Below are 72,089 nucleotides of genomic sequence, written 5' to 3'. Positions count from 1 at the left end.
GTTGGTATGACAGAGCAGAAGTAAAATGTTTGAAGGTATCTTGGCCTTGTTCTCAGAAACACCCTGGGACAACCTGGGGCCAAGCTGAGAATCTTCTATTCAGATCTATCCTTGTTTGGTTCCTCAACCTCTACCAACTTGGCTGGCCTATCCTTGGCCTGCCTAAAAGTTAAACCTATTGCTCTGCACCAACCAGCAATAAAGACTAAATATTTTATGTTCCAGCCATTTGTCAGGAATCAAGGGATTTATCTGGCTGCCACTCAATACTTATCAGCAACTCAGTTGAGAGACAGTATCTTTACAGAGATAACCTGTCTGAAACCCAGTGAGGTAGACCTCTGAAAAGCTAACTAATTGGACTACAGTTGTTTGCTCCAAGATCCCCCCTGCCCTAACCCTAAAATTGTTTTCACACAAAATTGAATCTGCAAATAGCTAATGACAGAAGGAAATCTGAATCACACTAAATAGCTCCCTAATAGTTTCCTAAATAGCTCCCTAGGTCTCTCTTTATTGTTTTATCTTTTCGAGTTAAACCTGGGGTTGCCAGATTTTTCTTGAGTTTATGCAGATGCACCAATATTTTTAAAGGAGAATCTTCTAGATTCTATAAAATCTATAGAATAGAAGCCTATTCCAGAAGGTACTGGTCAAAAATTGCTCATTGGCCATTTTTGATAGATGTTAGTTTGCTATTATGATGAACTATATACTATATGCCAATAAAATATAATCTTCTGATAGGTATTTAGTTATTCCTTTAGGAAATGAAGACTTGTCTTTTGCCAAGTACTTTTCTTTCTCAAGTTGGTGCATAGCCTATTCTGTGTCTGGGTCTCATCTGAAGCAAACTTTTTCATAACGACAATGCAGGGATAATGAAGAGAGAAGAAGGAGGTGCATAGGTGGCTGACTTAGCATTGATTGTTGTGACAATTACTAACAAAAAACTAAAAGTTAACTCTACCCTAAAGCTCTCTTGCCTGCCACCATGTAAGACGTGCCTTGTTCTTCCTTCACCTTCCACCTTGATTGTGAGGCATAAAGTTTAGGGATGAGACAGCAATGAAAACTGGTTTAGTCCTCCTTTCTCATGTAATTGGTGGGTCACTTCTTCCCTACAAAATATGGACATGGAAAGATGATTATTTTGATGTCAGAAGTAAAGAGAAAATCAAGGAGATAGATTAGAGTGTAGGGGCAAAGAGAAAACATCCCCTTTGCCATGAAGCTGAAACCCCGTCTCTACTAAAAATACAAAAATTAGCTGCACATGGTGGTGAGCACCTGTAATCCCAGTTACTTGGGAGGCCGAGGCAGGAGAATCACTTGAACCCAGGAGGCGGAGGTTGCAGTGAGCCGAGATCCCACCACTGCACTCCAGTCTGGGTGACAAAGCAAGACTCCATCTCAAAAAAAAAAAAAAAAAAAAAAAGTATCAGCTTCTGAGTAAATTCAAATATATACAAACGCTTGATGACTAAAAATAATATGTAAATTCTGCCCAATTTTGTTATGAGCCTAAAACTGCTCTAAAGAATAAACTCTATGTAAAATTCTGGAAAACAAAATAATAAAATAAAATTCTGCAAATAAGCATACTTATGTACCTATCAGCCACTTAGAAATCCTCTTTGTTCCTCATACTGAACATCTTGCCTCACTTTCTTTAAGCGGCAGAGGCATAGGGTGTGATGGTTCAGGAGGGGAGCCAAACCAGACACTGTGAGTTCAAATCCTGGTTTTGCCACTTTTAGCTGTATGATACTGGGCAAGTTATTTAACCTCTCTGTGACTTATTTTCTTTATAAAATGAAATGTATTGTCTACTACTGCACAACAAATCACCCCAAACACACAGTGGTGAAAAACAATAAATGCATATTATCCCACAGTTTCTTTGGGTCATGAATTCAGAAAAGGCTTATCTGGATAGCTCTGATTTGGATTCTCTTCTGAGGTTGCAGTCAAAATGTGGGCTGAGCTTCAGTCATTTAAAGGCTTGTCTGGGGCCAGGGCTTCCATGGTGACTGCTATCAGCTTGAATTTCTCCCCAGAAAATGGGGTTTTCTTTTCTACTACATTGTCAGGCTGCAAATTTTTCAAACTTTTATGCTCTCACTCAAGTGGTGAGTTTCTATCAACATAAGCTATTCCACGAGCTGCTTGAGTTTCCTCACAAGATGGTGACTGGCTTCTTCCAGAGCAAGTAATTCAAAATAGCAAGATGGAAGCCACAATGTTTCTTATGATCTGGCCTCAGAAGTCAGGACAATAAATCACTTCTGTGATATCCTATTGGTTACACAAGTCAGCTCTCCTCACTGTGGGAGGGGATGACACAAGCACAAATACCAGAAGATGGTGATCATTGAGGATCATCTTAAAGTCAGGCTACAAAATGGGGATAATAATAGTATTTAGACCTCATAGCGTGATGCATAACATATTCACTAATTTAGTATGTAAGGCATTTAGGGATTATCTTATATGTAACATTTAGTATGTAAGGCATTTAGGGCTTATCTTATATGTAAAGCACTCAGCAACTCTGATCTATTATTATAATTTTAGCCTTCCCTCATTCTTGCTTTTCCTTTTTCACAACTAAGCCTGTTCAGTCAGAAACTCAACTATCTTTCCCATTAATTGGCATTATTAGAACAAGAGCATGCTACACTCTTATATATTTTATTCATGCCTAATAAACTACCTATTTAACATTTTACCTAGAAATGGCAAAAGAACTTAAACTCAACCAAACCAAAATCATGATATTGTCCTTGATAAGCCAGTGTCTCCTTTCTCAGAAAAAGGGACCACCATCCATCTACCCAGTTGCATGTGTAACCCATCTTCTTCCAAACCCATAACTCCCTTTGTTCATGTAATAATCATCTCATTTGTACTAATGCAGTAACTTTTAACTTTCTGCTTCTGCTTTTGCCTCCTCTTAATCCATTTTTCAGTCTGAAGGCAGCGAATATTTCTTTACTCTAGCCTTTATTGACTAGGTTAAATCTGCTTATTATATGCTCTCATAGTACTTACCACCCACATTTATTTGTGTGATTTTTTTAGGATGCTGACATTGTATTAGTTAGGATTCTCCAGAGAAAGAGAACCAATAGGATATGTGTACATAGGTGCATATATTTGTGTATATTTGTTAAAGAGTATTATAAAGAGTTTACTCACACAATTATGGAGGCTGGAAAATCCCAAGATCCACAGTCAGTAAGCTGGAGATGCAGGAGAGCTGATGGTGTAAGTTCCAGGATGGCAGACTGAAGACCCAAAAGGGTCAATGTTTCAGTTCGAGTCCAACTTTAAAGTCAGGAAGTAAAAAAAAAAAAGATATCCTAGCTCAAGCATTCAGGCATCAATAGTAGTTGTCTTAACTTTTTTGTTTTATGCAGGTCTTCACTTGTGATGGTTATTACTGAGTGTCAACTTGATTGGATCGGGGGATACAAAGTATTAATCCTGGGTTTGTCTGTGTGGGTGTTGCCAAAGGAGATTAACATTTGAGTCAGTGGACTGCAGAAGGCAGATCCACCCTTAATCTGATGGGTACAATCTAATTAACTTCTAGCAAATATAAAGCAGGCAGAAAAACATGAAAAGGAGAGATGGGCTTAGCCTCCCAGCCTACGTCTTTCTCCCATGCTGGATGTCTCCTGCCCTGGAACATCGGACTCCAAGTTCTTCAGTTTTGGGACTCGAACCGGCTGTCCTTACTCCTCAGCAGGCAGATGGCCTATTGTGGGACCTTGTGATCATGCAAGTTAATACCTAATAAACTCCCCTTTATATATATATATATATACATATATATATATATATATATATATATTATTTATATATATATATATATATATATATATATATATATATCTCCTATTAGTTCTGTCTCTCTAAGAGAACCTTGACTAATACATCACTTGATTGGATGATGCCTACTCACATAGAGCAATCTGCTTTACTCAGTCAACCAATTCAAAACCAGGAACACCTTCACAGACATAGAATAATGTTTGCACCACTTGTTCCAGTACAAGTTGACATGTAAAATTAATCATCTTAGTCATCTCCTATGATGTCCAGGAAAACATGGCTGTGTATCCCCAGTACCTAACACAAAATAGACTGTCAATACATATCTGATCAATGGGGGAAAGCTTTATTTTCATCATCTGTAATATATTCATTGTATTAGTCTGTTCTCATGCTGCTAATAAAGACATACCCAAGGCTGGGTAATTTATAAAGAAAAGAGGTTTAATGGAGTCACAGTTCCACATGGCTAGGGAGGCCTTCACAATCATGGCAGAATGTGAAAGAAGAGCAAAGTCATGTTTTACATGGTGACAGGCAAGACAGAGTGTGCAGGGGAACTCCCCTTTATAAAACCATCAGATCTCGTAATACTTATTCACTATCATAAGAACAGCATGGGAAAGACCTACCCCCGTGATTCAATTATCTCCCATCAGGTCCCTCTCATGGCATGTGGGAATTATGGCAGCTACAATTCAAGATGAGATTTGGGTGGGGACACAGCCAAACCAGATCATTCACTTTTCTTTTTTTCTCATTTTAACCACAAAAAACCATAGTTGACAATGTGTGGTACTAAGGAATTCATGTGTGTAAACTTAGGCATCTGTTAAGAAAGAAAACATTATTCTTTTCCAACATGTCTCATCAAAACCACTCAGTGGACATAAATGTTCCCACTCCTGACTCCAGGCATTATCAGACAGCAAAAAATTGTCTCATCATTTCTAGATTAAAAAAAAAATCCAGTCCTTGGTAATATCAAAACTCAGAACCATTATCCAATGTAAAATGTCTCTCTACTCCTCTAGGAATCAGAGCTTCAGGTTTGGAGGACAGGATTGTGGTCAGCTTCTGGGTCATTTCCTCCCTCCATGTCAACCCACATTTTCTAGCTACTGTCTTGAGACCTACTAGCCTAAGAAAAAATTATTATTATTATTATTGACAGAAAGTTCTTGCCAGAGATAAAGTTGTCACCTGCCATTAGTGAGCTCAATGTAGCAGATCCCCAGTGCTGATTTTTTTTCTCATTAGGTACCTTTGTAAAACTGCCTTTGCAAAAATTATAACAATGAGAAAATTATGACCATGAAAGAGATCTGACCTAACTGGCTTCATCTTGCTTCTAACCTCCAAGCTGTCCTTGTTCATTCCTGGGCATAGGCCAAACTATCTTTGAGAGGAACTTAGTTTATAGTTTAACTTTGAAGCAAAGATGATAATGGCCCTTTCCCTAAATAAATCCCCTACTTGTCTGGGGACAAGACTGCCTTTGTAGGAATAACAAACTAGCCACAAGATTAGACATTATGGTTTAAAAGTCATGCAGCCAGAGGTCACAAGTTTCTAAATCACCCCAGTTGCTCCTAGGGATAACATCACTATTGTAAAAACTAAGATTGGTGCTTAAGATATTTTTGATACCCTGCACCTGATGGATCAGCTAGCACCACCCAGACAGATAAACTAGCTCATCTGATCTTATAGCCCTCACCCAACTCAACACAGGAACCAACTCAACACAAGAGAACAGGCTTACCTTGCTAAGATGATCTCTGACCTGACCAATCAGCACTCCTCACTCCTTGGTCCCCCGCCCCCCAAATTATCCTTAAAAAACTCCAGTCTCCAAATTTTCAACTTTGCAGGAGACTGAGTTGAGTAATAATAAAACTCCAGTCTCCCATTCACCTGGCTCTGCAGGAATTAAACTCTTTCTCTATTGCAATTCCCCTCTCTTGATAAATTGGCTCTATCTGGGCAGCAGGCTAAATGAACTCTTTGGGTGGTTGCATTTGTGGTTCTTTAGAGGCATTTCTTCCTGCCTCTTCCCTCACTCAACTGGGTTCGCTCATCTACAGTTCTCTGGATTCATTCAGGGCGTGTCTCTACCAACTGACCTACAGACTTGCACTCAGCTCCTGTCTTTCCAGACATGCACTGAACTGCTCCCCATCTGATACAGCTACTTCAAGTCCTGGCAAATAAAAAAGAGATCTTGACCTAGTGAAGAAAGACTTTATTCAAAAACATTATTGCAAATGTGGGGGTATTACTGGGAAATGTGGGGGTCCTTGATTCTTACCTTCTTGAAGGAAAGAATTCAGCCAAGAGACCAATTAGTAAAGTAAGCAAAAAGGCATATTAAGGAAAAAAAGAGTACACTCCAAGAGAGAAGGGGCCTGACCTTCCCGGGAACAACCCTGAAAGTTCTGTGTTGTAGTTTTTAAGAGGTCGGATGTTTCCTTTAAGTTCCTGCCTCTGTCTTAAGTCTTTGTCTAGTTTCCTGCTTCTCCGCCTTTGACCCCACCTAATTCCCTGCTCAGGTTTGTGGGATTCTCCTTACTGTCAGTTGATGCACATGTGTGGGACCACGTGATCAATACTAATCCTACCTACTGGTGGTATTGCTCATTACCACCACCCCAGGAAGGTCGTATAGTGGTCAGGTCTGTAATTACTGTGCCCGCATATCTCTTATTAATTTCCCTTTTGCCCTTCTTATCAGCATGTAGCTAGCTAGATTCTGACAATTTTATCTGCAGAATGAGCATTGACTAGACATCCTAAGGGGCGTTTCAGGGTGTTTCTCTCTGTGTAGATATTTCCCCTCTTCTCTTCTCATACTTAGTATGCAGGTTTCAGGTTGTCTCTGGGGCTTGAGATTTCCCAGAGCTTCCTCCCCCACGGGCTTCCTTTCCTGTTCATGTCTAACTATCTGCCTACTGTAACAGGGGGAGTGACTATTGCACCATGGGAGACCAACTATTGCAATGGACTTAGATATCTGACATCAGTCTCTGCACCATTCAGACACCAAGGGCATAGGTCAAGCTCTCAAATTTGTTTCTCTCTAGCCTTCTCATCACTTGCCTTAAAATGGGGAGGAAACAGTTCCACCTCTCCCTCATTACAGGATGAAACACACAACTTCTGTTTTCTATGGGAAGCTAGGCGGGTGGGCCAATTCAGGCAAAACAGGTTGTTGAGCAAGCCTTCTGCAAGTCTGGCAAAGATAGCCAAGCACTTCATATAAGGGTACTTAGCACCTATTATTCCCAACCTCAGCCAAAACTCTGAGCCAACTCTGACAGTAAAATGGGTCCTGGCAGGGGAAAGTCACACACACTGAAACCACTTGTACAGTACTTAGTTCAAAGAGAGTGACTTTTGATCTTAAGTCATTTGGTGAGCCAGTACTAAAACGTGACTCAGGATGGGAAATTTATATATACCAATGTCTAAGGTATGTTTATTACTGTACAAAACACTGAAATGACCAGCACTTTTGCCTGACCTAGCACAAATGTCATACTTCTTAGATACGGATGCTATTAATTGAAGAGAGTAAAGTTACTTCTACATAAATTATACTATTAATCTAAGTGCCTCAGTAATCACTGATTGGCCTATGTATCACTATTTACATCCTATATGTTTGTTCTGGGTTGCTCACCAAGTGAAATAACACCACATTGTTCCATTTTCAATATCTGCTCCTTTCAATAGTTCTTCTTTAGTTAAATAAATCTGACTTTCATCAGATTTAAAGTATTTCATAATCTATGACTGACTAATTTCATTCTCAAGAACGTGTCTGAGGCTGGGTGCGGTGGCCCACGCCTGTAATCCCAGCACTTTGAAAGGCTGAGGTGGGCAGATCACGAGGTCAGGAGATCGAGACCATCCTGGCTAACATGGTGAAAACCCGTCTCTACTAAAAATACAAAAAAATTAGCCCAGCGTGGTGGCACATGCCTGTAGTCCCAACTACTCAGGAGGCTGAGGCAGGAGAATCGCTTGAACCTGGGAGGCGGAGGTTGCAGTGAGCCAAGATCACGTCACTGCACTGCAGCCTGGGTGACAGAGAGAGACTCTGTCTCAAAAAAAACAAAAAAAAAAACAAAAAAAAACCACAAATCAAAACAAAAAAAGGAACGTGTCTGAATTGCAAATCGTAGGACAACTACTTTAAAATAATTATTGACAATGTGGGAGACCGGAATATGACACCCCAAAATATGAAAGATAGTTGAGCTAAAGGCAATTAAAAAGAAGCCCATGTAGCAAAGCTCCCTATGCTCCCCGTATTCACCTAAAAGTAGGACATAGACTTACGAAGACAAAAGGTATCCCGCCTTCCTTTCTACCAGGGAGAGTGAAGATTAACCACTGAACTCAACCATCTGGAGATGGTATAAGAGGAATCTACATGAATAAGCTTTTCTAACTAGCTTTTATCTATCATTTATTTGCACTCAACCCCGTTTGCCACCCCTACAGATGAACAGTGCTTTTCCTTTGCCCTGTCACTTCTCTCAAAATTTACTGTGTTTTGGCAAAGCCACCTCTTTGGGAAGTACTCACTCCCTGGGTTTCTCCCGTGTAGATGTGAAATATACATGTAAATAAACTACTTTTTTCTTCTTAACCTGTCTTTTGTTACAGGGGTCCATTCCAACTAAGAACCTAGAAGGGTTGAAGAAAAAAGTATTTTTCTTTACCTACACCATTCTAGCAATTTGTAACTTTGGGTTAATACCTTCTGAAAAATAACAGTGGAAAAATAAAAGGTTTGTTAGTGATGGAAACTCTCATCTTGACCAAACTTAAGTCGAGCTCCTCTAAATTCTCTTCTCGACAAGGCTCCATCCTTGTCAAACCTGCATAGCCCAGTTTAAAAACTCCCATTAAGTCAATTTAGAGAGAATTCTCACACTTGATATCTGATCACTTCCCATATCTAATCCACTTCCTCATCCCCACCATCCCACAAATGATGTCTGATCACCTTGGCCCGTCTTCAGCAAGAATTCTATCAAGTCTGTTTAGCCAGAATCTCCCCTTACCCCTTATGTTTCCTCTTAGCAATTTCCTATCCACTGGCCCCACCCTGCTCTTTGCTATAAATCTCCGCTGATCCATGCTGTACTTGGAATCGAACCCTGCTCTATACTCAGGTCTCTTTTCCTCTATTGCAATAGCTCCTGAGTAAAATCTGTTTCATCACTTGCTATGGTCTGAATGTTTGTGTCTTCTCAAAATTCTTATGTTCAAATCCTAATCCCCAATGTGACAATGTTGGGAGGTAGAGCCTTTGGCAGGTGACTAGCTCAAGAAGGAGCCTTCACGAATGGGATTTGTGCACCTATAAAAGAGGCTTTGAAGAGCTCCCTCACTTTTTCTGCCATGTGGGGACAGAGCAAAAAGATGGTTGTTCACAAACCAGTAACTGAGGACCCAACCAGACACTGAATTTGCCGACACCACAGTCACAAACTTTCAGCCTCCAGAACTCTGAGAAATACATTTCCATTGTTTATAAACTATACAGTTTATGGTATTTTGTTATAGCAGCCTGAACAAAGACGCTACTTGAACTACTGTCACTTTCTAGGTCTCTTTAACATAAGGCATTAGGCTTTGTAAAAGTCATTAGCCTTAGGCCATGTGTGGTGGCTCATGCCTGTAATGTCGGCACTTTGGGAGGCTGAGGTGGGAAGATCACTTGAGGCCAGGAGTTTGAGGCCGGCCTGGGCAACATTGCAAGACCATGTCTCCACAGAAAATATTGAGCCTGTCATGGTGGCACGACCTATAGTCCCACTACTTGGGAGGCTGAGGCAGGAGGATCACTTGAGCCCAGGAATATGAGACTGCAGTGAGCTATGATTGTGCCACTGCACTCTAGCCTGGGTGACAGAGGAAGACCCTCTCTAAATAAATAAATAAATAAACAATAAATAAAAGTAAGTCATTAACCTTGAACTTATGTTCTTGTTCTAATTAAAACCTTATTTATATCTAGAACCTAAAAATCTTTCTAAGTGGGACTTTACACATGACTTGAGATAAATAAACAAAAATCTGATTTGAAAACGTGTTATAAAGTTTGTTAAAGAGTGACTGAATTAAAAGCAACTGAAAAGTTTGGCAAACTTAGTGACTCTTACATAATTAGTTCCATGTATGATCTTCAAATAAATTACTCATCCAGATTCTCATTCACAAACTGGCAATAATTTTACTAAGCACATCTGGAAATTTTGTGAACGGAAATAAAAACACTGTGAAATAAATTTATCGTCAGTCTTTTTTCTATCATCCATTTGGTCCCAAGCAAAATTAGTATTTTCACATATATTTTTTAAAAACGAAATACGACGACATCATTAAATCCTTCCTTTATTCAACAATGTTTCACTAAACACCCACTGAGTACCAGCCCACTCTCAGGTGCTGAAGATACAGTGGTGAATGAAGAAACCTTTGTCCTTTCGGATTTTGAAGTCTCCCATGAGAGAAAGACTTTAACAAACAATCATGTGAACAATTACATGATTACAGTCATAATAAGGCCCATGAAAGAAAAGTAATAACAGCTGCCATTTATTGAGGACTTACTCTCAGCCCACCTCTGGCTAAGGGTATTATATAATCATTTAATCCCCTGAGAAACCCTTTGAGGTAAGATCTATTATGTCTATTGACAAATACTCTCTCCACCTAACTCTAGTCAGGCTTCTCTTAGCCCTCTAGCCCTCCACAATCAGTGGACATCCTTGGTTTCTGTCAGTCTGCATCACTCAGTTGTAGCAAGAATCCTGTTAAGTCAGTTTACAAAGGACGTTTATCCTGAATATCTGGTCAAATTCCTTATCTCCACCATCCCCCAGGTGATGTCTGATCACCCTGGCCCGCCTTTAGCAAGAATCCTGTCAAGTTGGTTTAGCCAGAATCCCCCCTTACGTCTGATGTTTCCTCTCAGTACTTTTCCAACCACTGACCCCACCCTGCTTTTTGGCTATAAATGGCCACTTGTCCATGCTGTATTTAGAATTGCGCCTGGTTCTACTGAGGTCTCTTTCCACTATTGCAATAGTTCCTGAATAAAATCTGCACTCACAGCGTTAACTCCTGCCCAGCTCCGGTTTTATTTAACTGTGACTGGCTTCCATTTTTTTTTTTTTTTTTTGGCTTGCCCTGTGCCACTGCCATCTTTACCTTATAGGAAACCCATTCCCTAGAGTTTAAGTGGACCGCTCCATGCCTAATTCCACAGACATGCGTGGACACAGGACCCAGCCTTGTCAGCCACAGAACCGCATTTCCCTGACGTCATTTATTATTCAAGTCAGCCAGTTAGAACCTTCCCTGTGGGAAAAGGTTCCCTCTCTCCTCTGGCATCACAGAGAGAGTCAAAAGCAGAAATGGCTTCTGGTCTCTGAATGCAGGTGTGGGTTCGAATCCCAGTTCTGACAGAAATGACTAAAGACAAGTGCAATGCTTCAAAAGGCAAGAAAAGAGTGGGCCAGACCTCAAGCTCCCAACACAGCAAAGAATCCCACCTCCAAGCCTGCTGTTTAGGGACCACTTAGACCTGATTAATAGGATATCAGGGGAACCACGAGGAGAGGAAGATGAGAAGGCCCTGGGTCTGCAGGAATCACATTAGCAGACTCATGTGTAAACCTAGAGAAGGAAAACAAACCCCATTTTCTTTTTTCTTTTCTTCTTTTCTTTTTTTTCTTTTTGAGATGGAGTTTCGCTCTTATTGCCCAGGCTGGAGTGTGATGGCACGATCTCAGCTCACTGCAACCTCCGCCTCCCAGGTTCAAGCGATTCTCCTGCCTCAGCCTCCAGAAAGTAGCTGGGATTACAGGCGCCCACCACCACGCCTAGCTAATTTTTGTATTTTTAGTAGAGACGGGGTTTCACCATGTTGGCCAGGCTGCTCTCAAACTCCTGAACTCGTGATCCACCCACCTCGGCCTCCCAAAGTGCTGGGATTACAGCAGTGAGCCACCGTGCCCGGCTCAAACCCCATTTTCAATAATAGTAAGTGTTGAATGTTTCTGCCAAGCCAGTAAGATAAAAACTCTGGGCTGTATTTCACCTGATTTAAAGCAAATAAAGAAAAACAGCCGGGCATGGTGGCTCACACCTATAATCCTAGCACTTTGGGAAGTCGAGAGGGGCAAATCATTTGAGGTCAGGAGTTTGGAACCAGCCTGGCCAACGTGGTGAAACCCCATCTCTACTAAAATACAAAAATTAGCCGAGCATGGTGGCACATGCCTGTAATCCCAACTACTTGGGAGTCAGAGGCAAAAAAATCACTTGAACCTGGGAGGTGGAGGTTGCGGTGAGCTGAGATTGCACCACTGCACTCCAGCACTCTAGCCTGGGTGACAGACCAAGACTCTTTCTTAAAAAAAAAAAAGAAAAAAGAAAAAAAAGAAACAGGACTTTTCCCACTCCCGTGTATGTGGTCACCAACTCGTATCTTCTTTAGCGGCAGAATGGTATTTGAGTACTAGGAGCAGTAGAGAAGGGGTTTGAATTTGGGTTTGACTTCAGAATCCCCACATAAATTTTTTTTTTTTTTTTAATTTCAAACATGCTGAAAAAACACAGACTAATAGAATGTACAGCCATGTACCCACCACTGAAATTTAACAAATGTTCGCATTTCACTTTGTTTACTTTTGGGTTATTTCTTGAAGGAAGAATATGTCCGTCCCTTTTTAAGGAAAAAATCCCCTTTGTATGCTTCTCTGATGATTCTCCTGTCTCTGTCCCCAAGGATAACACCTACCTTAAAGTGTGTATCTTTCCAATTCATGTTTATATACTTTTGCTTTTTTTAGACAGAGTCTCACTCTGTCACCCAGGCTGGAGTGCAGTGGTGCTATCTGGGCTCACTGCCACCTCTACCTCCCAGGTTCAAGAGACTCTCCTGCCTCAGCCTTTCTAGTGACTGGAATTACAGGTGCCTGCCACCACACCCAGCTAATTTTGTATTTTTAGTAGAGACGGAGTTTCACCTTGTTAGCCAGGCTGGTCTCGAATTCCCCACCCCAGGTGATCCACCTGTCTCAGCCTGCCAAAGTGCTGGGATTACAGGCCTGAGCCACCACGCTCAGCCTTGTACTTTTTCTATATATGCATGTACCCATAAAATTGTATATTATTAGTTTGAATGCTTCAAACCTTACATATATGGTTTCGTGCTGTATGTATCCTTCTAGAACTAGTTTTTTGTTTCACTAAATAATGTCTTTAATATATATACATGTTGATACATATAATCTAGTTTACTCATGTTTTTGTTTAAATGGAGGTCATTTGGTTTATCCCATTATCCAGCTGTAGACATTTGCATTGTCGTCACTGTGTTGTTTTGAGGTTTTCACTACCACAAACAGTGCTTCATCAAACAGTTCTTGTTTTCTTTATTATCTTTTTTAAAACAGGGTCTCTCTCTTTTGACCAGGCTGGAGTGCAGTGGCATGACCATAGCTTACCACAGTCTCCAATTCCTCTAATTCCTGGGCTAAAGTAATACTCCTGCCTGAACCTCCCAAGTAACTGGGACTACAGGCATGCACCACCATGCCTGGCTAATTTTCAAATATTTTATAGAGATGGGCTCTCACTATGTTGCCAAGGCAGGTCTTGAACTCCTAGGCTCAGATGATCCTCCTGCCTTGGAGTGGGATTACAGGTGGGATAACGGGTATGAGTCACCATGCCTGACTCATTTCTTGTTTTCAGATCTCGATGGCATACATCTAAAAGTGTCAGTGCTTGGTCAAAGTGTATTTACACCTTCAAATTTACTAATATTTCAAGATTACTCTCTAAAGTAGTTAAACCATTTTGTAATTCCATCAGCATTTTTTAAGTTGTAATCCCACCACTAATTTTAATATGAGGCCTCATCTTTTCCCTACATCCTCACAAACACTTGGTATTATCTGACTCTGGGTTGTATCAATTTTATTCCCAGTTCCCTAGTTAGGTTGAGGATATTCTTATAAGATTTTTATCATGTTGAGTTTCTGTAAGTTGCCACTCAAGTGATTTTCCAGTTTCTTAAATAAGTTTTTTTTCTTTTGTATTTTGTGTGTGTGTGTGTGTGCACATGCACATTTGTCTTTTGATGCACAATTTAGGTGTCTATGGCAGCCTCAGGCCATGGCAGCCCCAGGCCATTTGGATGCATGGCTTACATGTCAATATAGGGCTCCAGAAAGAGTGATCAAGCAAAATAGGTACAGGTCACATCCCCTTTTATGACCTAACCTCACAAGTCATGGAGTATCACTTTTACAGCATTTTATTGGTTAAAAGTGAGTCACAACAGTAATCCTAGATTCAAGGGAAAGGGACATAGGGTATCAAAGAACTTCTGGGCTGCTTAGCTTCTTCCACCTATTGTTACTTCTTGATGATTATATGTTAAACAAGGGGTAGATTATTCAAGAGTTTTCCAGGAAATGGGTGAGCAATTCCTGGAACTGAGGGTTCCTGTCCCTTTTTAGACCATATAGGGTAACTTCCTGACTTTGCCATGGCATTTGTAAATTGTCGTGGTGCTGGTGAGAGTGTCTCTTAGCATGCTAATGCATTATAATTAGCATATAATCAGCAGTGACAACGACTAGCAGCCACTATTGCTGCCATCTTGGTTTTGGTGAGTTTTGGCCTGCTTCTTTACTGCAACCTATTTTATCAGCAAGGCCTTTATAACCTGTATCTTGTGCCAACATCCTGTCTCATCCTGTGACTAAGAACACCTTAACCTCCTGGAATGCAGCCCAGTAGGTCTCAGCCTTATTTCACCTAGCCCCTATTCAAGATACAGTCACTCTAGTTTCAATGCCTCTGATAGTCTCACTGGGAGGGAAAGCAGTGGTGGCAGTTGAAGACCCTGAGCTGGTCATAGGAATCCTTGTGTCTGATTATTGTAGAGAAGAATTCTAACACACTCTTCCATTGTTGGGTTAATAGGGGGAATTGTAGATAATATTATTCTCTATCATAGGACATACCTCCTACGTTTTCTAAAGTGGCAAATACATGCTGTTGACTCGTAATAATGAGTATTTGCTAGATTTTTGCACTAAATCTATAGGGTTACTGACATGGTTTGGCTGTGTCCCCACCCAAATCTCATCTTGAATTGTAGTTCCCGTAATCCCACGTGTTGGAGGAGGGACCTTGTGAGAGGTGATTATGGGAGCGGTTCCCCTACGCTGTTCTTCTAGTAGAGAGTCAGTTCTCATAAGACCTAATGGTTTTACAAGGGGCTTTTACCCTCTTCGCTCTACTTCTGTCTCCTGCTGCCACATGAAGAAGGATGTTTGCTTCCCCTTCTGCCATAATTGTAAGTTTCCTGAGGCCTCCCCAGCCCTATGGAACTGTGAGTCAATTAAACCTGTTTCCTTTATAAATTACCCAGTCTCTAGTATTTCTTCATAGCAGCATGAGAACAGACTAATACAGTTACCCTACAGTGAAAGGCTGAGTAAGCAGTCAGAGGGGACCCCGAATCCTAGAAGTAAAGAGGGCAGGCAAGAGTAAAGTAAAGCACTTTGGGAGGCCGAGGTGGGTGGATTGCTTGAGGCCAGGAGTTCAAAACCAGCCTGGCCAACATGGCAAAACCCTGTCTCTACTAAAAATACAAAAATCAGCTTGTTGTGGTGGCGGGTGCCTGTAATCCCAGCTACTCAGGCAGGCGAGGCAGGAGAATGGCTTGAACCCAGAAGGCAGAGGGTACAGTGAGCCGAGATCACACCACTGCACTCCAGCTTGGGCAACAGAGTGAGACCATGTCCGAAAAAAATAAAATAAATAAATAAAATAAATTTATCTACAAGTGAGAGTCTTTGATCTGAAATAGAGAATAATGTTAAGCTCAGCTAAATGTACCAGGGACTAAGTGGGAAAAATAGTTTGCTAAATACCTTTGTTTACCTTTCTGAGTAAACAAACAGGTACCCACACAAACAGCACCACGTATTTTCTGCCAGGTCTTAAAAATCCTCAGAGCTCATTGTTCAGGGTGGTAGACACTCCTTTGACTCTGGCTTGTTCCCATCTAGTAGAATCTAGCTGATTGAAACAACAAAGTCACTTTCCCTCAATAATTATGCTCTGGAAAGCAGGCATTTGTCACTGCCCGAAGGACAAACCAGCCACACCTATATCTTGAAGTGGAGCTTTAAAAGGATTTCAGAGTCCGTTTCTCACAGGGAGGCTCTTAAATAGATGCAGAGAGGAATGGTATACTCATATTTATTCATCAAATATTTCTTGAGTGTCTATTGTGTGAAAAATTATCTTTCAAGATACTAGTACAAATAATATAAGGAGAAATAAGACAAAACATCTGCATTCAAAGGAGGAGAGATAAGAAACATTGCAATTCAGGGTAGAGTGTGAAGTGGACTCTAAAAAGAACTGAACCCCAGTGAGGTTCACAAATGGGATTACATCATTTCTGATGGGACAAAGCTGAACCTTGACTGATGATGAGTAAGATTTTCTATTTATAAAAATAATTAGGTGGTAGGGAGTGAGAAGGAAGAAAATTCTAGGCAGACAGAAAACTATAAATTAAGATACATGGCTGGATCTGTCTAGAGATTGAGTTACCCATCTTGGCCTGGCAAAGTGAAGCAGAAAGAAGCAGTGAGTTGTGAGGCCGGAGAAGCAGGCGGGGGCCGCTTCTCCAAGAGCTTTGGATGTCAGGTCAATGTGTCATGATCTTACCCTGAGGTGGAATTTGTTATATGAACTGGGATGATTTCGAGATGAAAGGTGGCATGATTAACAGTTGTGCCAGAACAACAGTTATGACCTGATATTGTCCTGAACAAACTGGGATCTATGGTCACCCAATCATTGGAAAATTCTTCAAAGAGAAGGTTTGATTGGGAAGCGCCATGGCTTGAATATGGTCTGTCTGCACCAAAACTCATGTTGAGACAGCAAGTTCTCACTCTGGGAGGACTGGTCTAGTAATAAAGTGAGGCTGCCCATCATGTTGGGTCTTTCTCACATGCACTGGCCTCCACTTCTGCTTCTCCACCATGTTACAATACAGCATGAAGTCCTTACCAGAAGCTGACCAAATGCAGCTGCCTGATAATGGACCTTCAGCCTCCAGAATCACGGGCTAAATAGGACTCTCATTTATGTTTTTATTTTATTTTATTTTTCCCAAGATGGAGTCTTGCTCTGACGCCCAGGCTGGAGTGCAGCAATGCGATCTTGGCTCACTGCACCCTCTGTCTCCCAGGTTCAAGCAATTCTCCTGCCTCAGCCTCCTGAGTAGCTGGGATTACAGGCACATGCCACCATGACTGGATGATTTTTGTATTTTTAGTAGAGACAGGGTTTCACCATCTTGGCCAGGTTGGTTTCAAACTCCTGACCTCAGGTGGTCTGCCCATCTCAGCCTCCCAAAGTGCTGGGATTACAAGCATGAGCCACCACACCCGGCTGCTTGTCGTTTATGAATTACCCAGTCTCACGTATTCTGTTATAGCAACAGAAAAGGGACTAAGACAGGAGGAGACTGCAGTGAGTTCATTACAGAGAACAGGCACCAAGGATGGGCAGGCCTGGGAGCACTGTGGTCATTTCCTAGAGCTACCACAATAAAATACCTGCAGCTGGGAATGGTGGCTCACACCTGTAACCCCAGCACTTTGGGAGGTTCAGGTGGGCGGATCACTTGAGTCCAGGAGTTTGAGAGCAGCCTGGGCAACACAGTGAGACCCCATCTCTTAACAAAACCTGAAATGACTATGGTGGTGTGCCTGTAGTCCCAGCTACTCAGGAGGCTGAGGTGGGAGGATTGCTTGAGCCCAGGACGTGGAGGTTGCAGTGAGCTGAGATCCTGCCACTGGGCAACAGAGCGAGACCCTGTCTCTAAAATAAAATAAAATAATAAAGTACCTCCAACTAGGTGGCTTAACACAGTAGAAACTTATGGTTTCACAGTTCTGGATGTCAGAATTACAAAATCCACCTGACACCGGGGCCAGGCTGCCTCTGAAGGCTCAGATGAAATCCTTCCTTTCCTCTTCCCAGTTTCTGGTGTTGACAGCAATTCTTGGTGTTCCTTGACTTGCAGATGCATCAGTCTAGTCTCTGCCTCCCCAGAGTTCTCTCTATGTGTCTTTACCGCCTCTCCCCTCCTTGTGTGTCTGTCTCTATGTCTCTTGTCCTCTTTTAATATAGACACCAATCACATTGGATTTAAGGGCCCACTCTATCCCAGCAGGACCTCATTTCAACTTAACAGTGGCAAAGATCCCACTTCCAACAAAGTCACATTCTAAGGTTCTGGAAAGGACACGACTCTTTGGAGGACATTATGTAACCCAGGACAAGTACCATGCAAGGGAAATTTATGTGCGTGGAGTATGGCGCCTAAACCATCAAGACAGGAAGGCAGGAACAGCAGAAGGGCAATGGGAGGGAGGGAAGGAAGTGGAGGGTGGTAAATTTTGCTTGCTTTGCAGCTTTTCACAGGGCCCCGAGAGTGCTTTTAGCACTGAGGATGTACATAATGTTTTGGTCAACTGCATACATGATTGTGATCCCATTATAAGATTATAATGCCGTATCTTTACTGAACCTTTTCTATGTTTAAATATGTTTAGATACACAAATACCATTGGGTTACCATTGCCTTACATAATTCAGTACAGTAACATGCAGTACAGGTTTGTAGCCCAGAAGCAACAGGCTATACCCTATTATTACAGGCGTGTAGTAGGCTACCTCTAGGTTTGTGTAAATACAGTCTATCATGTTAGCACCAGGACGAAATCACCTAATAACGCTTTTCTCAGAACATAGCACTGTCGTTAAGTGACTGTACTTGAATCACCAGGACTAGAATGGAAGGCTGCACACTGTAACCCACCCTGCTTCCACCCAGTTTTCTCAAGTCTAGACTTCTCTTTTTCCCCTTTTAGATGAAGGGAAGAGGTTTAATATTAGAAATCAAACAAGACTCAAAATTGGGAAATGTCAAAACTTTGTCACTTTGGGCAAATCATTTGATCTCTCAGTCTGTTTCCTCCTCCTTAAAATGAGGATGTTGGACTGTTTTTATGTCTGTGGAAAGAGGATGTTGAGGATGATCAGTAAGGGTGCTTCTGGCTCTATAAGCTATTGCTCTAGGAAGAAGCAGTGGAACTATGCTCCCCTGTCACTGTTAAGAGGATAGATTTTCAATATGACCAGCGGCTATCCCGATTTTTTAACAAGCATATCTATCAGACAGCATTTGTAATGGTAAACAACAGAAATTGGTTATCTTGAGCAAAACAGGTATTTATTAGAAGGCTTTTGGGGACCAGCATCATAATCAATTTGGTGCAGGCACCTTATTACAGTAGGTGTGATCTCATCCTCCTCCAGGAGCTTTCCATGATTATATCACTTGCACAACAGTAAGCATCTGGATAAGAGTTTTTTCTTTTCTTTTCTTTTCTTTCTTTTCTGGTTTCTTTTCCTTTCTTTCTTGCTTGCTTGCTTATTGAGACAGAGTTTTGCGCTGTTGCTCAGAATGGAGTGCAGTGGCATGATAGTGGCTCACTGCAACCTCTGCCTCCTGGGCTCAAGCAATTCTCCAGCCTCAGCCTCCTGAACAGCTGGAACTATAGGCACGCGCCATCACGCCCAGCTAATTGTATTTTTAGTAGAGACAGGGTTTTGCCACATTGCCCAGGCTGGTCTCAAATTCCCTGGCTCAAGCAATCCACCGGCTTTGGCCTCCCAAAGTGCTGGGATTACAGGTGTGAGCCACTGCGCCCAGCCTGGTTCTTTTTGTAGACAGAGCTTGCTCTATTGCCCAGGCTGGAGTGTGGTGGCATGTTCATAGCTCACTGCAACCTGGAACTCTTGGGCTTAAGCAATCCTCCCACCTCCATGCCACTACGCTCTGCTAATATTTTAATCTTTTGTAGAGATGACATCTGGCCATGTTGCCCAGGCTGGTCTCGAATCCCTGGCCTCAAGTGAACCTCCCACCTTGGCCTCCCAAAGTGCTGGGATTACAGGTGTAAGCCGCCCTGTCTGGCCTAGGCAAGAGTTGAAGTAAGTGAGTCATGGGCACATATCTTAGCTGTACTGGGTGTTGGTAGGGCAAAGATAAGATTTCCTCCAAAGAGAGAGTGAGTGCTGTTGGAAAAAAGGGTTCATTGGCAGACAGCCAAGAAGATATCACATGTTTATTGCCAAGAAGTGTTTGGAATTCAGCCACACATGGAGATTTTAATAGTATATCTAGACACTAATATCTCTACACTGAAGTTGTTGCTATGTTATTGTTATCGTTATTTAGTGGTAAAGGGCTCATATTCTGAAATCACAAGAGGCCTAAGCCTGAATTCCAGCTCTGCCCCATGGTAGCCGTGACTTTGGGAGAGTAAATTACTACTTTCACACTACAAGTCTCAGTTTCCTCATCGGAAATGTGGGGATGATGTTAATACTGATCTTATAGGATTGATATGAAAATTGAAGGACATTAACATATTCAAAAGAGCTGAATGCAAGGCCTGACTCATAAAGTTTTATTACCTAGATCAGGCCCCTAGTGGTTTTTGTGCATTGTTTCATGTAATCTTACAACTATTTGACATAATTAATATCGAGCCCCCTCACTCACCCTTTACAAAAGTAGAAACTGAGGTTACAACTGAGAAACTTGTTTGAGGTCACACAGCTGTATGACCTGTCAAAACTGTGCTTCTGCTCCAGCTCTGCCAGACTCAGAACCCCAGGGTCTTAACCATACATTTAAGTGTCTCCTGGAAGAGTCAACACTTCCCCATCCTGCACAGCCCCATTGCTGCGTGAGAGGCTCACTAACCCCCTGTTGCACAGCTCCTGCTGGTTGTCATTTTTAGAAAAAAATAGGGAGACACTGGCGCCCTGAGGCAGTAGGACTGAGAAGTTTGCTTCTTTTCTTTTTTTTTTTTTCGAGACAGCATCTAGCTCTGTCACCCAGGCTGGAGTGCAGTGGCGCGATCTCGGCTTACTGCAACCTCTGCCTCCCGGGTTCAAACGATTCTCCTGCCTCAGCCTCCTTAGTAGCTGGGATTATAGGCACCTGTCACCACACCCAGCTACTTTTTGTATTTTTAGTAGAGATGGGGTTTCACTGTGTTGGCCAGGCAGGTCTCGATCTCCTGATCTTGTGATCCGCCCGCCTCAGCCTCCCAAAGTGCTGGGATTACAGGCATGAGCCACCGTTAATCACTGTTTGTTGTGTTTCCCACTAACTTCTCTGACAATTCTATTTCAATCTACATTCTCCAATCACTGTAATTAGATATTTGAGAATTGTGTTGCATTTCAATCACGGCAACAATAATGGTAGTATTTTATTAATAAATTCAAGTAAAAACCGAAGATGACAATGATAGTGTATGATACATAACAAATGACATCAACTTTGCATCACCTAAAGATCCAACTTTTCTGTTATGAATCTAGATTTCTTGGGGAAATCTAGATTGTATATTGGACATAGGAATTAAGATTGCTGTACTTGAACTTTTTTGTAACTAACAACTTTATTGAGATATAATTCGGGTACCAACTCATAGCTGAACAAGTTTTTAGACTTTTTTTCTAGCCCTTTTTTCTCTGTACTTTCGGTTTTCTTTCAAAAAAGGTCCATGCTATTCAAGAAACACAACTTTTAAAGTCCACAATAATTCTTGTTAGATTTTAATAATATTTATCTCCCCACAAGCTTTATTGAAATACTAACGATATTCATTTTTTAACCACTTTTCATCGTAAGAGAAATACAGATTTTCCTATTGATTCTTATGGACAAAAATCAAGTTTTTGTGGTACTGCTATACATTAGTAGTATGTTCAGCCAGTTTCCAAAGAAATTAGTCAAGTTCCCAACATGCAACTTGTATATCACACTACCTTGGAATTTGGCGGCACAAACAACTATTCCTTGTACAAAACCTCCCTGAAAACGACTACATGGAAAAGTAGATGGCTTGAAACAAGGAACGTTCGGTTTTTTAAAAAGCATTTTTCACAATTTAATCGAGGTGTGGGGAGGGTTTCCCCACTTGTGGCTCTGCACAGCGTGCGCGCGCGTCTGCCCTGGGGTCCCCTCCCTGCGGGGACGAGGCCGGGGTCGCCGCGCGAGCCCAGCGGACCTGAGCAGTGCGGGGGTCCGGCCGCCGGCCGCAGGGGCACAGGGACCGCAGCCGCCAAATCCGCGGGGCCGGGGGCGCCGAGGAGACTTTCCTTTCCGCGTTAGCCGGGGCCACCCCCGCCAGAGGGAAAGCACCAAAGGAAAAACCAGGACAGGGACACCGGGGACGGGAGGAGCGGCCGCCTGCAGGCACCAGCGGAGGGGCGCGGGGGTGGGGGAAGGGATCAGGGCTCCGCGCTCCTTCAGCCCCACGACCCCGGCTCGGCGCCCCTCCCATCGGAACCTCCACTTAGTGCCCGGCCCCCGCCCCGCCCCGCGCGGCCCCCAGCCTCAGCCGCGCCGTCCCGACGCCCCGCCTGCGCCGCGGGCCCGAGTAGTGGGCGCGGGGCGGCCCGCTCGGCTCCTCCGCACCCGCTCCCCGCTCGGGCCGAGGCGCCGCGGCCGCGCGCCCCTCCTGGAGGAGGAGGAGGAAGGAGGCGGGAGGAGGAGTTGCCGAGAAGAGAAGGCGAGCGCGGCAGTCGCGCCGGCGCTGGGCGAGGAAGCGGAGCCGGGCCGCCTCCGGGTGAGCGTCCGGGGAGCTCGGGCGGGAGGCAGGGGCCGGGCTTCGCCGTCCGCCTCCGGCTCGTCCACGGTCCGGGGCACCGTTAGCGGGGCTGGTTTTCGCCTCGGAGCGCAGGGGGCGGATCCGGCGCGGGTCGGGCCGGGGAGGCTGCCGGGAGCGGGGCTGCAGCGGCGGGTCTGGGTCAGCGCGAGGCCCTGCGCCGTCTCGGCGGGTGCGCGGGCGGGGGCCGGGGAACGGGGGCGGGGGCCGGGGCCGGGCCCGGGAGCGGGGACGCGGAAACCGGGGAGCCGGGGCCGGGGCGCGGCGGCCCCTAAAGGGCCGAGGCCTGCGCCGCCGCGAGCGGCTCTTCTCGACCCCTCGGCCTCTTCGGCCGCGGCGCGCCGGCCCGGGCCGCCGCCTTTGTTGCCCGCAGCTCGCCGGGGAGAGGCCGGGGCTCCGCGAGGCCTGGGCGGCGGCGCGGGGCCTGCGCGGCTCTGCGCCCCGGCCGGGTCCCTCCTCGGACCTCCGCGGGCTCGGGCTCGGGGTCGGGGTGCGGCGAGGCCGCAGGCGCGAGGGCGGGCCTGGGGCGCGGCGCTGGGACACGGGGACGCCCTCGCCCCACCGCGAGGTCGCGCCGGCGCTGGTGGAGGTGCAGGCCGGGGCTGCTCTGCGGCTGAAGGTGCCGCCGGCCGGCCGCGCACTCACCCGGGTGTAGGGACGGGACGATTGTGGAATTTAAACCGCTCCTGGGACCGAAACGGGCCTGAATTTTCAGTTTCCTTCAGGAGTTGGCAACTTCAGGTACACCCTTGTGGCTCACGGAACAGAATTATGGACGTTTCTCAGGGGCAAGTCCTGGCACAAAACTTGGGATGTGTGCGGTAGTGTGTGTGCCAACTTAACGTTCAGTTGGCATGTGAAATTGGGGTTCGCATCCCCACTGTTTGGAATGAAGGGCCAGGTGGGAATATGTGGCAGGACTCAGTCTTCCGGTAGCAAAATAATGTTGAATTCATTTCAGTAAATGTTTCTGCAACGTCTGTCCGGATAAGGCAACATGCACTGTGCATGAGGACAGAGAACACAGTAATGACAGAAATAACGTGAATTACACACACTGAACGTCTCCCAGAGACATTTTAAATTTACTGTGTTCCTTGGGATAAAGATACATTTGGAATCAAACAAAAGTAAACGTTCTACTTCAAGATAAAATATCTGACATCTTCTCAACCACAGAAGGTAGCAATTTATCTTGACTTTTTTTAACCAACTACCACAACATTAAATTCATTTAGCTTACTTGAATGAATGAATCTTAAGTGGAATATTTAATGCTGTGGACAGTCAGCCTTACTTAAAACACGAATGGCATTGCTCACCAGGTTTCACAAAAACCGGAAAAAAAGTCTGTAATACTTTTCCGTGGGCTTTCTAATTTCTCCTCCTAGTGGGTTTTGTGCACGCGTGGATGTGGTAAGGTCTAGGATCCATTCAGCTCTAAATTAAATATGTGGTCTTAACCCTTTGGTTCCAACACCCTCCCTAAGCCTGCCTTGGTGCCTTAGAGGAACCTGGTTCGTGGACAGTGGATTTGATAAGGATTCCTAGAAGAACTTCTATCTGGAGTTTGGCCAGGGCTTTCCCCTTCTGCCTGGGTAAGAATCAGCCAGGTATTCACCCGAATCTATGGTTTTTTAGAACTCCATTCAGCATCTCTTTTGAAACACTGTTTCTCTCTTACCTTTATCGTTATCTTTTAAATTACCCTCTAAATTGGTAGTCTTGCCCCTTTCTCTTCAGCAGGGCCTCCTACCAAGTGCACATCCTGGGGTCATCCCATGACCCCCTCTCTTGGTGGGGCCCCCCCGCAGGGAGTGGCAGGGAAGGAATTTGGGAGCCATTGACTGGGCGTAGGGTGGAAAATGGTGCTGTACTCACTGGGTTTCTAGTCATTTTGCCTTCCAATGTTTTTCTTCATTCTTGCAGTAGAACTGGAAAAGGTTTTTTTTTTTTTTTAATGGCCCTTTTTTTTTAGGAAACAGAAAGCAAGTATCTTTTTCGTTTTTCCTCTGTCACCCAGGGTGGAGTGCAGTGGTGCAATCATGGCTCACTGTAGCCTTGAACTCCTGGGCTCAAGTGATCCACCTCCCTCAGCCTCCTGAGTAGCTTGGACTACAGACATGTGCCACCACACCTGGCTGATTGTTTTTTGGAGAGGTGGGGTCTTGCTATGTTGCCGAGGCTGGTCTCAAACTCTAGGCCTCAAGATCCTCTCACCTCAGCCTCCCAAAGCCCTGGGATTACAGGCATGAACCACCGCACCCAGCCTGCAAGTGTCGTCTTAAGCCTTGTGTAACTACACTCCTCAGAGAAAAATCTTCTCCATTGTGGCCAGTTTTCAGGAAACTTTGGGGTTATTGATCATATCTTTTATTTTGCTCATAGAGATGTGATCTTATTTAAAAGTCCAAACATATAGATGGTCCCGAATTTTGGACTTTTTGACTTTTTGTTGGAGCAAAAACAATACACATTCAATATGCACCTCGACTTACATCCAGATAAACCCACTGTGAGTTTCGACTTTAAGATTTAATTTTCAATTTATCATGGGCTTATTGGGACTCAATTATTGTTATTCTCTTAAAAATATGCACTTATGACCTCTTCCAATTCTGGAAATTATATTTACATCTGTGGTGCCGAAGTACTTTTGTAAAATTATTCATTTTACAAGGGAGAAATTCCTAATACTAGTATATGTCATAAAAAGGAGAAACTTTCTCATATGGCTAGATTGATAGAAATAATTGTTCAGCTGTTAAAAGAGGAACAACGTAAGACGTGTTTGATATTGTTTTGAAGTGAAATTGTCATTAATGTTTTTATGGGTAATTTATTATGCTGTTTGGCGTGTTTGTTTAGCTAATAAGTCGTGATGGCTTTAGTACTGAGGACACAGTTTACTTAAACTGATTTCAGGTCTTTACCCACCCATACACACATTACATTTTACTTAGTTGGGGCAGTTGTTTTTAGGTGGCCGTTGGTCTTGATGTTTCGAGAACAAACATACTTAGATAAAGTCACGTAAGATTTCAGTTCTCACCTTGCACACTCTGGACATGTTGGGGCATCCATTTACCCGCTCTGTCACCTTGAACACGTTCTGTATGCCCTCTGAGTCTTATTCCTCATCTGGGGCTGAAGTGGGGACAATAATTTATCTCACAAAGTTATAATGAATATGTATTTATGGTAAAATCCAAACTCTTGTTTTGTTTTGTTTTGAGACGGGGATCTCGCTCTGGTTGCCCAGGCTGGAGTGCAGTGGCACGGTTAGGACTCACTGCAGCCTCGACCTCCCAGGCTCAAGCGATCTTCCTCCTCAGCACCCCCTCTGCCAGTAGCTGGGACCACAAGTGCACGCCACCATGCCCAGCTGATTTTTTTTTTATTTTTTGTAGAGATGGGGTCTCCTTATGTTGCCCAGTTGGTCTTGAAATCATGGGCTGAAGTGATCCTCGCACCTTTGCCTCCCAAAGCGCTGGGATTGCAGGCATGAGCCACCGTGCCCAGCCAAAAATCCAAACTCTTCCACATCGACTATAACATTTCTGCCTAGTTCTGAAATGTGTTTTCATTTCTCCCTAGTTCTCATCTTGAACAACCGTCTCTGCCTTACCAGGGTTCTGCCCTAGCCTTTCTGTTCCTCAACAATCTGAGCTGCTTCCTGCTCCGCCACCTTTGACACAGTAGTTCTGTTTGCCTACAGTGTCCTTCGGTGGCTCCTGTGGTTGGTTCATTCTCAGACCTTAATGCCAGTGGCACCACTTCAGAGCATCACCACCTCAGAGCATCACCACCTCAGAGAAGACTTCCTTGACTACCTTACAGCTCCTTCAGTAATCCCAAGTAATTGACTTGTATGGTTCCTTCATAACCTCTATTATTGTCTGTAATTCCTTTGTTTACTTGTTTCTGCTGTTCCCCGCCCCACCCCCCCATCAATAAGTTCTATGAGGACAGAATGTCTACTGTGGTCCTTCTCTTCTGTGTCCCTGACACATCCCAGGGGGCCTGGCCACTGAGTAGGAGGGGTGTGGGTATACAGAAAGTACTTGCAGTTTTCATGTTGTTATCTACACCTTAAAGGCAGAGACATGCTGTGTACGTGTTAGAAAGTTGTTGGTGTTTCATGTCGTTTGTCCTTTTCTGAGCTGGTCTGCTTGCCTGGCTGAGTAAATCATAGCACTAATAAAACCAAAGTTCTTATCATTACATGGCCCCAACAGCCCCACGGAGAGAGAACTGTCACTGCCTGTAGAGCTATGATGTGTGTCTGAGTGACTCGAGTACCAGACTGACTCGCAGTGTAGACGCCCAGATCTCTTTCACTTCTGAAAGTATAGTCATGTATAGTGTGTAGAAAGTCACCATTCCAAAACGCATTTCCCCTGCTTACATAGCTTAGTAAAGTGAATCCTCAGTTATCTGAAACCTCCTGGTATCCTCAGTTTTCTGGTGTAGAATTAAGCCAGAAGGAAAAACTCCTTTGGAATTAGAAAAGCCAGAGACTTAGAAGCCTTCCATGCTAACTAAGGAAGATAGTCTCTCATGGGGATGCAGATCTAGGTTTGAATTTCAGCACTTCAATTTTATAGGGTAGATTTAAAAAAAAAAAGTTTTTGTTCCTTTACATATATGATAATGATGATGTTTCTCTCAGAGCTGTTGAGATAATGGAGTGAGATAGCCAGGCGTGGTGGCTCACACCTGTAATCCCAGCACTTCGGGGGGCTGAGGCGGGCGGATGAGGAGGTCAGGAGTTCAAGACCAGCCTGGCCAACATAGTGAAACCCCGTCTCTACTAAAAATGAAAAATTAGCTGGGCATGGTGGCACGCACCTGTAGTCCCAGCTACTTGGGAGGCTGAGGCAGGAGAATCGCTTGAACCTGGGAGGTGGAGGTTGTGGTGAGCCGAGATTGTGCCACTGCATTCCACCCTGGGCAACAGAGCGAGACTCCGTTTAAAAAAAAAAAAAGAAAGAAAGAAAATGGAATGAGATAATGCATGTTAGTGTATTAATTAAGTGCCTGAAATATAACGAGTGCTAATACTTTAACACTAGTATTCTACTCCTTTATCTGACTGCTTTTGACTAGTCAGATTATGTTTTAAAGTAATAGTAATAATTCCTATTTAAAGTAATTATTACTATTAATATTATTACTATTCTTTTCTGTGTCCCTGACACATCCCAGGGGGCCTGGCCACTGAGTAGGAGTCCGTTTTTCTTGTCAGTTTTTTTTTGTTGTTGTTGTTCTTTGGAGGGGAGTTCCCTCAATTTTTCTTTTATTGGATGTTTACTTTTTGGCTGTGGGAGTTTTGTTTTGTTTTTTGAGATGGAGTCTCACTCTGTCACCCAGCCTGGAGTGCAGTGGCGCGATCTCTGCTCACCGCAAGCTCCGCCTCCCGGGTTCACACCATTCTCCTGCCTCAGCCTCTCAGAGTAGCTGGGACTACAGGCGCCCGCCACCACGCCCGGCTAATTTTTTGTATTTTTAGTAGAGACGGGGTTTCACCGTGGTCTCGATCTCCTGACCTCGTGATCCGCCCGCCTCGGCCTCCCAAAGTGCTGGGATTACAAGCGTGAGCCACCGTGCCCGGCCTGGGAGTTTTGTTTTTTAACTGTTCTCCTCATCCCCTCTTTTATCATATATAATAATGGTAATAATTCCTATTTAAAGTAATTATTACTATTAATTTAAAACAATCTGACTAGTCGAAAGTAGTATTCTGATTAATCAGCCACACCTGTGTTAGACTTGAGTGTTTTTGTTAAGGAAGCCTAATGTGGGAAAAGGGTTTGAGACCAAAGCAGCAAGAGAAATGGAAATGAAAGCAGTAAGTGAATGGGCGTCTTCAGCAGGATTGCTAGTGCAAGCTGCTAGACTGGTAAGGATTACAGGTGGTCGCAGTGTTAGTAGCATTGCCTGACTTGGCTGTGGGGTCACTGCAGTTCATTGGTGGGAGACCGAGAACAAAAAAGATGCCGCACTTGCCTTCTCTGCAGAGCCTTCTGCTCTGATTACGTTTGTTCTGTTACTGTTTTATCACTCCTAACAGCCAACACACTAAAATACTTTCTTAAAATTATTAAAAGGGCATCACACTTGGAGACTGGGGAATGATGATTATCTTATTTTCCATAGCATCGGACTCTTGAGTATAGAGAAGAAAAGAAAGAAGACAGGATATATCTGAAGGCCTGGGAGGCAGGCAGTAATCTAAACATCAGTAAGTCCTAATGGTGTCATTATGCCATCCTGAAATTTTCCAGCAGATAAATTTGGTCATCTGGAGAGGCATCCATTTATATACAGCAGTTTGTGACAGTCTGAGATTATACTTAATATACACACTGTGCCTAAAATACCTTTTTGAAGACAGGGGAATGTATGGCTCCTATTAGATAAGATTTCCATCAAAAACAATTTCACTAGTTCAGTGTTAATCTTTAGGCAAGGTATTTTTACTCAGCGCTCTGGGTAGCCGATTATTTGGTGCTGTTTACGGTGGCACTTAAAGTGATTTTTGTGGTACACATTGTTCTGACCATATTAATAATATACTAGATGGTTGAAGCAGCTGGGTTAGCATGCTTTTAAAGTCAGATGAATTCTTACTGGTAGATTTTTACTGTGTCTGTATGTTACTTGTTTAAAGTTTGTTGTGATGTTTATAATAATGGTGTTTGTTTTTAAAGCTTAATTTTGGTTTTCAGTAACATATTACCATCCCTCAGACAATAGTCATTTTTATTTGTTGACATTGCTTTTAAAGTTAAAAAAAAAAGTGACATATTTAGGAAATAACATTATTGCCAAATATCACAGACTGGCAGATAATGTAAGCAAATACCAATGCAGAGAATTACAGTAGGATTTTAGTGATTTTATACATTTGCAGCAGAATTACTGCATTTTAGTGCCAGAAGGAACCGCTCTGATTATAGATTATCTTCGTCCTTGCACAGATGAGGAAATTGGGTCTAAGCAGGGTGTCATCTGCCCAGAGTCACACACCACATTAGTAGTCGATTTCAGAATGGACTCTGGTGTATGCAGCCCTTCTTGCTGTTGATGCTTAAGGTTTTAATTTAATCCTGGGAACTGGGGAATTTGGATTCGTGTCTTCCTGGAGGATGTTACAGTTGAGCTGGCTCTTGCAGGGTGACGTGTGTTTGATTGAAGAAAGACACAGAAGGCAGGGACAGTATCTAAAACAGGGCGAATCACAGGAGCCTCTACCGTCAACTTAGAAATTATTTTCTCCTTCCCAAGTGGGGTTCCTTGTTTTCTGTTCCTTAAGTTTACCGCCTTGATATGATGAAGCTCATCCTCCTAGTGACTTCCTGGGAAAGGTGATGGGGAAGATGATACTGTTTTGTTTTGAGCCTTGTGTGTCAGAAAATATCTGTGTTCTAAGTATTTGGTGTATGCCTGGCTGTGTATAAAATTTTAGGTTAATATTCTAGTTCAGATCAAATAAGTTATTTGGCAGTGACAAATTAACTCTGAAATCTCAGTGCATGAATAGAGGTCTGTGTCTTGCTTTCACAAAGTCTGCGGTGGGTGCCGCCTCCCTTGGCCTCTTCCTTTGGGTCCAGTCTGCTTTCACCTACAGTTCCTGTCTGTTGTCCCCATGGCGGATGTAGGTGTATCTGCAGGTCACACGCTGGTGACCATAGGCCAGAACCAGGCCTAGTCCCTGCAAGAATGCCAGACACGTGCAAGGGCACAAGGAGAGTCACTGAACTGTCAGTGGGGGTCATAGCCATAAGTGTGTTTCCTCTTGGAATTTTGCAGGCATTTCTCCTTTGTCTTCCGGTTTTCAGTGTTACTGTTAAGTCACATGCCGCCGGTTTCCCAGGCAATTGTAAGCCATTTCTTTTCCCCCTAGAAGCTTTTGGGGGACTTTTGTGTTATTGCCTAAATACTAACATTTTACCATGGTGGGTCTGGTGATTGTTCTTTTCTACTTTGGATGTACTGAGCGTTCCACAGAGCTTTTCAGTCTATAAACTTGTGTTTTTCAGTTCTAAGAAAACTATTAAAATGACTTTTATAATTTCTTCCCTTTCATTTTCTCATTTTCTTTTTTTTTCTGTGTTAAGCTCTTCTTCATTGGACATAGGAACTCCTAAATCCATCTACTTATTTTCTTAGCTTTTTTCTCCATTTTTCTTGTCAGTTTTTTTTTGTTGTTGTTGTTCTTTGGAGGGGAATTCCCTCAATTTTTCTTTTATTGGATGTTTACTTTTTGGCTGTGGGAGTTTTGTTTTCTAACTGTTCTCCTCACCCCCTCTTTTTTAAACAAATAGCATCCGCCTCTCGGTTCAGATTTGTGAAACCTTTTCTCAGGCTGGTTTTTCGTTGTCTTCCTTTCCAGCGGTCTTAGATTTCGGTTTACTCCAGTTTGTTTTAGCCACTTAACACTGTTGTCATCTGCCATAATTCGCTTTGTGATTTTCTTCGTTCCTGTGGTTTTTTGGGGGGGAATGATGGAGATAAAGAAGTGTATGTTTAATCAGGAGGATTTTTTTTTCCTTGTTTTAAACAGTTTTTGTTTATTTTGCTAGCGTCAGTGAATATTAAACCCTTCGTTTTTGGGGAAAACCAGATCTATTTTTTTCTTTAAATAAAGGTAGTGTTTTCAGTTAGTGCTCTCATGAAGCCACATCTGTGTCACTGAGTTCAGTTAACTTAGTTGATGAAATGCCTGCTGATCTGTAGTGGGTGGTAACATAATTATTTTAATTTGGACTATTTTAAAAGCATCAAGAGATCGCATCTTTGGGAACCCACAATAAATGGTTACTTTTGGCAGTCAAATTATCGTTTTATAATGCAAGTAATCTTTTCATTTTGTAAGAATTTTTTTTTTTTTTTTTTTAAGACAGAGTCTCACGCTGTCGCCCAGGCTGGAGTGCAGCGGCGCAATCTGGGCTCACTGCAAGCTCCGCCTCCCGGGTTCACGCCATTCTCCTGCCTCAGCCTCCTGAGTAGCTGGGACTACAGGCGCCCGCCACCACGCCCGGCTAATTTTTTGTATTTTTAGTAGAGATGGGGTTTCACCGTGTTAGCCAGGATGGTCTTGATTTCCTGTCCTCATGATCCGCCCACCTCTGCCCCCCAAAGTGTTGGGATTACAGGCGTGAGCCACCGCACCCGGCCAGGATTTTTGTATTATTGCTTAATAGGGATATATTATTAAATTGAATAATTATTGCTTTCCAAGATTCCCTTCAGCTCTAATGATCAATGAATGAAGTTTATGTTGGCTCTTAATGTACATTTAATAACAAATTTCATGTGGATTACTTTTTGTTCCCCAAATCAGCTATTTAAAACTCCATTCTTCATTTGGATTTACTTTAGAAATGGGGAAAAGATTATTTTAACTGAAAACTCAAATTCTCTACTGCAAATTGAATGACAAAAATCTTGTATGTTCTATGTGAAAGCATTTGAATAATGGACAAATTGCTCTTTAGAGCTTTTGTGTTGATCTGAAGGCTCTGAGAGCAGTCATAACAGTTGTGTTACTTTTCAATTAGTTTTACATGCATGTTGCCTTTCACAAGTTAGATATTTTTGCTTTAGTAGTTCATTACATTTAAGATATTTTAACATATAAACAAATTACTTTTAATCTTGAAAAATAAAAAAAAATGAAGAAACTATTAAAACACTTTGCTACAGTACAGAATAAAAACAAAACATCTTTGTTCATAATTTGTCAAATTCTGAAAGAATCTTACCTACTTGGTAGTTTATAATTCATGAGGTCATTCTTTTTCATAGACAATTAATGTGGTGAGATTTTTAGGGAATTTGCTATATTTTTAGTTAAAATAATTTTGTTTACATTAAAATGTTAAATAATTGTTTTTTAATTTGTCATTGTCAGCTATGATCATATATCGGCGAATGGTATTAAAAGAACTATATACAAGATAGTATTTTACATTTATCATTCTGGAGGTCAGAATGTATTACATATATATTATATCAGGAAGTATTACAATAGCTGTTTCTAAGCCACCAAATGTAGTCATACCTTAGCCAATAAGGTTGCAGATGTGGACATCATTAAGGATCTTACTAGTAGTAAGTCGGGGTGCTGTCTTTTCAGTGTGCAGATGATTTCTATTGTCAGTGTTGCCCAGGTCTCCACTGATTTAGAGTTAAGATACCTATATTAATTTGTTGAAAAGTGTCATAGTTATTTCATGGGAGACTCAGGCCTGATACACACAGTGGTGAAGATAAAAGGCTGATTTATTTCTTGTGATGTGTTTCCAACACCAACAACCACTCCTTCAGCGTGAAAACCGAGTGTCCAGGCTGGGTGCGGTGGCTCACGCCTGTAATCTCAACACTTTGGGAGGCCAAGGTGGGTGGATCACTTGAGGTCAGGAGTTCGAGACCAGCCTGACCAATGTGGCAAAACCCTGTGTCTACTAAAAATACAAAAATTAGCCAGGCACGGTGGCACATGCTGTAATCCCAGCTACTTGGGAGGCTGGAAGGAGAATCACTTGAACCCAGGAGATGGAGGTTGCAGCGAGCCGAGATCATGCCATTGCACTCCAGCCTGGGCAACAGGAGTGACACTCCATCTTAAACAGAAAAAAAGAAAACCGAGTGTCCAACATTTCAGTTAATTCAGACCCTACCCAGAGTAAGTACAGTCCCCACAGGCAACGGGCTGAGTCCCATCAGACTGCCCTGTCCTCAGATACCAGTCGCAAGTCCCAGGCGTCTCATACTTCTGACCGACTGGCTACAAATCAGGGGTTCCCACTACCTCCTCAGATTAGATAATTTGCTGGGATAAAACCCAGGAAGACATTATTATTAAGGGCACAACTCAGCAACAGCCCAGTAGAAGAGGTGCACGGAGCAAGCACGGGGGAACATGGAGCTTCTGTGCCCTCCTAGGGTAGCCTCCGGCCCAGCTCGCCCTTGTGTGCACAAGGTCCCCGAATCTTGTAGTTAGAGTTTCTTGTAGAACTCAATCTCTAATCCTTTCATTTTCTCTTCATTTCTCTTCAGGATAGGGACTGGGGGTCGAGGCTGAAAGTTCCACACTCAAGGCACTGGGTCTCTGGGTGACCAGCCCCATCCTGAGGCCATCTAGGAGGGCTACTTTTAATCACAGCATTAGCATTAACAGTTGTGATTGAAAGGGGCTTGTTTTGAACAATAAAAAACATTCCTATCTTAGCAAATCTCAAAGATAGAGGAACTGTGCCAGGAACTAGGGACTGAGATGAAATATTTTTTATATCACATTTCTTTGAATTGGTTAAGTGCAAATAAGACAACAAAAAATAATATAACCATTTATATAACATTTGTGTTAGGTATTATAAATTATCTAGAGATGATTTAAAGTATGGGGAGGATATACATAGGTTATATGCAAATAATATGACATTTTATATAAGGGACTTGAGCATTCATAGCTTTTGTTATTGGTGGGGGTCCTGGAGCCAATCCCCCATGAATACCGAGGGATGACCGTATATGTATAAAGACAGTGATGAATTGGTGTATATGTGTACTTCTTTTTAAATGCAACTTGTTAAAATCTGAATTAAAATCTTAAGGAGAGGTGTGCAGTCATTTAATCAATTCTTTCTTTCTTTATTTTTTTCATTGAGACTTAGTCTCTTACCCAAGCTGGAGTGCAGTGGCATGATCTCGACTCACTGCAACCTCTGCCTCCTGGGTTCAGGTGATTCTCCTGCCTCAGCCTCCCAAGTAGCTGGGATTACAGGCACCCACCACCACACCTGGTTAGTTTTTGTATTTTTTTAGTGGAGACAAAGTTTCACCACGTTGGCCAGGCTAGTCTCGAACGCCTGACCTCAAGTGATCTGCCCGCCTCAGCCTCCCAAAGTGCTGGGATTACAGGCATGAGCCACTGTGCCCAGCCTCATTAATCAATTCTTATAAGCCAACACAAATAGCATTTTTACATGATTGACGTTACGAATATTTGTTTCATATTCAGTTTAATAATTGAATAAGAATGCATTGAACACAATTACAGTGAAGGATGCTTAGAAATGCTCATGGGAAAGTTGTTCATTGCTGGTTAGATATCTGAGTCTGTACATATTTTTATTTTCATTGAGTCAGATGCTTTTAGAACTGGACATGATTTAGAGATTATCACTTATTTTATATGGAGATTCACTCAGTATCCCCCTGTAGACTTAAGCTAGTGCTACCCCATATTTTTGTGTCAATAGCCTCTAAAGTAGGAGTGAATCACTTGAAAATTTATTAGAACTTTTGCTGTAAATATAAATTTATTCTTAATTTAAGTTTAAATTATTTGGCGACTTTAAGTTCATTTTTCTTAATTTGGCTATATTTAACTTTTTTTAATCTACCTTTGTAGCCATGCAGTGTTCCTATTGCATTTAAATTAGAGCTTATTGTGGTAAGAGCTAAGGGCCCTGAAAGAAGTCAAAGCAACTGTATTCTATTTATTATGTAAGTGTAATTCTGTTTTTATGTAGTTGTAAATACTTATTATGTTTGAATGTAGTTGCTGAGAAGTGTAAAATGTCTGAGATTTTTGCCTTCGACACAAGCTCAAAGGCAGGCTCAGCAGTTAGCCTGCTACAGTTTCACGGATGCTGGCAGAAGACATAAGACTCTTGGGTCAGAGAGAAAGGACCTTATTACAGTAGCAGCCAGAGTGTCAGCATCTGTCCCAGTTTGCTGAGACATGTTGAGAATGGAATGGGGCAGGGGAAGGAAAGCAAGGAAACTAATTAGGAGGTATCGCTATAATGCAGGAGAAAGAGGACGGTAGCTTGGACTAGTATAGTGGCAAAAAGTAGTTGGATTCTGCATATGTTTTGGAGGTAGCTGAAATTGGGACTTCATGACATACTGGATGAAGAATGAGAGAAAGAAAGGAGCCAAGGGTGATTCTGAATGTTCTGATCTGATCATTGGAAGAATGTGGAGTAGCCAGAAATGGAAGTAGGATAGAGAAGATTTAAACCTGCAGGTGGGGCGGGTGTGGCGGTGGGGTGGGAAAGAGCCCGAGTTTAGTTTTGAACTTGTGAAGTTTCAGATATCTGCAGGACATCAAAGTGGCAGTGTCCTGAAGGGAGCTGAATGTAACTAGTCTGTAAATGAAGAGAGAATTTGGGAGTGTAGGGCACATCAATGCTATACGGTGTCATGAGCATGAGTGAAATCACAGATGGAGAAGAGGGGACCAAAGTCTTGAGTGTTGGGGCACTCCCATTAAGACTCCAGAGGGAAACTAGCAAAGGAGTCAGACTGAGGGACCTTGAGAGTGTGGTGTGCTTAGCAAAGAGATAAAATTATATTAAAGGAAAAGGAGTGGTCAGTGGTCACACAGTGCCTCTAAGATTAGGACTGAGCAGTCACTCGAGACAAGAGCTGCTCTGTGCGATGATTGGTAGAGAAGGCTTTGGTATGGATGTCAGAGAAGATTGGAGAGGAATCGTGGGCATCAGTAGACACAATTCTCCTAAGGCATTTTGCCGCAAAGGGAATCAGAGAGATGGGGCTGCAGCTGGTGAGGAAGGTGGGGTCCCCACAAGTTTGTTTATATATGAGAAATAACATTTTCAGGAATGATCCAGTGGAGTGGGGAAATTGTTGGGAGATTAAGTGTGCCAGCTGACGGTGGGGGCCCTTGAGCAAGATAGCAGGATGGAGTAGATGGAAACATGGTGCTGAGTGGGTAGATGGGGGCCGAGTCCAAGGTCTTCTGATGTCGTTTGTTTTCTCGGTGAAACAGGAAGTTGGGCCATCTGCTGCGATATTAAATGAGGGAGTGTTCCAGGGGTAATGGGAGTGTTCCAGGGGTGGAGAAAAGAGAGGGAAGGTGTGAAATGGTAGGCAGGGAAGGAGAAGAATGGACCAGGGAAAAGTAGTTTGATTTCCAGATAGCATTAAGGACCCACCTGCGGGTCATGGTCTTGACTACAAAGTGAGACCCATCAGACCAGTTCTCTTTTTCTCCAGCCTTATTTAGCTCTATGGGTGCAGTCATGACATAAGTGGAGTTGAATTTACTAATACGGTTTTACCAAGAGAGTTTTTCAGGAGAGTAGAGGAAGGGAATAGAAGTATACACAAGGAAATGATTACAGTGATGAATTGTGGAATATCAGCTGAGTAAGGGAAGAGGGTCTTGAAAAGCTGGTAGGCTTATCATTCTTGTCATTTAGACTTTGAATATTCAAGGCCAGTTCCTAACTGTATATATATACACACCAGTATAAGAAAAAATTTAAGTCAGATTTGCAAAAAGTTATTTTGAGCAGGTAAAGAGGAGGAGGCTGTCTAGGTTCTACCAAAGCCAAAGAATAATAGTAAAAACAAAAAGCTACAAAAAAACCCAATAGTCTCATCTTCTGATTTATTTTTTGTTTGGCAGTCATGGTATAACTGAAAGCCAAGAAAAGGCCCTGCATTTTTAGTGGATTTACTCAACCATTTCCTTTAAAAAAGTAAGAACAAACAAGCTCACAGGTTTTATTCTTATAAAAACACTGCATGTTCATTATAGATTGTTTTGAAAATAATGTTTACAAAAATTCTGCCATCCAGTTAACAGTTCTGCTGTACTTTGTAGTCCAGTTTTCCTCCCTATTCTTTCTATGTAATTGAACCACATACATATAATTTTGTTTCCTGTGTTTTTGCACTTAACAAACGAACAATATGAATTTTCCCCTCATGTTATTTATAACTCTGTATAAATATCAATTTCAGTGGTTCTCTAAAGTTCCATTGTGTAAATGTGCCAGGATTTTGTTTACTCATACTGTTGGAAATTAGGATGTTTCCAATTTTTTTTGGAATTTAAATTTACTTTTTGTCATAAATAATGATCCAGGGAATATTTTTATGTTTTTTTCTTTAAGATTTATAAAAACAGCATTATTGGGTCAAGGAGTATGGTTATTTTTCAGTTGCATATTGCCAAATTAATTTTTATGACTGTATTAAGATCCTTCAGCTGGGTGCAGTGGCTCACACCTGTAATCCCAGCACTTTGGGAGGCTGAGGCAGGTGGATCATCTGAGGTCAGGAGCTTGACACCAGCCTGGCCAACATGGTGAAACCCATGTCTATTAAAAATACAAAAACTAGATGGGAGTGGTGGCATGTGCTTGTATTTCCAGCTACAGGAGGCTGAGGCAGGAGAATCACTTGAACCTGTGAAGCACAGGTTGCTGTGAGCTGAGATTGCACTATTGCACTCCAGCCTGGGTGACAGACTGAGACTCTCAAAAAAATAATAATAATAAATTTTTTAAAAAAGACACTTTCAGGCAATCAATACAACCATTTAGAAAAATCTTTGCTGATTTGACTTTTGGAAAATCATAGTGTTAATAGTTTAATTTGTATATCTCTGATTCTTGTGAGGGTTAATATTTTTCCATAAATGTGTTGAGTGAATTGGTTGTATGTGTGGAAAAATGTAAATCCTTACCTACCTCACGCATAAATCAGTACTAGATTAATCAAGGACTTAAATATGAAAACCAAAACTTCTTTACAGCAAATACAGGAGGATATATGATCTCAATGTCAGATGAATTTTTTAAGACAATAGAAAGGGCAAATAATAAAGGTAAACTGATAAATTTGACTAAAATAAAATGGAGAAACTTCTGATCCTCAGGTACTAGAAAAAGAATAAAAAGTCAAGATACAAGGTCAATGCAACAGTAAAGAAAAAAGAGAAGACACAGGATGATCTGTATGAACTGATACAGAATGATTTCTAGGAGTCTGAAGTTTACCTGCCGTGTGTTAAATTTTTTTGTTCTCTGTATTTAGCCACACACTTTAATCATCACTTTCCCGCAATCGGGGAAAAAAAAACTTCGTTTAAAAGCCAACCCATCTTACATTCCCACCAGCAGTGTATAAGGTTTCTGGTTTCTCTGCATCCCTGCCTTTGTCATGATATTGTCATGATAGTGGTTGTGCAATAGTATCTTTTTGTGGCTTTAATTTACATTTTGAATGACTAATACTATTAAGCACCTTTTCGTGTGCTTATTAGCCATTTGTGTGTTGTCTTTGGTCAAAGGTCTGTTCACATCTTTTGCTCATTTAAAAAATTAGGTTTTATTTATATCTTGGTATAATCTCTTGTCAGTTACGATACACAGATATTCTAGCCTGTGGCTTAGAAGATATGATACACAGATATTTTCTTCTAGCCTGTGGCTTGTCTTTCTTTTAATGGTTTGTTTTGAAACACAAACATTTTTAAATTTTAGTTATTAAATTTTAATGATATTTAACTTAGCAGAGTTTTTCTCTTATATATTGTGCTTTTGGTATTGTGTCCGAGAACTCTTTGCCCAAACTAGAGTCAAAAGGTTTTTTAAAGAAGTTTTATAGTTTCATGGCCGAGCGCAGTATCTCACGCCTGTAATCGCAGCACTTTGGGATGCCGAGGTGGGCGGATCTGAAGGTCAGGAGTTGGAGACCAGTCTGGCCAACATAGTGAAACGCAGTCTCCACTAAGAAAATACAAAAATTTGCCGGGCATGGTGGCATGCACCTGTAATCCCAGCTACTCGGGCGGCTGACGCAGGAGAATTGTTTGAAGCCGGGAGGCGGAGGTTGCGGTGAGCTGAGATTGTGCCACTGCACTCCAGCCTGAGCAACAGAGCAAGACTCCGTCTCAAAAAAAAAAAAAAAAAAGAGTTTTATAGTTTTAGTTCATACATTTCGGTATATGATCCGTTTTGACTTAATTCTTACCTATGGTGTGAAGTAAGGGTTTACATTTTTGTTTTTAGTTATTCAGTTGTCCCAGCACCATTTGTCAAGAAGACTTTCCTCATTGACTCGTCTTGGGACTTTTCTTGAAAATCAATCGACTATAAATGTAAGGATTTATTTCCAGACTCCTTTATTCTGTGATGTGTATGCCAGTCTCTATGTCAGCAGCACACTGTCTTGATTCCTAGTTTTGTAAGCACTTTCGAAATTGGATAGGGTAACTTTGTTCTTTTTCAAAATTGCATTTCAATATGAATTTTAGGAATGTTGTATCAATATAAAAAAGAGCTTACTGAGCTTTTGATAGGGATTGTTTGAATCTATAGATCAATTTTGGAAGAATTGCCATATTAATAATATTGAATCTTCCAGTTCAAAAACATGGAATCTCTAATTATTTAGAATCTCTATATTCTCTTAGCAGTGTTTTGTAGTTTTGACTGTATGAATCTTGTACTACATGTGTTAAATTTATTCCTCAGTAATTTTATATTTTGTGAACAGAATTGTTTCCTTAATTCACTTTTGGTGTGCTAGTAGTTTTATTGTTGCTAGGTTTGTAGGCTTGTAGGGGTGTGTGTGTGTGTGTGTGTGTGTGTGTGTGTTGTGTGAGTTCCCTGGGTTTTTTTACGTATAAGATTTTGTCAGCTGGCCAGGCATGGGGGCTTATGCCTATAATCTCAGCACTTTGGGAGGCCAAGGCTGGAGGATCGCTTGAGCCTGGGAGTTCAAGACCAGCCTGGAAAACAGGGAGACCCTGTCTCTATTAAAAGTTAGCTAAGTGTGGTGGCATGCATCTGTAGTCCAAGCTCCTTGGAAGGCTGAGGCAAGAAGATTGGTTGAGCTCAGGAGGTCGAGGCCGCAGTGAGCTGTGATCATGCCACTGCACCCCAGCCTGGTGACAGAGTGACATCCTGTCACAAAAAAGCAGCCGAAGTGAGTGGATCACGAGGTCAGGAGATCGAGACCATCCTGGCCAACATGGTGAAACCCTGTCTGTACTAAAAATACAAAAAATTAGCTGGGTGTGGTGGCGTGTGCTTGTTATCCCAGCTGCTGGGGAGGCTGAGGCAGGAGAATCTCTTGATCCTGGGAGGCAGAGATTGCAGTGAGCTGAGATCATGCCATTGCACTCCAGCCTGGTGACAGAGTGAGACTCCATCTCAAAAAAAAAAAAAAAAAAAAAAAAAAAGCCAAAAACTAAGATTGTGTCAACTATGAATAAAGATGGTAATAAAACCATCTTTAAATCTTAAAAATAAATCTTCCTTTCCAATTTGTATACATTTTTTTCTTGTTCTACTGGCTCAAACCTTGAGTATAGTGTTGAGTAGAGGGGATGAGCGCAAATGTCCTTGTCTTGCCCCCAGTCTTAGTGGCAAAGCATTCAGCCCTTCAGCATTAAGTATGATGTTAGCTGTAGGTTTTTCATAGTTGCCCTTAATTAGTTTGAGCAAGTTTCCTTGTATTCTTAGCTTATAAAAAGTTTTTATCATCAGTAGGTGTTGTCAGTGCCTTTCTGCAACTATTAAGATGATCACGTGTGTTTTTTTCCATCTTTATTAGTATGCTGTAGTGCATCAATTGGTTATTGATGTTAAACCAACCTGGATAAATCTCATTTGGTCAAAGTATATGCTTTTTATATGTTGCTGAATTCAGTTTGCTGATGTTTTGTTAAGAAGTTTTGGCCAAGCATGGTGGCTTACGCCTGTAATCCCAACACTTTGGGAGGTCTAGGCAGGAGGACTGTTTGAGCCCAGGAGTTCTAGAGCAGCTTGGGCAACATAGGGAGACCCCATCTTTACAAAAAATAAAAAATTAGCCAGGCGTGCTGGTGCGTGCCTGTAGTCCCAGCTATTTGGGAGGCCAAGATGGGAGGATCACTTGAGCCTGAAGATGGAGGCTGCAGCGAGCCATGATTGCACCATTGCACTCCAGCCTGGGCAACAGAATGAGACCCTGTCTCTAAAAATAATAAAGAATTTTTCGGCCAGGTGTGGTGGCTCATGCCTGTAATCCCAGCACTTTGGGAGGCTGAGGTGGGCGGATCACCTGAGGTCAGGAGTTCAAGACCAGCGTGACCAACATGGTGAAACCCTTTCTCTACTAAAAATACAAAATTAGCCGGGCATGGTGGTGCATGCCTATAATCCCAGCTACTCTGGAGGCTGAGGCATAAGAATTGCTTGAAGCTGGGAGGTGGAGGTTGCAGTGAGCTGAGATCGCACCATTGCACCTCCAGCCTGGTGACAGAGTGAGACTCCGTTTCCAAAAAAAAAAAAAAGAATTTTTCTATCAGTGTTCATGATGGATATTGATTTGTAGTTTCCTTGTGTTGTCTTTGGCTTTGTTATCAGAGTAATACCGGCCTCACAGAATGGCTTGTGAAGCGTTCCTTTCTGCTGTATTAGCTGAAAGAGTTTGTGAAGATTTGTATTAATTGTTTAAATCTTTGGTGGAATCTACCAGTGAAGCCACCCGAGCCTGACCTTTCTTTATAGGAAGGTTTTTAATTATCAATTCATTCTTTACTCGTTATAGGTCTATTTAGATTCTCTGTTTCCTTTTGAGTCAGATTTGGTAATTTGTGTCTTTCTAGGATTTTGTCCATTTTCTCAAGTTTTCTAATTTGTTGGTAGAAGGTGATTTATAGTATTCCCATATAATCCTTTAAATTTCCATAGGCTTGATAGTGATAGCCTCTCTTTCATTTCTGATTTTGCTAATTTATGTCTTCTCTCTTAATTTCTTTGTCAGTGTAGCCTAAAGCTTTGTCTGTTTTTTATCTTTTCCAATGACCCACTTTTGGTTTTATTTGTTTTTTCCCTGTTGTTTTTCTGTTTTCTATTTTATTAATTTCTACTCTAACATTTACTATTTTATTCTGTTTTCATTGGGTTTAGTTATTTTCTAATTTCTTAAGGGTGAAAGCTTAGGTTATTGATTTGAGACCTTTTTTGATATAGGCATTTAAAGCTGTACATTTTTTCCTAAGCACTACTTTAGCCACATCCCATAGATTTGTGTATGTTTTATTTTCATTCTGTTCAAAATATTTCTTAACTTGTTCTTGTGATTTTTAGTCTTTGGTCCATTGGTTATTTAGAAGTGTGTTGTTTCATTTAGAAATATTTGGTGTTTTCCCAGATTTATTTCTGTTGTAGATATATCATTAATTTACTTCCACTGTGGTCAGAGAACATACTTGGTATACTTATAGTATCAGTCTTTTTAAATTTATTGAGGCTTTTGGAGACAGTCTTGCTCTGTCACCCAGACTGGAGTGCAGTGGCATAATCGTGGACAAGGTGCAGCCTCAACACTCCTGGGCTCAAGTGATCCTCCTGCCTCAGCTTCCCACGTAGCTGGGGCTACAGGCATGCGCCACCATACCTGGCTAATTTTTTTTTAAATTTTTTGCAACAACTAGGTCTCACTGTGCTGCCCAGGCTGGTTTTGAATTCCTGGACTCATGTGATCCTCCTGCCTTTGCCTCCCAAAGTTCTGGGATTACAGGTGTGAGCCACTACACCAGGCTATTGAGGCTTGTTTTGGTCTATCAGGAAAAATGAAGCCTTGAAAAAATATTAATTAGGTCAAGTTAGTTGATAGTGTTGAAGTATTATATACCTTGCTATTTCATCTTTATTTGTTCCATCATTTATGAAACTGGCTTTTTGAAATCTTCAAGTATTATTGTTGAATTGTCTGTGTCTCCTTTCAGTTCTCTCAGGCTTTGCTTTATGTATTTTGGGGTTTTATTAAGTGCATATGTGTTTACAATTGCTGTGTCTTCATTATGTATTGACCCTTTTATAATTTTGAAATGCCCCTTTTTGCCCCTAGTAATACTAAAAGTCTATTTTGTCTGATATTAATACAGCTATTCTAGCTCTCATGATTATTATTTACATGGAAACTTTTTCCTGTCCTTTTTAAGTGGTTTGTGTCTTTCTGTGTTAGGGGAGTCTGTTGTAGCCAGCACATGGTTGTTTCTTTTTTAAAAAATGTTTAGTCTGACAATTTCTACTTTTTGAGTAGAGTGACATCAGCAAGCTTTTTCTGTAAGGGTCAGATTGTAAATGTGTTCGGCTTTGCATGCTTTATGGCCTCTTAACAATGCAACTTTGTTGCAGTGAGAAAGCAGCCATAAAAGATATGTAACAAAGTAGGAGTGGCTTTATTCCAAACTTTTATTTATGAACATTGAAATTTGAATTTCATATAATTTCCGTGTGTCACTTTTTTGTTTTTTTATCATTAAATAATTAAAAAATTTTTTTTAGCTTATGAAATACACAAAAAGGATGATGTGCTGAATTTTGCCTGTGAACTAAAGTTTGCTGACTCCTGGAGTAAGGGTTTATTAGTCCATTCACACTATGTGATTAGTGATTCCATTGGATTTATGTTCGTCATTTTGCTATTCTTTTTAAAATTTATTTTTATTTGTTCCTCTGTTACTGCATTATTTTGTGTTAAGTGCATATTTTTTGGTGTGCCAATTTAATTCCTCTGTTGATGTTTTATTTTTTAAATAATATTGTCTAATTTTATTCGTGATTGCTCCACAAATCACTCCATGTATCTTTACTTACCACAATCTACTTCAAAATAATGCTACCTTAATACTGATAAAATACAGACACTTGGCTTCATGTCTCCTTTTCCTCCCCTAACTTTATGCCTTTATTTTTATTTTTATTTTTGAGACAGAGTCTCGCTGTATTGCCTAGGCTAGAGTGCAGTGACATGATCTCAGCTCACTGCAACTTCCGCCCCCAGGTTCAAGCGATTCTCCTACCTTGGCCTCCCGAGTAGCTGGGATTACAGGCATGTGCCACCTTGCCTGGCTAATTGTTTTGTATTTTCAGTAGAGACAGGATTTCACCATGTTGGCCAGGCTGGTCTCGAACTCCTGACCTCAAGTGATCGTCCTACCTCAGCCTCCCAGAATGCTGGGATTACAGGCGTGAGCCACCACGCCCAGCCTGTGCTATTATTTATGTAAATTACTATATGTTGTATGTTATAACCTCAACAGTACTGTTAACAGTTATTAACTTATACAATCTCATGCCCTTTGAAGGAGAGAAAAAATGAAAAGAATATATTTATAGTATTTTAAATTGACATACACACTTACCATTTCCAGTCATCACTAAATGTGATGAATTCAAAGTACTGAAATGGTTGCTATTGACAGTTTAGTCCAGCTTCATAGTTACTTTTGGGGAAGGAGATTTATTGGCCTCCTCATTCCTTTTTTTAAAATATAGTTTTCGTAAATGATTTTTTTTTTTTTTTTGAGACAGGGTCTCACTCTGTTGCCCAGGCTGGAGTGCAGTGATGCAGTCACAGGTCACTGCAGCCTTGACCTTCCTTTCCAGGCTTAGGTGATCCTCCCACCTCAGCCTCTTTAGTAGCTGGGACTATAGGTATTTGTCACCATGCCTGGCTAATTTTCTAATTTTTTGTGGGTTTTGTGTGTGTGTGTGTGCAGAGACAGGATCTTCCTGTGTTGCCCAGGCTGGTCTTGAACTCCTGGGCTCAAGCAGTCTGCACACCTCAGCCTCCCAAAGTGCTAGGATTATAGGCGTGAGCCACCAAGCCCGGCTGACCACCTCATTCCATCATGCCAGAAGTGAATCCCCTAGGTATATACTGCTTTTGTCCCCATTTTCACATGAGGAGACTGAGACATGGATGTCCAAGGTCATTAGGAAATAGTAGTCGCAATGTGGACTCTCGTCTCCCGTCTCCTGTCTGCTTTTAATCATGAGGTTCTGTAGTGCCATGCCTGATGTTAAGTGAGTGCACATTCAAGTAACATGGCAGTTTCTGAATTATGCACCAAGGGTTCAGCACTTGTATCCATTACTTGGTAACTTCTTTTGTGACTTTGGGCAAATTATTAAGCTAAGGTTCAGTTTGCTCTTCTATAAAACGGAGATAAAAATAGTGTCTTCCAAGTAGAGCTCTTGTGAGGATTCAAGAAGATAAACATAACATTTGTTAGTGCATAACCTCCACGTGAGTGGTGGTTGGAGCAGCAGCAGAAGTAACAGCCTTAGTGATAGGAAGCCTTCCCTCATTCCTCCTGGTCTGAGTTAGGTGTGGCTCTGAGTGCTGATGGTTTTCTGAAATATGTTTCTCTTAGAGCACTTCTCACAGTCCCCTGCAGATGTTCCCCAATGTATTCTACACTAGAATCTAAGATCCTAGAAGGTAATGAGTTCATCTTTCATCCTTGTGTTTTTGCTATTGCTTGAAGAGGGAAGCAAAAGGCTGAAATGAGGTACTTGGAATGAGGCAAGGCATGAGGCTAATACTTTGCTTCATGAGATTAAAAGCGAGGAACAATTGGAACAGTTTGGGAAGGCTTATGGGAGATGGATTAAGGAAAGTTGTTTATACCTTTGGCCCTGAGAGCATCACGGTCCTGCTTTTCATGATACCAAGTAACTGAAACACAGAGACAGGGTTTTTTACTTAGAGTGCCTTATTTTACCTTAAATTGTACCTGAACACTTGATGGGGTGGAGTGGTCATTTTGTAGTAATGTAAAATCGGCTCGACGGTTACAGAAAAGTCTAATACAGAAAATAAAAGTCAACTTCCTGATCCCTTTTCCTGTTCACTAGAGATGTAATCACTGTTACGTGTATATTCTTTGAAACATTTACTATGCATTTTAGGCATATAAATATATATACAAATGAGATGATCTTTGCATTTAGTTTTATAGCTTCTTTCCCCAATAATGTGTAGTGGACATCTCGCTTTATCTCTACAACATTCCCTTGTATTGATTATCATTTATTAAACTAGTCTGATGATTTTTTATGGTTATTGTTGCCTCCTGACATTTAGGTTCCACATTTTTGCCAAAATGAATTATGTAGTAAATGTTTCATGTAGGGAAGTGAGCTCTAAAATCAGTTGTGTGATTTTAGGCAAGTTCCTTAACCTCTCTGTATCTCAGCTTCCCCATCTATACGTTGAGAATATTAGTACTACTACTTTTGCTAGCTGCAAATATCTGTATAGCCTAATATGAGCCAGGCATCGTTTTAAAAACATCACATATATTAATGCATTTAAACCTCACAACTAGCCTGAGTGATGGGTACTGATATTTCTAAGATCACAAAATTATTCAATGGTGGAGCCAGAATATAGTACTTATGCAGTCTGGGTCCACAGTGCACAGTACCAAACTTACAGGGTTATAACAAAGACTTGGCACATAGTAGGCCAATATGTGGTCTGTATTTACCAATATTAGGTCAATGATCAAGTAATGTTTGCTTTTTGTTTTGTTTTGTTTTGTTTTTTTCAATTAATGCAATAAGGAACATTGTTGTCCATATGTCTTTGTTTTTGGCATGAGTATATATCCAAAGGGCAAATCATTAGTAGCATAATTACTTGGTTAGGTGTATATCAATTTAAATTTTTGATAAATATTTTCAAATAATCTTTTACAAAGTTTTACCAATTTACTTCAATCATGAGTTATGAGTGCTCAGTTCGGGATGCCTTTCCCAACATTAAGTGTTACTAATTTAAGTTTTTCAGACGCAGACAAAGAGGTTATCTTGTTTTGGTTTCAATTTCCTTTTCAATGAATTTTAAAAGTTGAGATATAATTTGCATACAGTGAAATGACCTTTTTTAGTTGTATTTTGTTGAGTTTTGACAAATGCATTCAGTCATATAAACACCACCATAATCAAGATATAGAACAATTTCCATTAAGCCAAAATTCTTTGTATATTTTTTTTCTTTTTGAGATGGAGTCTTGCTCTGTTGCCCAGGCTGGAGTGCAGTGGCATGATCTCGGCTCACTGCAAACTCCGCCTCCCGGGTTCAAGCAGTTCTCCTGCCTCAGCCTCCTGAGTAGCTGGGATTACAGGCAAGCGCCACGTGCCACCATGCCTGGCTAATTTTTGTATTCTTAGTAGAGACAGGCTTTCACCATGTTGGCCAGGCTGGTCTCAAACTCTTGACCTCATAATCCACCTGCTTCGGCCTCCCAAAGTGCTGGGATTATAGGCGTGAGCCATCACACCCGGCCTGTGGATTTTTTAATGATGAATGAATTGAGAATATTTTAGGGTATTGATTGGCCGCTTGAGTTTGTGTTCTCCCTCTTGCTTTTGTGATTTCTTTCTTATTCTTGCCTTTCTTCTTCCTTTTCATCATTCTTTTTGTGTGATGTTTGTTTCTATGCTTTGCCTGTTTGCTTATAGAATTGTTTGCCTTTCTCTTACTGATTTCTAACAGCACAGTTTATGTTACAACATTAATCCTTTGTCATATATGTTTGCAGTTTTTCTCTATTTTTTGCTTTCTTTATGCCATTTTTTGGTTATCAAGAAATTTGTACATTTTGCATTGTCAGATGTATTCTTTTATGGATTCAAGGTTTTATGTTATATATTAGAAGGCCTTCGGCAGTGCAAGACTTCTAAAAAATATTTTTCTCCAACTTTTATATTTTTTAAAAATAAATATTTATATAATTGATGTTTCTGGAATTCATTTTGGTATAAGAAATTAAGTAAGAGCCCCTGCTGGACCCACTAGTCCCGAAAGTTTATCCCACCTACTCATCATCATTCATTGATAGTTCACCTATCCCTGGTGGTCTTAAGATGTCTTCTTAATGTTATACTCTTCCCATATGTCTCTTGGTCTATTTCTTGACTTTCTATTCTATCTTTTCCCTCCTCCAGTGTTAAGCTGTTGCAGCATGTTTTAATATGTCGTGTAGCTCATTCTCCTTCAGTTAGTCTTTTAGAATTTTTCTCTTTTTGTTGTTTGCATAACAAAGTTAACTTTACTGTCATTTTGTTGACTTTCTTGAAAAAGCATTATTGATGTTTTCTTGGGATCTCGAGTCAATATTTTGACAGGATTGAATTGTTTTACCTGAGAACAAGATGTGTCCATGTATATTTGATCTGTTATGATTCTCTGAGGAGTTTTAAAGTGTTTCATGTAGTTTTACATTTGCTATTATTTCACCTTTTTTGAAGCTGTTATAAATAGGATCCAGTCTTTTATTATGTTTTCTTATCTGCTTCTTAAAATTATAGAATCCACAAAAATTGGCCGGGTGTGGTGGCACACACCTGTAATCCCAGCTACTCGGAAGGCTGAGGCAGGAGAATCACTTGAAACCCGGGAGTCAGAGGTTGCAGTGAGCTGAGATGACACCACTGCACTCCAGCCTGGGCGACAGAGTGAGACCCCATCTCAAAACTAAAAATAAAAAAGTTATAGAATTACTAGTGACTTTTACATAGGAATTTTGTAATTGGTCACTTGACTGAGTTCCCTTTTTTTTTCACCTGATACAGTCATGCTCTGCAAAATGGCAGTTTAGTCTATAATGAACCGAGTGTGTAATGTGGTCCTATAGGATTATGATACCATATTTTTACTCTACCTTTTCTTTCTTTAGATATGTTTAGATACACAAATACTTACCATTGTGTTACATTGCCTACATTATTTAGAACAGTAACATGCTTTACAGGCTTGTGGCCTAGAAGCAATAGGCTATACCATAAAGCCTAGGTAAGCTATACAATCACGGTTGGCGTAAATCCACTCTGTGTTTGCACAATGACAAAATCACCTAATGACATATTTCTCAGAACATACCCCTGTTGTTCAGCTGCATCTATTGAATTTTCAGGTGTTTAGTTATTTCATAAGGATAATTTTGTCTTCTCCTTTCCAATATTTATATTTATTTCTTGTCTAATTCATTGGCTAATATGTTGGAAATAATGCTAATTAATAATACTGACAGTTGATGTCCTCGTTGCTGGCTTTCAGCATTTCTTCATTACAGCTCTGATTTTGTGTGTGTGTGTGTGTGTGTGTATATATAGATATATATATATACCTATTTTACAATGGGTTTGGGGTGTCAGGAATTGATGTTTAATATTTTTTCAGATCCTTTTTGTGACTCATAGCTATGATCATATTATTTTACTCCTTTGATCTAAGGTAATATGTATTAATAAACTTCCAAATTAGAGCCACGTTAACAATCCCAGGATATATCTTATCTAGTTGAATTGTTTTCTCCTTACCACTCCCAGTGTTTGCTGGTATTTAAGGTTTGTACTTCAGTGTTCATAAGTGAGATCAGTGATTTTTTTTTTTTTTTTTTGGTCATCTTTGTCAAATTTTGGTATCAGTATTCTTTTGACCTCAAAAATAAATTTGGGAGCTTTTTCTGTTTTCTGTGTGCTCTGAAGTGTGTTGTGAATTTTGGACCTAGGTCTTTATTGTCCTTCCCTTTTTTCTTTCTCCTGAAGGAAAAAGAGCCATGGTGGCTCCTTGATCACTTTCTCAGTTTCCTTGACAATTATTAGCTTCTTTTGGATTCCTGTGTCTTCTGCTGTGCTGCAAATTTTGATGATATGTATTTTGCTATAAAATTATCCTTTTCATCTGAGTTTCAAATTAATTTTCATAGAATTTTCAAAGTAGTTTTACACATTTTGATTCTTCATGAATGTGTGGTTATTGCCCTATTTCTAATTTTGTATAAGCGCATTTCCCTTTCTTGATTATGCCAGCTAGTTGTTTACCAATTGAGTTTTCTCTTGTATAATCAAAGAATCAACTCTTATAATGTTTAATGCTGTTACTTTTTATTTTCTAATACATTAATTTATGCTTTTATCTTTATTTTTTCTGATTTTTCTTTTGCTGGCTGGGGGTTTATAATTACTGACTTCTCGAATCGAATGCATAATTTATTTCTTTTAATTCCTTACCAGGTAGTTTTGTAAGTATTTAAATTTTTGAATTTTTCTGTGGACCCAGTTTTAGGGTCTTGCAGAATCACATAGATTTTGAGATGTAGTTTTTTTTCTTTTGTTTGTTTTTTTTGAGATGGAGTTTCGCTCTTGTTGCCCAGGCTGGAGTGCAGTGGCACAATCTTGGCTCACTGCAACCTCTGTCTCATGGGTTTAAGCAATTCTCTTGCCTCAGCCTCCTGAGTAGCTTGGATTACAGGCACCTGCCACCACGCCCAGCTAATTTTTTATTTTTAGTAGAGACAGGGTTTCAGCATGTTGGCCAGGCTGGTCTTGAACTCCTAACCTCAAGTGATCTGCCCGCCTCGACCTCCCAAAGTGCTGGGATTACAGGCGTGAGCCACTTCGCCCAGCTGATATGTAGCGTTTTCATTATGTTAGTATACCATTTTTGTTCACTTTGAGATTTTGTCTCTGACTTAAAGATGTTTGATTTTAATTTAATTTACTTAATTTTTTTTGTTTGTCCTATATGCTTTTATTGCCTTGTGGTTAATTACGGAGATCTCTCTGACTTTTAAAATCTATGAAGGTTTTCATTGGGGCCTTTAGTAATTGTTCCATAAGTTCTTGAAAAGGAGATGTGTTCTCATTTTTTAGGGTATAGAATCCCGTGTGTCTAAAAGATAAATTAATTTTGTAATTTAAATTTGCTATATTCTTCATTTTTGTTTACTCATTTTCCTGGGCTGAAAGAGACATTTTAATGCTGTTCCATTTTATGTTCAAAGATTTTTGGCAGATTTTTTCTTCATTATATTATGGATTATACTTTTCATAATGTGCCCCTTTTCATTTTGTTTGACCAGTTTTTCTTGAATGCAGTGCCATCTTACCATTGTTACCTTAGCTTCCTCGTTGCTAGCCTATGCCTTTTTCCATTTTCTGTTAGAGGACTCTTTTTTTCCTTCAAAATTTTTCAGAGTTGAATTTTTCAGTTAATTGAAAAACTTCACTAAACTAGGGACTCGTGTACTTTAAACATTTTATTTTAAATTAAAACAAGTAAATACACTCTTTCATTAATTTCTTTTTTTATTATTATACTTTAGGTTTTAGGGTACATGTGCACAATGTGCAGGTTTGTTACATATGTATCCATGTGCCATGTTGTTTTGCTGCACCCATTAACTCGTTATTTAGCATTAGGTATATCTCCTAATGCTGTCCCTCCCCCCTCCCCCCACCCCACAACAGTCCCCGGAGTGTGATGTTCCCCTTCCTGTGTCCATGAGTTCTCATTGTTCAGTTCCCACCTATGAGTGAGAACATGTGGTGTTTGGTTTTTTTGTCCTTGCGATAGTTTACTGAGAATATGTTTTCCAGTTTCATCCATGTCCCTACAAAGGACACGAACTCATCATTTTTTATGGCTGCATAGTATTCCATGGTGTATATGTGCCACATTTTCTTAATCCAGTCTATCGTTGTTGGACATTTGGGTTGGTTCCAACTCTTTGCTATTGTGAATAGTGCCACAATAAACATACGTGTGCATGTGTCTTTACAGCAGCATGATTTATAGTCCTTTGGGTATATACCCAGTAATGGGATGGCTGGGTCAAATGGTATTTCTAGTTCTAGATCCCTGAGGAATCGCCACACTGACTTCCACAATGGTTGAACTAGTATACAGTCCCACCAACAGTGTCAAAGTGTTCCTATTTCTCCACATCCTCTCCAGCACCTGTTGTTTCCTGACTTTTTAATGATGGCCATTCTAACTGGTGTGAGATGGTATCTCATTGTGGTTTTGATTTGCATTTCTCTGATGGCCAGTGATGATGAGCATTTGTTCATGTGTGTTTTGGCTGCATAAATGTCTTCTTTTGAGAAGTGTCTGTTCATGTCCTTCACCCACTTTTTGATGGGGTTGTTTGTTTTTTTCTTGTAAATTTGTTTGAGTTCATTGTAGATTCTGGATATTAGCCCTTTGTCAGATGAGTAGGTTGCAAAAATTTTCTCCCATTCTATAGGTTGCCCGTTCACTCTGATGGTAGTTTCTTTTGCTGGGCAGAAGCTCTTTAGTTTAATTAGATCTCATTTATCAATATTGGCTTTTGTTGCCATTGCTTTTGGTGTTTTAGACATGAAGTCCTTGCCCACGCCTATGTCCTGAATGGTATTGCCTAGGTTTTCTTGTAGGATTTTAATGGTTTTAGGTCTGACATTTAAGTCTTTAATCCATCTTGAATTAATTTTTGTATAAGGTGTAAGGAAGGGATCCAGTTTCAGCTTTCTACATATGGCTAGCCAGTTTTCCCAGCACCATTTATTAAATAGGGAATCCTTTCCCCATTTCTTGTTTTCGTCAGGTTTGTCAAAGATCAGATAGTTGTAGATATGCGGCATCATTTCTGAGGGCTCTGTTCTGTTCCATTGATCTATGTCTCTGTTGTGGTACCAGTACCATGCTGTTTTGGTTACTGTAGCCTTGTAGTATAGTTTGAAGTCAGGTAGCGTGATGCCTCCAGCTTTGTTCTTTTGGCTTAGGATTGAGTTGGCGATGCGGGCTCTTTTTTGGTTCCATATGAACTTTAAAGTAGTTTTTTCCAATTCTGTGAAGAAAGTCATTGGTAGCTTGATGGGGATGGCATTGAATCTATAAATTACCTTGGGCACTATGGCCATTTTCACGATATTGATTCTTCCAACCCATGAGCATGGAATGTTCTTCCATTTGTTTGTATCCTCTTTTATTTCATTGAGCAGTGGTTTGTAGTTCTCCTTGAAGAGGTCCTTCACATCCCTTGTAAGTTGGATTCCTAGGTATTTTATTCTCTTTGAAGCAATTGTGAATGGGAGTTCACTCATGATTTGGCTCTCTGTTTGTCTGTGATGAACATTGATGCAAAAATCCTCAATAAAATACTGGCAAACCGAATCCAGCAGCACATCAAAAAGCTTATACACCATGATCAAGTGGGCTTCATCCCTGGGATGCAAGGCTGGTTCAACATACGCAAATCAATAAATGTAATCCAGCACATAAACAGAACCAAAGACAAAAACCACATGATTATCTCAATAGATGCAGAAAAGGCCTTTCACAAAATTTAACAACGCTTCATGCTAAAAACTCTCAATAAATTAGGTATTGATGGGACATATCTCGAAATAATAAGAGGTATCTATGACAAACCCACAGGCAATATCATACCGAATGGGCAAAAACTGGAAGCATTCCCTCTGAAAACTGGCACAAGACAAGGATGCCCTCTCTCACCACTCCTATTCAACATAGTGCTGGAAGTTCTGGCCAGAGCAATCAGGCAGGAAAAGGAAATAAAGGGTATTCAATTAGGAAAAGAGGAAGTCAAATTGTCCCTGTTTGCAGATGACATGATTGTATATCTAGAAAACCCCATCGTCTCAGCCCAAAATCTCCTTAAGCTGATTAGCAACTTCAGCAAAGTCTCAGGATACAAAATCAATGTACAAAAATCACAAGCATTCTTGTACACCTTTCCCGATTTCTTGTTTTTGTCAGGTTTTTTTTTTTTTTTTTTTTTTTTTTTTTGAGACGGAGTCTCGCTCTGTTGCCCAGGCCGGAGTGCAGTGGCGCAATCTCAGCTCACTGCAAGCTCCGCCTCCCGGGTTCACGCCATTCTCCTGCCTCAGCCTCTCCGAGTAGCTGGGACTACAGGCGTCCGCCACCACGCCCGGCTAATTTTTTGTATTTTTAGTAGAGACGGGGTTTCACCGTGGTCTCGATCTCCTGATCTCGTGATCCGCCTGCCTCAGCCTCCCAAAGTGCTGGGATTATAAGCGTGAGCCACCGTGCCTGGCCTCTTTCATTAATTTCTAAATGTAGGACCAGTGTGTTTTCTTTAAATATCTATTGACTGAACTGTGTATCAGTCTAAATGATACAATCTGTATCCTTACGTAATATGTCTAGGATTTCTAGTTTAGCACTTCTTTTAAGTACAATTAGAAGTTTAATTGCCTTTGCAAAGCAATCTTTGTACAAAGGCCCAGCTATTTTTTTCAAGGTAGCATAATGGAATTTATTTATTTTTTATAATGTATTTTTTATTTCAGTAAGTTTTTGGGGAACAGGTGGTTTTTGGTTACATGGAAGTTCTTTAGTGGTGATTTCTGAGATTTGGGTGCAGCCATCACCTGAGCAGTGTACATTGTACCCGGTGTGTAGTCTTTTATCCCTCATCCCCTCCCACACTTTCCTCTGAGTCTGCAAAGTCCATTGTATCATTCTTAGGCCTTTGCATCCTCATAACTTAGCTCGCACTTGTAAGTGAGAACATACGATGTTTGATTTTCCATTCCAGAGTTAGTTACTTCTCTTAGAATAATGGTCTCCAATTCCGTCCAGGTTGCTGTGAATGCCATTCTTTCATTCCTTTTTATAGCGAAGTAGTATTCCATGGTATGTGTGTCTGTGTGTGTGTGTGTGTGTATACATATGTATGTGTATGTATACACATACATCTATCTGTATGTGTATGTATATACACACACCACATTTTCTTTATCCACTCATTGGTTGATGGACGTTGGGCTGGTTCCATATTTTTGCAGTTGTTAATTGTGCTGCTATGTGTGTGCAAGTGTCTCTTTTGTATAATTTTTTTTTTCCCTCTGGGTAGATACCTAGTAGTGGGATTGCTGGATCAAATGGTAGATCTACTTTTAGTTCTTTACCGAATTTCCATACTGTTTTCCATAGTGGTTCTAGTTTACATTCCCACCAACAGTGTAGAAGTGTTCCCTTTTTACCACATTCGCACCAACATCTTTTTTGTTTGTTTGAGACAGTGCCCTACACTCTGTCGCCCAGGTTGGTGTGTGGGTATGCATCGTGTGATCTTGGCTCGCTGCAACCTCTGCCTCCAGGGTTCAAGCAATCCTCCCATCTTAGCCTCCTAAGTAGCTGGGACTGCAGGTGCACACCATCACGCCCAGCTAATTTTTGTAATTTTTGGTAGAGACGGAGTTTCACCATCTTGGCCGGACTGGCCTGACCTCAAGTGATCCACCTGCCTCAGCATCCCAAAGTGCTGGGATGACAGGCATGAGCCGCTGTACCTGGCCTATTATTTATTATAGACATAGTTTTTTTTTTTTTAAAGGAATGTTTCCCTAGTCTTTTTGCCTGTACCTGATTCTGCAGAAAACATTTTTAGCCACCTGCATTTATTATTTCTAAATCAATTCACACTATTTTCATATAAATAACTTTCAAAAATATTCTTATTTGTTCATATGTTTAAATTGCATAATGAATTTAAATACAAAAAAAGTTTGCATCTGAGCATCACCCATGCCCAGGAGCTATCTTTGGTATTGGAGGTATAGTCATGACCACTACTGAAAACATTCCTGATCTCAAGTAGAACACATTTAGTACAGCTAGCTGGTAGCATAAGAAAATCGCAGGCACAGTGAAGAAGAGAATAGTTGGAAAGAGTGGAAATACTGGAGAGATTTTATGATCTTTTGAAACTTTCTGAGACAATTTGTTTTAGTGTGTCCTTTCCATATATAACATATGATTGTTGTTGTTTTTTTAATCAGATCTTAAAATGTTTTTCTTCTTGCAGTGAGCCGAGATTGTGCCACTGCACTCCAGCCTGGGCAACAGAGCGAGACACCGTCTCAAAAAAAAAATGTTTTTCTTCTAGGCCGGGCGCGGTGGCTCACTCCTGTAATCCCAGCACTTTGGGAGGCCAAGGCGGGTGGATCACGAGGTCAGGAGTTTGAGACTAGCCTGACCAACATGGCAAAACCCTGTCTCTACTAAAAATACAATAATTAGCCAGGTGTGGTGGCGGGCGCCTGTAATCCCAGCTACTCAGGAGGCTGAGGCAGGAGAATCGCTTGAAACCGAGAGACAGAGGTTGTGGTGAGCCAAGATGGTGCCATTGCACTCCAGTCTGGGCGACGAGAGCAAGATTCCGTCTCACAAAAAAAAGAAAAGAAAAGAAAAAAGAGAGGAGAAAGGAAGAAAGAAAGAGAAAATTTTGTCTAATAGTTGAATTTACTCCATTTCTATGTATTGGTATAACATTTTGGAGCCTACATCTTATCATATTTCATGTTATATTTGTATTGTAATTCTTTTTTATTATATGGTCTGTTCCATTTTTTTCTATTCTCCCTTTCTGGGAAGACTTTGGTGTCTCTTTTTTATTTTTCCTTTTTTTCCTAAGGGAATGGCAAACAGTGTTCTCACAGGTTTAGGAGCAGTGGAGTAGAATCTAAGAAACTGAGATGAAAGTATATGAACCATGCAGGTTCAGAAATTGACAATGCAACTTACGGTTTAGAGAGATATTTACAACGCTATTAACTTTTTATGTGGATTCTTTGCTTTACGTTAAAGTCTTTTTGTTCTCTTAAATTGCCTTCACAGATAATTTAAGCCTGTGGCTCTGGTCTGTGGATCCTCTTTCATCATAATCCTGAAACATCATTTGCCTTTTTCACTGATGGTACAGAAAGCAATGATGGATAAAACTGATGATGCCTTACCATGAGTCAAGGCAGTGGCACCAAACTGTAATAGTAAATGTAATAATAGTTGTATGTTCTTTAGTAAGAACCAAGCACTTCAGTTAAAAAAAAAAAATTGGTTATACTTACGGATGCCATTGATGAAGCTATAAAAATTATTAATTTTATGAGATCTTCACCCTGAGCATACATCTTTCTAAAATTCTTTTTATGAAATGTGAATATTTCAAAGACACTTTCCAGTACATACTGAAGAATGAAGAGTGTCTCCAGGGGAAGTGCTTGTTTGAATTGCTGGCTACACTAGCTAACTAGCTCCTATTTTTGTGTGAAATAACCACTTTTACTAAAAACAACAATCCACAGACACACATGATTATTCCATGTGGGTTTTAATAGATATTTTCCCATAAATAATCAACATGAGTCTGTCACTTCATAAAAACAAATGACAGTATTGTTGCCAGTGATAAGATTCAAAGTTTCTTTTTTTTTTTTTTTTTTTTTTTTATTTGAGATGGAGTCTCGCTCTGTTGCCCAGGCTGGAGTGCAGTGGTGTGATCGCAGCTCACTGCAGTCTCTGCTTCCTGGGCTCAAGTGATTCTCCTTCAGCCTCCAGAGTAACTGGGATTACAGATGTGAGCCATAATGCCTGGCTAATTTTTATATTTTTAGTAGAGATGGGGTTTCACCATGTTGGCCAGGCTGGTCTCGAACTCCTGGCCTCAAGTGATCCACCCACCTTGGCTTCCCAGAGTGCTGGGATTATAGGCATGACCAATGGGTTTGAATGTTAATAGAGTAAAAAAATTTTGTGTTATGGTTTCAGATTTTACAGGGCAATTTAACATTAAGAAACTATCATTCATCGAGTTTTGATACAGTATCAAAGAAAAATATCCATAGTTATATGAAAAGGTTATTAAATAAAATATATTGTTCCTTTTTCTAGCTATGTATCTGGAGGAGGCTGAATTTTCTTCTTACAGGTAGTCCCCTATGCACAGTTTCAATTACCCACAGTCGATAGTCATCTGAAGACAGCTAAGTGCAGTACAGTAAGATATTTTGTGAGAGAGAGTCCACATTCTCATAGCTTTTATTACAATATTTTGCTATAATTGTTCAATTTTATTATTAGTTATAGTTGTTAATCTCTTACTATACCTAACTTAAAAATTAAACTTTATCGTAGGTATGTGTGTATAGGAAAAAAGTAAAGTATACTTTATACAGGGTTCTGTACTATATGTGGTTTCAGGAATCCACAGGGGATCTTGGGGTGTATCCCTTGCAGATAAGAGAGGGCTACTGTACTGTAACAGATTCAGTGCAGAAGCAGACACGAGAGCCTAGCTGTCTTCCTTTAGTCAGGCAGAAGAGATTTACAGTAATGTCATGTGGTACCACTTTCACTGATTTTTATTATCATTCATGAAAATGTTATTTATGTTAACATGTAATGAGTATATTGTCATTTTAAAGCAAATATAAAATTAGGCTGGATACAGTGGCTCATACCTGTAATCCCAGCACTTTGGGAAGCTGAGGTAGGAGGATTGCTTGAGGCCAGGAGTTCAAGACCAGCCCGGGCAACATAGACCTCATCTCTACAAAAAGTAGACAAAATTAGCCCTCATCTCTACCAAAAGCAGACAAAATTAGCCAGGCGTGGTGGTGTGTGCCAACTGCTCAGGAGGCTGAGGTGGGAGGATCTCTTGAACCCAGGAGGTTGAGGCTGCAGTGAGCCGAGATCAAACCACTGCACTCTAGCCTGGCCAACACAGCGAGACTCTGATTCTGTGTCTTCAATAAATAAATAAATAACAGATTTTCTCAAGGTTTTTTTTTTGTTTTGTTTTTGTGTTTTTTTGACAGGAGTTTTCGCTCTTGTTGCCCAGGCTGGAGTGCAGTGGCGCAATCTTGGCTCACTGCAACCTCAGCCTCCTGAGTAGCTGGGATTACAGGCACACGCCACCATGCCCAGCAATTTTTTTTTTTTTTTTGTATTTTTAGTAGAGATGGGGTTTCACCATGTTGGCCAGGCTGGTCTCTAACTCCTGACCTCAGGTGATCTGCCTCGGCCTCCCAAAGTGCTGGGATTACAGAAGTGAGCCATCATGCCCGGCCTCTCAGTTTTATTTTCTAGTAGGGTACATTTCAAGAGACGCAACCCACATAAACAATGCTTCTTCCTGTCTTCCAATAATTTTTAAGAGAATAAAGGGGTTCTGAGACCAGAATGTTTGAGCATCACTGATGTAAGCAGTAGAATGACAGGACAGTTTGGCATAGGGAAAGAATGTGAGCTTTGCAAATAAACAGCCAGGTTCAGATTCTGGATCTGCTGTTTCTACTAGCAAATTGTTTAACTTTGTTGGGCAAATTCCAATCTCTCTGATAACCAGTTTCCTCATTTTATAAAACGGGGATAATAAAGCTGTTTTGTTTATTGAAGTTTAAGTAGTTGTTTGATCTTTTTAATTTTTTCATTATGTGTTAGGATGACTGACAGACATGACTACCTCAAGTCATTTAAGAAGAGGTTGAAATTATTTGAAGAAGTTATCCTTTACAAATATAGATAAAGTATTGAAATGTATAAAGCTTTTTCCCTTGAAACTTTATATACATTTTCAAGTATATGTATAAACTTAAAATTTTACAATTAGAAAAGCAGTAAAACTAATTCAGAACATTTACTTAGGCACGAGACAGATGGTAATCCTATAAAAAGATGGTATATATTTTTGGATGTGCAAACAGAAAAACAGATACTCTTAAAAATTTTAGAGTAATCTTTGCCTAGAATATGAAAGGAAGAGATAAAAGACCATATGGCCTAATAGAACTTTTATAGTTTGTAATGTCTAGGATTGAATTTTGTTTCTTTAATATTAGTATTGATTAATAGCTTACAAATACGGATTGGTAGTTGAAAAAGGAATAATTTTCAAGCAGGTAATTGCCAAGTACTTTTACCGTAGTTGCTAGTCCCTCGTGTTTTGGGGTATGGGCATGATAGTGGGAAGCAGAACTATTGGAATCTCACATTTAGTAGGGTTAATCAGTTACTGATTCTGGCAGTTATGATATTTCATTATGCTTGGGTAGAAGACATACTACTGAGACACTGAGTTCACCTAATATACAACTTCACTTATTATTTAAAAGTAACTGGTGCTTCAAATATTTTAAGTTTTTTATTTTTTACAACTTATCCAGACACATAGTACATGACAGTAGACTTTTAAAAATTGCTTCTTCCTTTTGGGGACGTGATATTACTGATCTCCTGATAGTTTGTCTGATCTGAGTGGTTTTTAGTAAGAATGATTCTATCTGCGCACCACCCAAATCCTATCTGTAACTAAAAGGGGACAATCGTCAGGTTCTCCCTCTCCTGTCAGTTCCCACCGTGTGTACCATTATATTACTGAAGGGTTGATACTACAGTTTATCTGTTCATACATCTGTCTCTCCTACTGGATTAGGCGACCATCAGTTATTTATCAATCTGTGTATTGCCACACAGGGCTGAGCCAAGCTGACTCAGCGGAGGCCGAGTAGGGGCTTAGTAATTGCAGAGTGAATTCATGAACGGGATCAAAGCTAGAGCCGTAGTCTTGTGCCAAGAAACTGAGTGGTGTTAAACTGCTGATTTGGGAGGCCAGAATCTTGTTCTGGGCTTTATTAGCATTTCGCTCAAGTCAAGCGAATCACCTTGTCAAGGCATACTCTGATGGTTGCAGAGAAGGCAGAACATGGTGTTGGAGGAAAGAAAGCATTCTACACAACCTAAACACGAGGCCTTTGTAAAGTAGTGTTAGGATCACTTAACGTGGTTATGGAACCAAGATTTTTTCCTGTGAAATGACTTTCAGAAAGTCTTTACCGAATTGAAATCCTGTCATTTCAGTGTAGAACAATGTACAAAAAAAGTTTAGAAAAGATATTTCTGGATATAGAAGTAAAAATTTGCCATGGGAAATTGCAAAAAAAGAAGAGTAAGAAATAATAATTCTGGAAATATGTTTCATAATCTTCCAAATAGATCAAAACTAGACACATAGGTTTTTATGGGTGTACTTCAGAGGTGAAGCTTTTCAACCTGCACGCATTGAGCTTCTTCCTCCTCTGTGCACTGGGAACTTGAAGGTGAGTGATTCTTGTTCTCAAGGAACTCTCGAGTATAGAGGAACATCTCTAGATAGTTTATTATAGATAATGAAATTCTTTTTGTTTATTTTGACACATGCTTAAGTATTTAAAATATGCATCAGTTGTTGAGTTGACTAGGCTTGTTATTGCAGTTCTCTGGAACGCCTTAACTGTCATGCTGGGACACAGGCTGGGACATGGGCGGGCAGCGGAGGAGCAGTCGGGGTCAGTGCTGAAGGAGTGCACAGGTCTAGCTAGAGGCCAGCTGGGAAGGATGTGAACACTGGCCCACACATCAGAGATTATACCAAAAAGCAGGGTGCCAAAAGAACAAAAGGGAGATGCAGGCTTGTTCTTTATAAACATCATCGGGCGGGGCGTGGTAGCTCAGCCTGTAATCCCAGCACTTTGGGAGGCCGAGGCAGGCGGATCACAAGGTCAGGAGATCGAGACCATCCTGGCTAACACGATGAAACCCCGTCTCTATTAAAATACAAAAAACTTAGCTGGGCGTGGTGGCGGGCGTCTGTAGTCCCAGCTACTTGGGAAGCTGAGGCAGGAGAATGGCGTGAATCTGGGAGGCAGAGCTTGCAGTGAGCCGAGATCATGCCACTACACTCCAGCCTGGGCGAAAGAGTGAGACTCATCTCAAAATAATAATAATAATAATAAAATAAAAATCATCAAATACTTGCCAAATGCTCATTGTGTAGTAGGCAGTGATCTGCTCTGCTGGGTGCAATAGAAAGAAATCCTGGTCCTAACAGAGCTGACATCAAGAAAAGACTGGGGTGTTCTTGTTCAGAAGTTAAAGGATTAAAACTGACTAAAATAAAACTTTTGTGGAAATATTTTTTAATATGACTCTCTTTTTATTTTTATTTTTTAGAAAATGGCTCCAAAGGTTAAATGAAGCAGGAAAAAAACATAGATGCAGCCTTGCAGCCTCTCCAGATGTTTGGCGATAATATTCCAGATAGAAATATTGATCCCTTGGATTAGGTAACTAGTCATAATGAAGAAAATCAGTCTTAAAACCTTACGGAAATCTTTTAACTTGAATAAAAGTAAAGAAGAAACTGATTTCATGGTAGTACAACAACCATCGCTAGCCAGTGACTTTGGAAAAGATGATTCCTTATTTGGTAGCTGCTACGGTAAAGATATGGCCAGCTGCGATATCAACGGTGAAGATGAAAAAGGTGGAAAAAACAGATCAAAAAGCGAGAGCCTGATGGGTACGCTAAAAAGGCGGCTTTCTGCAAAGCAGAAGTCAAAAGGCAAGGCGGGCACACCCTCTGGGAGCTCTGCCGATGAGGACACCTTCTCCTCCTCCTCAGCACCCATAGTCTTTAAAGATGTGAGAGCTCAGAGGCCGATAAGGTCCACCTCACTCCGCAGCCATCACTACAGTCCCACGCCGTGGCCTCTGCGGCCCACAAACTCCGAGGAGACCTGCATCAAGATGGAGGTGAGAGTCAAGGCCTTGGTTCACTCTTCCAGCCCGAGTCCAGCCCTGAATGGCGTCCGGAAGGATTTCCACGACCTCCAGTCTGAGACCGCGTGCCAAGAGCAAGCCAATTCACTGAAGAGCTCGGCTTCGCATAACGGGGACCTGCATCTTCACCTGGATGAACATGTGCCTGTCGTTATTGGACTTATGCCTCAGGACTACATTCAGTATACTGTGCCTTTAGATGAGGGGATGTATCCTTTGGAAGGATCACGGAGCTATTGTCTGGACAGCTCTTCTCCCATGGAAGTCTCTGCGGTTCCTCCTCAAGTGGGAGGGCGCTCTTTCCCCGAAGATGAGAGTCAGGTAGACCAGGACCTAGTTGTCGCCCCAGAGATCTTTGTGGATCAGTCCGTGAATGGCTTGTTGATTGGCACCACGGGAGTCATGTTGCAGAGCCCAAGAGCGGGTCACGATGATGTCCCTCCACTCTCACCGTTGCTACCTCCAATGCAGAATAATCAAATCCAAAGGAACTTCAGTGGACTCACTGGCACAGAAGCCCACGTGGCTGAAAGTATGCGCTGTCATTTGAATTTTGATCCGAACTCTGCTCCTGGGGTTGCAAGAGTTTATGACTCAGTGCAAAGTAGTGGTTCCATGGTTGTGACAAGCCTTACAGAGGAGCTGAAAAAACTTGCAAAGCAAGGATGGTACTGGGGACCAATCACACGTTGGGAGGCAGAAGGGAAGCTAGCAAACGTGCCAGATGGTTCTTTTCTTGTTCGGGACAGTTCTGACGACCGTTACCTTTTAAGCTTGAGCTTTCGCTCCCATGGTAAAACACTTCACACTAGAATTGAGCACTCAAATGGTAGGTTTAGCTTTTATGAACAGCCAGATGTGGAAGGACATACATCCATAGTTGATCTAATTGAGCATTCAATCAGGGACTCTGAAAATGGAGCTTTTTGTTATTCAAGGTCTCGGCTGCCTGGATCTGCAACTTACCCCGTCAGACTGACCAACCCAGTGTCCCGGTTCATGCAGGTGCGCTCCTTGCAGTACCTGTGTCGTTTTGTTATACGTCAGTATACCAGAATAGACTTAATTCAGAAACTGCCTTTGCCAAACAAAATGAAGGATTATTTACAGGAGAAGCACTACTGAAAGATTGAGAACCCTGCATCTTGCACTTTGGGAATAAGAACAAGAGATTGAAATACAGTTTACAAACTTTCATTGCCATCAAAATCTTTTGCTGCCATAACTATTTCAGTTTTATGTGTAAAAGAGTCATCAGTTTGTTTAGGGGTGGGGAAGTGTCAGCAAGGTGTCTTGGGTTTATTTCAGTTGTTTAAAAAGGGAAGTCTTGAGGTTTTAGAGGTGTGAATTATGTTTCATCAATGTGCAGAATAATCACAATGTGAATTATCAGATTCTCCTCAATGCCCCTCCTGCCCAGTCCTTTGCTGCTATCCACTGTGATTTTTATGCATTAAAAGCACATTTCATGTGTATTCAACCCTAAGTAAAGTTGAATGAAACTTACAGAATGGAAATTGCTATGTCTTTTCAAATGGCCCATTTTCAAAAGATAGCGTTGAATAAACATACCTGTGTGGTAAAACACAGAATTTACGTATACACTGAAGATGAGTTTTTAATCTCTTACTTTAAAAAGACTTATTTAGAATCGTGAATTGACCTAATCTTGGGTAATGGAATGGAGATCTGCAACATATCTTTTAACAACACCTTTTTCTAAATTATTTCTAAGGTTGTGCTAATTCTTTTGGTCGTGAAAAGTTGAATTTTTCTGTTGCCTTCATTTTCATCTTCTAGTTTGTCTATTTTAATAAATGGCCTTACATTAAAAAATTGTAAAGAAATGTATACCACCAATTTAGAAATTGTTGCCTTTTCTATAATTAAACTCGGGTACAAATTGGCATAACATGAAAACCTATGGAACTAGAATTATTATTAAAGAAATATTAGATGATCATAGCTTCCTGTGATAGCATTTTTTTGTGTGTTACCTATACTTTTGGTAAAATGTTTTATCTGTGGTTTCTTTAGCTTAGTCAACATTTTCTTGGGTGAACTTGATTGTCAACTAATTTTCATAAATGGACTGGATTCTCTTGCAACATTAATGTTTATAAAAAGTTTTAAATTGATTTGAATAGAAAGAAAACATTGTTTTAAAGTTGGATTTATATTTTTCTTCTACGTGGTTACTATAAAAGTGTGCTGGATTTGACCAATCCTTACCCCCACTATAAAGAGAACTCTTGATGACTTTAGTTTAAAAATTGTGGAAATTGTGGAGCAGTTTTTCTCACAACGTGAGAAAAATTCTAAACCATATTAGATAATGTGGAAGTCATACTGTCTATCATATGTACTGCCATTTAAAAATAGATTTTTAAAATTTAGCTAAGTCTTAAGTAATTTGCCGTCGCTAATAATTTTATCTCCTTGAGTTGGTTGTTGGGGAGGGATGTTATATTCAATAATTTTTAGTTATTTTGAAATGCAGAGTGTTTATTCATTTCACAGTTCTGCAATGGATGTAGTATTTTGGGATTGCCCTGTCCAGAAAATTTTCAGCTACACACCTTTAAAGGAAAATGCTTCTGTCTCAGATGAAACATGTAATTTGGGATGGTTCTTCCTTTGTCACTTAAAGGAAGAGATAATAGGAAAAGTCTCTTACCCACTTTAAACATGAGGGTAAAGGTTTAGGTCAAACTTACTGGCTTTGTCATTCAAGCATATCTGAATCCTCACTTTTTTCTCTTTGTTTTTTAGGGTCAGAACTGAGATATTACCAAGAAAAGGCACAATGCCATAATATGGTGTTATGGTATTTTGACTTAAAGGGGAAAAGGTACTTAATTTTGGTGGGATGTTGATTGTACCTTGTTACAAAGACTCTCATTTTCTCATATTTTTTCTCCTAATAAGATGGAATATGGAGTATACTGTAATAATATAATTTAAGTGTTCATTATAAGCTATTTGGATTAAGAACTATTACAGAGTTGTAAGCTTGTTATCAAATTAATGCAAGACATTTAAACTATTTTTTTGCAAAACTATTTATTTTTAAAACAACTTAAAGTATATCTAGGGTGAGTTAAAGTCCCTGTGCATCTATATTAGATGGCAGGTTTCGTCACAGAGTCACTGTGTACTAATAATAAATGTTGAAATGGCTTCTCCGTGTCTCCAGAAGCATTTACATGTCCTCCTTGTGAGATCATGGTGCACAGAGGTCTTTGGACTGCCCTGAACCTGTCTGATGTGGACATAACCTATTCCCTTCGTTTTCTCATCATGCCATGTGTTTAAGATCTACCTGCTTAGTGTCAAGATTATTCAGATTTTCATCTAAATGTTTTTAAAGTTGTATTTTGTGTTTTAGTGGAGGACAGTCTTGATACTGTTCTAATTCAGAAAGCCAAATTTTGATGCGCTTTTGTATATTCATAATATATACTTTAATATGCCCTATTCTAATCTAGTTTGAAATTGTTAGATTCTGATAGTATAATGATAAAGTCAAACTATTTGCCAAAAAGTTAAATTTACAAGCAGAAAGATGTTTTGCGATATTTTCTACTTTTGTGTAGAAAGATAACCATTTGGGGTAGGCAGCACAACAGAATGTGAAAGATTGGCTTTATATGTTACTAACACAGTCCAGTTAAAAGTGGAAACAGGGAAAAGAGAGAGAGAAAACTCATCATTTAGTTTGGTCTAGACACAATTTGGTTAAATTTCAGGATTCTATTGGCAGTTAACATAGATGACATGGACACAGCCTGTGACTGCTTTTTAAATACGTGCTTCTAAAAATCTGAGCTCAAAGCAAGAAAAAGAAAACAGGAAAGCTGTATCCATTTGCCATAATAGATGAATCAGAATTGTTTTCTATTAAATATTTCATCACGAAATATGATGGAGGCCAGAAGCTATTTTTAGGCTTACTATAACACTATTATGCATTTTTATAAATAATAAGAAGGCTGTAGAAAGTACTTGAAAAATGTCTAATTCTTTCTCTTTCTGTCTAAGGAAAACTCTTTCTACTTGGTGCAATAATCTGAAAATTTAGAAGGTCAAAATATGTCACAGGAAATGATCATAGAACTAAAAATAGTTTTTAAGGAAACCAGCTACATGGGGCAACCAACCATCTTGCTGTTGAAGAAAACAAAGTTCCAAAAGGCTAAATCATTGGCATAAAGGAAACAAAACCCAAAGTTTACGCTGTAATTTTTGAGCCAGTATTACTGAAACAGGATAAAAGTTACTAAAATCTAACATAGGTTAATGCAATGTCTCTGCTAGTGCTACAAGTCTAAAATATCTTTGTAACAATGCTTTCAGAAATGCCAGTTTTAATTACTGATTGTATATGAGAGATACTGCTTTATGAATGAATCGGAATAATACATTTTCATTTAAATCTTAATTGCTTTTCATCAAATGCGAAGTCTTAATTTCAAAATGAAATCACACTACCAGCAATAGACAGTTTTCTTGAAAACTCTAATAAGGAACAATAGCCAGTTCCATAAATAACTTTAAAATTCTAAAAGTGTTGGTACACTAGCAATCACAAATATGGTTTCTTTTAATACTTTTTTAATCCTGTAAAGAAGGTTTTTTATAAACATTCTTTTTATTAATCAGTCATAACATGGCGAAGTGTGTAGTTGCTGTTTCTGAAAAGTGATCCAAACTCTACATCCAGAGATTATGAAAAATTCTTATAGAATTTTGTAATAAGCATATACATGTTGGGTTAAAGAAATTTCATAGTTGTTGGAGTGCCATGAAATTAATACTTGCAATTCAGATTGCGATAGTTTACACTTTTTCTGTATGTTTCAAATCAGGTGTGTACCATTTGTACTGAGAACACCACAGAATGAATTATCCAAAGTCCATTGATTTTAATACGTGTTTTGGTTTGTAAACAAATTATAGTAATTTCTTGCACATTTTTGGAAATTAATTGTATAAGAATTTATGTATCTGCTTCTAGATACAGTGTGTAAATAAAAAATTTCGTTCACAAGACCTGCCTTGTAGTCTACTTAATACCCTGAGAGGTGCCTGATGTTAGTATGGAGTTAACTAGATAATTTCTGGGTGTCCCAGGAACTGCGCAGGGGCTGGAGGGTGAGAACCAGCAAATTTTAGTAAAAATGGGAAAGCAGAATCATGTCCGTAGTGGAAGATGTCAGCTATTGGTGCTAATCTATGAAAGCCTTCCCCGTGAAGGCTGGAGTGAGTTTGGAGAACTTGTACTAAGCAAAAAGACTAAAAACTGACACAGAAATGAAACCTCACTGAAAGAAGGCTAGGCTAAATGATACAATGTTTGGATTGTGACATTAAAAAAGCATATCACTATTAATATTTCATTGAAATAGAACCAGGTCATTAAAGTTTATGTAGGGGTCATTTAGAAATTTTTTCATAGATAAGAGTTCTTATATCCACTGCATTGTATCTTTCAGAGTCCTTAAACATGGGATTAAACCACCCACTTTATTTTGTTTGAATACTTTGTAGACAAATTCTTTTTTTAAAAAACCATGGCTAATTCAAAGATGAATTTTAAACTGATCTTGTTTAGAATGTATCACAAATTTTCGCTTCAGTGAAACCCAATTTGGAATCTGTGATGTTAACATTATACTTTGCTGATGACGGTGCTAATGAAATACTGTATTATGAGATTATCGTGGGATCAAGAATTGTGCAAAAGAACAGACTACACAAACGTACACCATCACCAGGTAAATAGACTTTTAACTTTTTTAGAAAATGTTTCATATTCATGTACCTCTTCTCCAGGGGTATTCATTTAACAAGATAGAGGAACAGGGAAGTTTGTTGAGGCCAAGCTGCATTCCTTGTAGGTGCTCATGGTGCTGAAAGGCCACCTATGAGGAGGGCGAGGGTGAGAGCAGGCAGATGCTCTCAGAAGATGAAAGACCAGCTGCTAGGCTGCCAGATAACACAGAAAATACTGGCCCTGCTTCAGAACTTCAATAATAACATAATTTTGTTTGCTATAGCCAATTTTTTTTTTACTCCCACCTTTAAATTTGTACTTTTTTTTTGTTGTTGTTTTTGTTTTTAGCCTCACAGATTTTACTTCTGCTTTTCCTAGGCTTTCAGCTTTCTGGATCAAAAATAGTTTAACCTTTATTTCTGTTGAGTTTAGCTTTCATGTCTGCTGTTTTGGCCTAGTGGCTTTTCTGCTTTCAAATCTTCAGCTTCATTTACAATTCATTTTTTTTTAAATGGTTGTTTAATTCTTTTAACTTTATTTGTATTTCAGTTTCTAGTTTTGGGGTTACCTAACCTTTTGAATCCTCTTTTTAGCAAAATGTGACTCTTCTCTTCCTTCCCTTTGTGTATGGCTCATTTTGCTTATGGATTTACAGCTGCTTTGACCCTTGCGGCTCTAGTCAGGCTCCCCCTTATGTTGGAATTTTCCAGGACAGTTTTCCTAGACCTTCACCTGTGAGACTTTATGGTTCCATAGGGTCTTTGTGTTCCTTTATGGAAACAGCAGATTGGATGGAGAAGTGTTGGTTTATGATATTACATAATTCAGTCCTAGTAGGAAGATCAGTCATAAACCCCAGGAAACAACCAGTGGATTTGAGAGTGAAAAGGACCTTTTGCTTGTTAAGATTTGGTTATAGAAGTCAAATCCAGAGACCCCTGGGAGTGTCCCAGGCCTGACGCTTGCAAAGAACCAATAATAGTGAATATCTGGGCAGGCATTCATCTCGGAGCACAGCTGAGTTTTGTAGCCAGATTCCTAGAACACTTCCGTACCAGCCTATATTCTTCCCTCCTTAATACCAGGCAGTCTCACCTCGACCAGTTTTGGAGGAGTCGTAGGAGGGAAAGGCTCCCTTACATAGTAAGAGCCAAGCAGAGCTTGCTAGATCAGGGTTTATGAATAGGGCCAATTGTCTTTCCTAGAGAGAACTGTGGGCTGTCAAATCCTTTCCTTGGTTAACTTTGGCTTACAAACAGTGAATATTAAATTGAGCCGGGCACAGTGGCTCACACCTGTAATCCCAACACTTTGGGAGGCTGAGGTGGGCAGATCACAAGGTCAGGAGTTCGAGACAAGCCTGAGCAACATGGTGAAACCCCGTCTCTACTGAAAATACAAAAACTAGCCAGGCGTGGTGTTGTGCACCTGTAGTCCCAGCTACTCAGGAGGCTGAGGCAAGAGAATCACTTGAACCTGGGAGGCGGAGGTTGCAGTGAGCCGAGATTGCGCCACTGCACCCCAACCTGGGTGAAAGAGTGAGACTCCATCTCAAAAAAAAAAAAAAAATTAAATTGAAAAGGAAGACTCACTTTGTAATCACAAGCAATGGATTTCCCCACACCAAGAAAGCTCTAGGAAACACAGATACGGATAAAAGGGTTTTTCTGGATCTCTCACTTGGTTTCATGGGTCTAATATGGGGGCATCCAGGGACACTAGGATTTAATTACACTAGGTCACAAGGTGAATATATAGGCGTCCCTGGGTATCTGCAGGGGGTTGGTTATAGGACCACACTCTTCCCTCCCCCCCCTCACCCACCACCTGTGGATACAAAAATCTACTGATGTTCAAGCCCCTGAAAGGCCTCTAGCTCAGTGGATTCAAACCAGCAGATACAGAGTCAATAGTAACAAATGCTTTGCCTTCCCCAAAGGAAGGGATAAAGAAGTATGAACAGTAATGGCTGCCTGTGGGCTGCATATTTACTTTGCATAATAGTGGCTTGAGTAATCATGACTTAGCCACCCAAGCAGAGTCAATAAAAATTACTGCATTTATTCATCTGTCTTTATTCAATCTTTCCCATCCCACCCAACCAGACACTCAATACTCATTCTCTGAAGGTAATTCAAGCCTTATCTCACAATGTCTTCTCTCGTTATCTCAAATCAAATTGATTAACCTCTCCTCCTTGAAACTCTCATAAGCCTTAGAAGAAAGGAAGGGAGGAGATACAACCTGTTTCACTGTTGAAAATGAAGGAGAATATGTTCAATGATGCCTATAAGGATGTATGTCCTCATAGAACAATTTAATTTTAAAGGTGACAGAAACGCACATGACACTGTTCAGTTTTTTTCTTTTTCACACCCCATCAAAACCTTCAGCTTTTACACAGAATTGTTGCTATGCTTCTTATATAGTTCTCCAAATTTTCTAATAGAGACCCTTAAGCTATCCCATAATTCTGAATCAACAAAGCTGATGCAAAAGGGATGAGCTAGCAATGTAATTCCCACTCAGTGCATCAGGTTTTTTGGTCATTTTGTTAAATAGGATTTTAGAGTTTCCCTGTGGGTATGAGATTATGAAATTTTCCAGTTGAAGCTGTCAGTGTAATAATAAGAAATACCTTTCTTACATGTTACTCAAAACTGGCAGATTTGTGAGATAATGATTGTCTCAGCTTTAGGTGTCCACATTTGAAAAATGTGGATGTGGTGCTCTAGGATTCCTGCAGGTAGGGAGCTGGAAAAGGTCTTTTTAAAGTCTTTCCAACTTGAAATTTCTAATAAGATTTCTAAAACAAATCTAAATAGAGAAAAAGAATAAAAGATTTGGAGGGGAAAAAAAAGCTAGAAGGAAAAAAAAGTTCAAACTTGTAACATAGTTGCAATAGGCTGAGTCCACAATGAGTCTATCGGTTTGGTATGCCCATTTCATTTAAGTTCCTGGGATAAGAGCCTTTTAGTCATGATGTAACCAGGCAGTGCATGGAGCGCTTCTCAAGCTCTGTTTAAATACACCATTGACTTGTTGCCTATGACACCATCAAGAGTGTTCTTACAGATCCAGCCAGACAGCTAGGTCAGGCAGAGCCCAAAATAGGCCACCCATTGACTCAGAAGCTGTTTTTCAGCCTTGAGTTCAAATTGTTTCCAGGTTTAGTCAGGGTTGAGGGGCCTTGGTTCTAAAGGGTAAAGCCAAGGTGCTCAAACAGTGTAGCAGGGAAACACAGCAGTCCCAAGATGAATCCCAGACCCCTTTGACAATCCAGTGAGTTTTGTCCCTCTCAAGCTCACTTTACTATCCAAATGGACTGAATGTTTAAGTCGTAACAAAATTCAAAAGATGAAATCCGAATACCCAAGGTGACGGTATTAGGAAATGGGGCCTTTGAGAGGTAATTAGGTCATGAGGCTTTGCCTTCATGAATGGGATTAGCACCCTTATGAAACAGGCCCCCAAGAGCTCATTCGCCCCTGGAGAAAGTGCTATCTATGAAGCAAGAAGTGGGTTCTCAATGGACACCAGATTTCTGATGCCTTAATCTTGGACTTCTCAGCCTGAAGAACTATTAGAAAGAAATTTCTGTTGTGTATAAGCTACCTAGTATATGGCATTGGGTTACAGCAGCCCAAACAAAGACACAGATCTTTACTTACTCCCACACCCCAAAATAGAAATATATGTAAAATTGTGCTTATAAAATCACACTTCTTCTCAAAGGTGAATGAGTAAGGCTACTATTACTTATTGGAAAAACAAAATAATATGGTAAATCAGTTTTTGATATCTAATCATTTTGGCCTACGTTTACTATG

At 40.5% G+C, this 72,089-nt stretch overlaps 1 protein-coding gene across 2 annotated transcripts; it reads left to right on the top strand.

Annotated features, from left to right (window-relative positions):
• The first annotated feature begins 22,469 nt into the window (after positions 1-22,469).
• On the top strand, positions 22,470-67,535 carry SOCS6 (suppressor of cytokine signaling 6). 2 transcript variants are annotated; one of them, XM_030810282.1, is made up of 2 exons: positions 22,470-22,628; positions 61,875-67,535. In XM_030810282.1, exon 2 carries the CDS (start codon positions 62,001-62,003, stop codon positions 63,606-63,608), a length of 1,608 nt encoding a protein of 535 aa, XP_030666142.1. In that variant the 5' UTR covers positions 22,470-22,628; positions 61,875-62,000; the 3' UTR covers positions 63,609-67,535. The 2 variants fall into 2 exon arrangements, with proteins under 2 accessions (XP_030666142.1, XP_030666143.1); XM_030810283.1 differs by lacking the exon at positions 22,470-22,628 and adding an exon at positions 24,245-24,265.
• The last annotated feature ends 4,554 nt before the right edge of the window (positions 67,536-72,089 follow it).

This window comes from Nomascus leucogenys, chromosome 4, assembly GCF_006542625.1.
Source record: "Nomascus leucogenys isolate Asia chromosome 4, Asia_NLE_v1, whole genome shotgun sequence".
Classification (NCBI taxonomy): domain Eukaryota; kingdom Metazoa; phylum Chordata; class Mammalia; order Primates; family Hylobatidae; genus Nomascus; species Nomascus leucogenys.
This window is presented reverse-complemented; position numbering and strand designations above follow the sequence as displayed.

Bases quoted from the DNA above. Each gene is read 5' to 3' on its own strand.
- SOCS6 (XM_030810282.1), top strand. From the start codon at position 62,001: ATGAAGAAAATCAGTCTTAAAACCTTACGGAAATCTTTTAACTTGAAT.